The sequence below is a fragment of the Arvicola amphibius genome, chromosome 15, assembly GCF_903992535.2.
Source record: "Arvicola amphibius chromosome 15, mArvAmp1.2, whole genome shotgun sequence".
Taxonomy (NCBI): Eukaryota; Metazoa; Chordata; class Mammalia; order Rodentia; family Cricetidae; genus Arvicola; species Arvicola amphibius.
The window spans coordinates 6,883,860-6,955,726 of record NC_052061.1 but is presented as its reverse complement, the minus strand read 5'-3'; the positions used below and the strand labels follow the sequence as shown (position 1 = coordinate 6,955,726).

General features: G+C 46.5%; 1 protein-coding gene across 1 annotated transcript; it reads left to right on the top strand.

Annotated features, from left to right (window-relative positions):
• Window positions 1–42,654: 42,654 nt before the first annotated feature.
• On the top strand, window positions 42,655–47,739 carry Irx6 (iroquois homeobox 6). The gene is made up of 6 exons (XM_042054240.1): window positions 42,655–42,699; window positions 43,606–43,854; window positions 44,498–44,607; window positions 44,751–45,055; window positions 45,757–46,434; window positions 47,594–47,739. The coding sequence occupies exons 1-6, from the start codon at window positions 42,655–42,657 to the stop codon at window positions 47,737–47,739; spliced, it is 1,533 nt and encodes a 510-aa protein (XP_041910174.1).
• Window positions 47,740–71,867: the final 24,128 nt, after the last annotated feature.

Below are 71,867 nucleotides of genomic sequence, written 5' to 3'. Positions count from 1 at the left end.
CCTTAAAGATGCACCTTCTCTAACAAGACCACACCTCCTAATCCTTCCTAAACAGTTCCACCAACTGGGCACCATGCATTCAAACATATGAAGGTATTGGGGCCATTCTCATTCAAAGCATCATAAGAAAGAAGTTATTAGAGATGGCAATAAAAGTGCAGACCAAGGAGACAATGGAAAGCTGTAAGCAGGACCTTGGGAAGAAACACGATCAAGAAGTCAGCATATGTATGGGGGCCACTCTCATCTGAACCACCACGCAGGTCTCACCCAGTTAGTCAGCAAGATAATCTCAACTCAAGTGTTCTTTTTATGAGAGGGTGAATTTATATTGCTGTCTTTTTCTGGCTCGTGATTAAAATTTCAAAATAAAAAAAAAATTATAAGACCTTGAGCGTGATGACTGAGCTTGATTGTCAGCTTGATTGCATCTGGAACCAACTAAAAACAAAAGCTACTGGGCCTTCCTGGGAGGGATCTTCTTGATTACACTCTGAAACTGCTGCTTACCTGTTTGCCCTCACTCTCCCTACCTAGTTCATCCATCTATCCTGATGCTGCAGAATCCTTTCTCTGGTATTAGAACCAGTTCCTTCAGGTTTTTAGCGTAGACTGAAGACCATCAGCTCTCCAGGAATCCCCAGCAGGTCTTTAGGGGCAGACTGGGACTGCTGGGAACCTGTGGACTGAACAGCTACTCGAGTCCCTGCCTCTCCAGTATGAAGCAGTCATTGTTGGATTGCCGGACAATATCCAATAAGCCAATCTTATAAGTCTTGTTTTAATGATCTACATAGTATGAGAACCTGAATCAGTAACCGTGCACTCATTTGAAAGAAAAACAATAATAAAGTTTCAAAAAGAAATGAAAACAGAAAACTCATACCACACCTAGAAAATTGAAAGTTGAACAAATACTTAAATTTTAAAAATTTAAGTCATGAGGTGAGGAGATGGCTTAGTCAATAAAGTGCTTGCTACATCAACCCGAGGACCTGAGTTGGGTTCCCAACACCCATGTAGGAAGCTGGACATTGTGACTCATAATCCCAGGGCTAGGATAATCTAGGTGACAGTCAGGTCCCTGGGGTTTCCTAGGGGAAGAACCTGTCTCAAAAGTTAAGGTGGGCAGTTTCTGAGAAATAATACCTGAGGTTTCCCTAACACACACACACACACACACAGAGAGAGAGAGAGAGAGAGAGAGAGAGAGAGAGAGAGAGAGAGAGAGAGAGAGAGAGAGAGAGAGAGAGAGAGAGAGAGAGAGAGAGAGAGAGAGAGAGAGAGAGAAAGAGAACATTAAGCCTTAAGAGTTCTGGAAGAAATGTTGGTCAGTGTTTTTCTCTTCTTGGAAGCGTAAAGCTCTTTTTAAGTATGGCACACAAATCAAGATTAGTACATTTGATTAAATATTTTCTTCAAGGCGGCCAAAGAAAGGAAAAGAAAAATGTAAGGAGAAACTATCTCCGAGAACAGAGAAAGAGCGCCAGTTCCCAAATGCGCAAAGGAAGTGCAGGTTTTTGTTACAAGTATGTGGGCTTCTGCTTCTCACCTATCAGATTGGCAAAAGCCCCAGTGTAAGTCTGCCCTGCTGCTAAGGAGAGGGGGTGACAGGCATGTTTCAGCAGAGAAGAACACGCAATACGAGAGAAGGTGAGCTGGCAGTATTTGTCAGAATTATAAAGCTGCCCTTTGACCTATTAACTGAAATTCTGAAAACTCATTCTCTGGGTGTTGTTACAGAAATATCAACAACAATAGTTTAAACAGGAAGACCAAACGAAGGTGCTGCTTTACTTAAAGGGAGGAGGAATGAAAGAACAAATACACACTTATTCAGCTGTGCACCCCTATATATGTCACTGTGGGGTGCGATGTTGTTCCATGCAATGGGGCGCTGGAGAAAAGTGTTTCAGGGAAAGTCAAGTTGGACACCATCTGGGGATGCAGGATCAAGAAACAGATGAGAAGAGCTTTTCAATGACACTTTCACAAGTTACAGCCTGAATCTGTGGTCAGTGAAATCTGTTTCTTTTTAAGCATTATGTAGAAAAAAATGACCAAAAGGTCCAGGTTGTCAAATACATTGAGAACCATTGACTTTAACAAAGCAAGGCATCATTATATCAGGGGAACCATTCCAAAATGTTACTGGCCAGGGAGTCTGTCAGAGGCAGGTGGAGAACACACTACTCCCTGCTCAAGTTTATGTGACCAAGAAAGCTTTTCTCAAAGCGTATCCTGTGAACTCCCCCAACTTGCTGGTTGTGATGAAGTGGGCCCTGAGCAGTGTAGGCAGCGGTGACCTCCCTAGACACGGGCTCTGTGACCCCGGCCATGGAAAAAGGCACGAGGCTTCAAACCACTGCAGAATAACAGGCTCCAGCCATTACCAGGCATTGTTTTCCCTTCTGTCAACTAAAAAAGATGGAAAGAAAACAAATATATTCACGAATCTCATGAGCTGTGGGAACTCCTTCAGCTAATAGTCTTTAAGATGCCAGCCCACTTGGGGCGTGGTCTCATGTCCTGTAAATGCAGATGAAAAGCGTGTGCAGGCCCCTCGGCTGCCGGATTCAGTTCCAGATCCCAGCACACACTGAGGACTGCAGATCACTATTCTGTGAGTTTATCCCCCAATAAATAAACTTGTGTTATGCCCCATTCCAAGTTACTTTGGAACACTTTTGCACGCCAACACTCATGTGTTCCCACAGGGTATCCAGTGAGGACCAAAGGAGGCTGTGGGCCACCCACCTTGGCAAATAATATGTGGGTGCTCAGCTGGGTAGAGATCATAGAAAAACTATAACTCAAACTTCAGGGCGATCAGGTCTTGTGAAGCATTTGCAAGTATTTGTTTAGTTTTCCTTTGCTCGCCTGAAAAACATTCTATGCTCTACCTCTCCTCCTTGTTGGGAGGGGGAATTAAGCCCAGCTTCCTATCTGCATGTACTTCCAGCCAGAAAAATCCCTAATAGAAATTAAACAGTGCACTCCAAATAAGCAACAGATTGGCAAAGATATTCAAAGAAATAAGAGCACGTAGTTTGAATTAAATTGCGTGAGGATCTTACATACAAACACACGTGTCCAACAAATAATGCTGAGTGTGGAGATACATTGTCAACTCAATGAACTTTTATTAGGCAGGGAGGAAGGCCTTAAACTAGCCAATGAGAGATGATTGGAATAAAGAAGACATTGATCCCAATGTGAATAGAAGGAATAAGGATGTGTGGCTATCGTGAAATAGAAAATACATAGGCAGAAACAAAAATTAGCAAGAAAAAAGTTAGTTCTTTCTAAAGATCAATAATGTGATAAAGTTCCAAGAGACTATCCTAAAAGAGGAAGTTTGAGGGAAGGACAGGAAAGGCTGAAACACAGATAAGAGAAATCACTAATATTGGGAATGAAAAAAAAGTATCATTATGACTCCAACAGATATTTGAAAAAGTAATGGAATATTTTAACAGTTTTATGCTAAGACTTAGTAACTTAGATGAAATGAATAAAGTTTCGTTTTAAAACACTACTAATAAACTGACAGATGATAAAACAGAATACTCAAAGGCTCTCTGCCTATTAAAAACGTTAAGCTTTATAATTTAAAGCTGCCCTACAGAAGAACTCTAGACCTGCACAGCTTTACTGATCAATTATCCCCACATATCTAAAGAAGAAATAATACCAATTTCACAGACTCAGAAAATGGGACAGGAGGAGGATTTTCTAACTCCCTTTATGTGTAAAGTATTACTGTGATCCATGCACCAGACAGGCAAGAAAAAGGAAAAAATTTTAACAAAGCACCTAGTGAATACGAATGCAGAAATTCTTAATGAAATTTCAATATATGAATCCAGCCATATGTAAGGAAAAAATACAGTTGGGTAGATCTTATCATCAGAATCCAAAGATGGCTTAATGCTTAAAAAAATCAATAATTAAAGATAAAGGAAAAAGTTATATCTCCATTTTAATAGATTCAGGGACGACAATGGTTAAGGCTCATCAATCATGCATATTAAATATTTCAGCAAATTATCAATAGAAGGACGATTTTTAAAGGGTATCCATAAAAAAATCTGTGATGAAAATTATATTTAATTGTAAACTACTAAAGGCTTCCTTCAAAGACCAAGAGGGAGACAGTCACTTTTGTTGACACTTTTGTGTCCTGGGGACACAGGGGCAAGAAGAGGAAGCTTCATGCTAAATTACAGCAGTCCTGACAGGAGCCAGCTGGGAGTCTACCTAAGGGGGTTTCCTGTGAGGTCCATTTCTAAAAAGGATCTAGATGATTGTGAACATCTAGTTTCAGTGTCCTAAGAGATGGTCTAACTGAAGCATGACCCAAGCCTGTCCCTTGAAAAGGGGATTATCAAATCAGAGGCATAAGTATCTACGTGTCTGTTTTTGATACTGCATTGAAATACCCAAGGCAGGCACTTTTAGAAAGGTCTGCTTGACTCCCAGATTAGGAGGCCCAAAGTCTAAGATTGGATGGCCCATAGGTGCAGCCTTGGGTGAGGGCCTCCTTGGCTGCATCTCATCATGGTGGAAGTATCTGTGAGGAACACATCACCAGACAGAGCCTAGACAGATTGGCATCCCACGGCTCCTCTCACTAGACGCCACCTGTTATGGTCTTAAAGGTTTCCCCATGACAATACCGCCATGCAGGTAACCATGCTCCTACTATTGATTCCCATGGCAAACAACACACACATGCGAGCATGTACTCACGCACATAAACACACACTTACACATACATGCACACATGCATGTATGCACACGTACACACACACACACACACCTTAGCCCTTAGCAGCCTATATGCAAAGGTCAATTATATAGTATGCTGAGGTTGTCATCCTTAAAACTAATTATTTCCTTCATAGGACAAGCTCTCATTCTCCAAAATGCTTCTTCGCGTGGAGTCAGCATCGGGTGTCTTCTATCTCCTCTGTCTTGTTTTTGGGGCAAGGTCTTTCATGAATCTGGATCTCGTCACTTCTACTGACCTGGCTGTCCAGTGAGCTCCTGTATACCCTCTTTTCTCTACCTCCCCAGCTCTGAGATCATAGACACTCACCAGGGTATCTTTATTTCTACACAGGTTTTAGGAATCAGGCACCCTACTGACGAGGTCCTTCCTGTAACTAAAACTTTCATGGAAAAATAGACATCTTAAAATGATCAGAGCTATAACTACTGATAACAGTATGTATAATGGGGAAAATTTAGAAATCAACTAAATATTTGAACAACATTGAATTGGTTATACAACTATAGAATCTTCAGAGCATAGATTCTCTGTGCAGTCACTGAAAATCACATTGAGGAATATTTCAGCCCATGGGGATATATCCACGATGATGAAAGTAGGCTGTATGGCAATGGGCCTCATCTGATTTCAATTTTGCTAAAAGAAAAGAAAGGAAAATAAAAGGTATGACTATAAATGTTACCGGTGATGTTCTTTCAGTAGAAGGTTATTTATCTTTTGGGTTTTTTTTGCATCCTACAGATTGTCCGCATCTGCATTAGCGAGCTATGAAGATCACAATGGACTAAGCGAGAGAGCTGCATTCAGAGATGGGCTATTCAGAGCAGAGCCGTAGTTATCTGCCGGCTTGTCTGCCATCCCTCCTTGCCTGTACTTTAGTGGCTCAAGGCAACAATAAAGTCATTGTTTAACATAGGGGTTTTAGATGGCAGGAACTGGGAGCAGAACTCAGGGACAGGTGACTTTGTTCCTTGTGCTATTGTCAGGGAACCCTGATGGTGCCCAGCTGGTAGCTGGAAGTGTGTAGGGGCATTTTGTTGGCTTGTGCCTCTGAACGTTGAGTGGTTGGAAGGTTGGGGTCTTGTCCCTCCCTCCCTGCCACTCCTTGTGGTCTTTGACTCTCTTTATGTGGTCTGCTCAGCTAACTAGTTTACTTCTTAAATGGGGGCTCACGGTCCTGAGAAGGAAGGGGCAGAACCTGCACCATGTCCTTCCCCATGGACAGCATTGACCAAACAGTTGCAGCCCAATCCAGAAGCAAGATGGGGACAGATCTACCAGGGATGGAGGAAGCATCCACAAATCTGCAGGTGTTTTTAATGCATCATAATTACATATTTAAGCCCCAGAGAAAAACCAAAGCCCATTCTACTAGAGGAAAAAAGAACAAACATAGGCATAGAATTGTCACTTGTAAAAACAGTCGATCTCTACCTAGGCTCCTCCTGGTCTGTAATAGCTGTGAAGTACTCAGGGCATTGTCCAATGCCATGCAACTGCCAGTGTGTGACAAAGCTTGGCATGTGATCTAACAGAATGGCATGCTCACAGATATTGGTGACGTGAACCTCAGGCCCAGAGTATTTAATAGAGATCGGAGCAGACTTTTTGCAAAAGGTATTCAAACAGCCCTCGGATCGATTTCATGGGCTAGTTCCAATGCATGAGAATCCAAACCTTTGATGGTGCCCAGCGCAATGCCACCTAGCAGCTGATGCAACTGGGAAGTGTGTCTGTTCAACAGGATGAAGGCTTTCCCTGGTTTCCAGAAGTTTGCCATTCACTCAATTTGTATATACAATAGTGTCCCCATTACTCATTGTTCAATACATGCCAGGACTCCCAGTGGCTGGCTGAACCCGAGGATTGCACCAACTCCTGTATACATGGGTACTTTCCCTGTATACATGCGCGGAAAACACACTTCCCTTCATAAATGACCCACAACACAGTGAGAAATGAACAATAGCAATAAAACAGAGCAATGACGATATACTAAAAAGTCATAGTTGCCTGCATGTGGTCTTTCGAAAGTACCCAGCACTTTGACATTTTTACTTAAAAGACACACTCTGGCTTCTCTTTGCCACATTGGAATCTTCCACTTGATATGATACAAGCAGGTTGGCTTGAACCTCTACAGGCATTGCGGTGGGTTGCTTCAGTGACTGAGATGGCTACAAATGTACTCATGAGCAGGTGGATAGCAAGATAGTGTGGACCCTGGGGCTCAGGAATGATTTCTGTTACAAGGCAATAGCATCATGTTACTAGAAATGGCATCCAACTTAGAAGTTCTGGAATTTTCCACTCAAGATTTTTTTTTAGAAACCTAGAGAAAGTAAAATTGCAGGTAAGGGGAAGCTACTGTGATATTGAAAACGGAGCCATTTCAGGTGACACTTAACTGCCTGGGGTGCTTTCTTTGGTGGCACCTGAAACCTAACACACTGTATGGTTTGAATTTGAAATGCACCCCTCCACCCCAGGCTCGCGGTTTGAATACACGGTCCCAGCTGATGGTTGCACTGAGAGTGGTTGCTGTCCGGACCAGGTATTTCCAGGCTCTTGGCATCTTGAAGAATTGAAAAAGAGGCCTGAGCAGATTGCAAAGTTGTAAGGAACTATTCGGAAACAAAGCAATCATAAGATCAGATGTCCTGCCGAGAGAACAGCTTAGTGAAAGGGCCCAAGGGCCCTGGTTACTGTTTGGAGCTTTCTCTAATGGGAGAAGGAGGAGCTTGGTTGCTAAAGGGCACAGCACAGGTGGTTCTCTGTTTTGATTGACAGGCTGGGATCATAGGAGCCTTTACTCACCACACCCATCCTGTTTCATTATGTATCTGATTTTAATTACACACCCTCAATTATGAACAGGCATAAGCTGAAAATAGCTTTCTCCCCTAGAAGTGCTTAGTTTGCCTTATTGTGCATGTACCCAAACTAGCCATGGCTGGATTCTCTCTCCCTCAGTCCCGTGCTTGACTATATGTAGAAGATGTTTGGATAGGTGTTACCTAGAACATGGGACACCTTTGTGGTTTTCAAAGGGCATAGAAATGTATTCCATCGTTTGGAGTGGGGTGTGCGTGTAGCCCTGTCTGCTGAGGGTCCTAGGTTACTAGCTAGGTGCATTGTTCAGAGAGGAGTGTGAATGCATAGGGCATGAAGTTCAGGGTCTGGGGTTAGCAAATCCATCCTTAGAAGAGCGGTGTGTGCACAGCTCAAGCCAAGTGAGTCCCAGGCTGCAAAGGCATTTCCCAAGCTCGCCTGCCTCAGCTCCATTTGGGGAGGTGAGACTTGGCTGGAGGAAGGGGGTGGCTGGGGAATGAATCATTGGGGGTGTATTATTACCTTGTCCCCTTCCTGTCTCACTGCCTACTATCTGGTTGGCCAGGAAGTGAGCATCTCTCCTTCACTACAACCTTCTGCTACCTTGATGTTCTACCCAAGCACATAGAGCCAAACAACCACGCATGCGCTGAATCCTCAACGACCCAGGAACCAGTCTTCTTTCCTCAAGACGCTCTCTCTGCTGCGGGTCACACTACGGTGGAGTCCTGCTACAGGACAAACACCTCCTTTCTTAGCGCATCCAGCTCCCTACATCTCTTAGCAGCTGCATTACACCCAACAACCTGAGATTGGCTTGACGAACATAATGACGCAGATCAAGGCTAACCGAGCCCAAAAAGCGAGGCAGGAAAGTGCCGGAAGTTCCCACCATCCTGCCAATAGCCTTTGAAACCCGGGAACCATGGTGAGAGGGGCAAACTAGCTCCAAGTTGTTCTCTGCTGAGGGCTGCTGTGGGTGGTAGGAGGCACCTTCGCTGGCACAGCCTGCGTAACGTGGGGAGTGCCAGGCCTGTCTCAGTTCCCACCACAATCCCGGAATGCATGTCTTCATTTACTTCTAAAAGCTTCAGGACATTTTCCCTCCCATATGTTAAACATTAAGTGGCAAAGCTGATAGAGACAGGCCCAATGTGACTTTGATTTTTGCATATGCTGAGATGTTCGGCTGGAGGAGGTCCAGGGGAGACCCGGTCCTCAAAAGAAGCACTCAGAAGTCCCCCTCCCAGGAAACCCTGCCCATCTCAACCTTCAGCAAGCACAACTGCTTTTAATTCCAAGGGGTTGTTTTCATCTATCATTAATTTTGGCAGTAGAAAAATAACCCTTTGATACCAAAGAAGTCCAGCCTAGTAGGAATTATTATTATTATTAGATTAGTAATAGCGGTGGCGATAAATTGGACCAGGCAAGAGTTGATGTAATGGATGCTCCCGGCCCTATTCACGGCTGTCAGCTCTGCTTAACCGGCCCTCCACCCTGGCCTGGGTTAGAAGTATTCCGTGTCCGTCCCCTCCCGGCTGTGCTTGTCAGCACCTGGAGGGCACAGGCTTCTTCTTGTTCCCTGTGCCTCCCAGCCCTGCCTCGTTCACGCACAGAAGCTTATCCTCCAACACCACACAGAGAGTTCAGTCAAACCTCAGTTAGCTGGAAGGCCCCTGAGCCAAACTTCAGAGATGATCACTTTAGGGAGAGCATGGCAGATGGGAAGGAGGGTTCTGCACTGGGTCGTTCCATGGCTTTTGTCTTTAAAGCAAGCTGTTTATTTTTATTTGTTTGTTTGTGTTTGGAGACAGGATTTCTCTGTGTAGCCCTGGCTGTCCTGGAACTCACTCTATAGTCCAGGCTGTCTTTGAACTCTGAGATCTGCCTGCTTCTGCCTCTTGAGTGCTGGGATTAAAAGTGTGTGTCGCTGGAGAGGTGGTTCAGTAGTAAGGAGCACTGGTTGCTCTTCCAGAGGACCCAGGTTCAAGTCCAGTACCCTCGTGGCAGCTCACAACTGTCTGTAACTCCAGTTCCAGGAGACCCCAACACACATGGTAAAACACCATATGCACATATTTTTTTTAAAAAAAAAAAGGTAAATTAAGGAAAAAGTACTTAAAGGTGTGTGTCACCACACCTGAATTCGTTTTAATCTTTTTTTTTTTTTTTTTTTTTTTTTTTTTTTTTTTTTTTGGTTTTTCGAGACAGGGTTTCTCTGCAGCTTTTTTAGAGCCTGTCCTGGAACTAGCTCTTGTAGACCAGGCTGGCCTCGAACTCACAGAGACCGGTGGTGGCGTTTTAATCTTTTGAAAAGTAATTTTATTGAGGGTCTGTCCTGAGCCAGAGGGGACAGGACAAGAGGACATATCCTTTCTACAGGAATATCTTCCCACCCGAAGAACAGAAGGAAGACCACAGAGACAATTGCACTGCAGCGAGGGGAAGCAGCCCTTAAACCTCATGACAAGGAGAAGGGAATGGTTGCCCTGTCCCTTCTGTGGAGAACCCTTGCTTGCCGCTTTAGGGCAGAACCATCTCTCATGGAGACAAATCAGAAGAACAAGCCATATTTCCACACAGAGAGGCCAGGATTCACCCTCTTCTGTGAGCCCCAAATTCCCTGTCATGCCTGCTGTGTGTTCAGATCAAGAGTGGGACTTTAGGAGAGGTAGCCAAAGGAGGGAGGTGGTGTCTTGTCTCAGAAGGATCTCTGAGGGCAGGGACACAAAGGATGTGTTAAAAGAAATAGCATTAGGGTGGTCAAACAAGTTTGCACTCCCACCAGCAATGCAGGAGTGTTCCCCTTACTCAACATCCTCTCCAGCATAGGCTATCATTGGTGTTTTTGTTCTTAGCCATTCTGACTTGTGTTAGATGGTATCTCAGAGTTGTTTTGATTTGTATTTTCCTGATGGCTAAGGATGTTGAACATTTCCTTAGGTGTCTTTCAGCCATTTGTGATTCTTCTGTTGAGAATTCTTTTTTAGATCTGCACCCCATTTATTAATTGAGTTATTTGGAATTTTGATGTCTAATTTCTCTGAGCTCCCAAAGTCCAGTTAAAGAGAGGGAGGAATGAGAATATAAGCAAAAAGGTCAAGACCATGATGGGGACACCCAATGAAACAGCTTACCTGAGCTAATGGGAGCTCACCAACTTTGGCCGGACAGCGGGGGAACCAGTATAGGACCAAACTTGCTTGTTTATTTTTGTTAACATGGTGTGAGCTAGCATTATCTGAGAAAAGGGAATCATCACAACAGAGATCATGACTCTATAGATAAGCCGGTGGGGTCATTTCTTTTCCTCTCCGTTGGTTTCTTTTTCTTTCTTTCTTTGTTTAATGTGTTCAGGTGTTTTGGCTGAATATTTGTCTGTGTACCACCCGCATGCAGGCTGGGTGCTGCAGAACCCAGAAGAGGGCGTCGGATCCTCTGGGACTGGACTTACAGTCAATTGTGAGTCACCTTTTCAGTGCTGAGAACTGAACCTGGATCCTCTAGGAAAGCAGCCAGTGTTCTCAACTTCCAAGCCATTTCTCCAGTTTTTCTTGTTCATTTGTTTTTTAAGACAAGGTTTCTCTGTGTAACAGTCCTAGCTGTCCTGGAACTCACTCTGTAAACCAGGCTGGCCTCAAACTCAGAGATTTGCCTGCCTTTTCTTCCCAAGTGCTAGAATGAAAGGTACCCACCCCAGGTGTCCCACATTTTTTTCATTAGTGACTGATGTGTGAGGCCTAGCTCATTGTGGGCAGTGCCATCCCTTGACAGACGATCTTGAGATATACAATAATGCAGGCTGAGTAAGCCATGGGGGTAAACCCAGTAAGCAGTGTTCCTTCATGGCTTCTGCTTCAGTCTCTCTCCAGGTTCCTTCTCTGACTTCTCTCAGTGATGGGCATTTCCTAAAGTGTAAGATGAAATGAATCCTTTCGTTTCTAAGTTGCTTTTGGTCATGGTCTTTATTACAGCTATAGAAGCCCTAACTAAGATAGAAGAAGTTGGTACTGGGAATGCGGTACCACTGTGGCAGACCCGGCGTGTGTTCTTGGGAGGATTGTAGTAGTATTTGAACTTCGGGTGGAAAAACCCATTTAATGCAAAGAGTCCAGTGGGCTGTTCTGTGGGAGCTCGGAAAAATCAGAATGTTGAGGGCAATACAGACAATGGAGACCTAGCTTGTGAGGCTTCAGAGGGAAGTTTGAGAGTTCTTCAAAGACTCTATCGAGACTATTTGATGCTTTGAATTGAGAATCTGGTTTGGGTGTGTGGGACTGAAGAATCGTCTGTGGTTAAGAAGAGACCATCCTGTTTGTAAGGCTCCTAGCAGTGAGATCAGCACCTGCCCCTGGCACTTAGCTGGCTTTTGGGAACCTGTTCCCCATGCTGGATTACCTTGACCCACCTTTATACAGGGGGAGAAGCTTGGTCCTTCCTCAACTTGATGTGCCCTGCTATGCTCGAACCCATGGGATACCTGCCCCTTTCTGAATAAAGATGGAGGAAGAATGGATGGGAAGGGGGTAGATGGGATCCAATGGTGATTAGGCCCTGGTTTTCCCTCTTGGAGTAAGATATTGTTTAATTTATTTTTGATTTTGAAGAAGCCCGTGGTTAAGAGACACTGGAATTTTATAGTCTTTTTTTTTTTTGGTAATTTTTATCAAAACCTCAGATAGTTTTAGAGAGACTTTGAACTTTGAAAAATATTTTAGAAGCTTTAAAAGGACTGAACTTTTAAAATGTTTGAATTTAAAAAAAAAACCGGTGGGACTTTTAAAATTTGGAATGTGTTTTATATTGAGAGTGATATTTTTATGAGATCTTGGGGATGAACAAGAAAGGAAAGGTTACGGTTGAAGAGCCATGTGTCCGTGTGTCAAGTTGGCAAGGGTTCATTCATCCCGGTTGGGTTTTTTTCTTGAATCACTTGATAAAACCTAGTGACATCTGAGAAGAAGAAACCACAACCGACCGAAAAGACGCTTCCATCAGAGAGGCCTGCAGGCAACACGATAGGAATGTGTTCTTAGTTAGCAATGAAGGTGGGCAGGCCCAGCACATTATGGGAGACGCTACCTCCAGGGAGATTGTCCTGGGCATAGAAGAAAGCAGGATGGCCAAGCCATGAGGAGGGAGTCAGTAATCAACCTTCCTCCATGGCTTCCACTTCAGTTCCTGCCTCCAGGTTCCTGTCACTGGTCCTCAGTGATGACCTCTGACCTGGAAGTGGAAGAAATCAACCCTTTCCTCCCCGAGTTGCTTTGGGTCACCATCGTTGTCATAGCAATAGAAACCCAGCTAGGACACGATGATAACATACTTTGACAAAAACAAAATGACTTAAAGGAGTAAGGACTTGTTTGCTCCACAATTCTAGGCTACTGTCTATCACAGAGGGGCAGCCAAGGCAGCGGAAACCAACAGGTCATCCGTATCCACGGTCAGGAGCTGTGGATTTTAATGCATGCTTGTTTGCTAGTGCTCAGTCCCGTCCCTTTTATACAGCCCTGGATCTCCTGCCTAGGGTACGGTGCCACCCATAGTGGACAGGTCTTCACCCTTCAGTTAATGCGATGAAGACCATCGCCACACAGACTTGTCCACAGGCCAAGCTAATCTAGGCAATCCCTCATTGAGACTACTTTCCCCGATGGCTCTAGATTTAGATTGTGTCAAGCTGACAGTGAAACTAGCCATCACAATGGTCTGCTGTCTAAACAGAACCCACACACATCTCCCATATATTTCCAATCCTCCATAAACAGTTTCTCATACCAGAGACAATGTAAATTGTTTAGGGAATAATGGCGGCGGGGGAGTGGGGAACCTGTACATATTCAAAACAAATGCATATTTAAAATATTTTAAACTCCTAGCTAAGTATTAATAAACAAATCCCCCCAAATATGGAGAACCAGCTGTATGGACATGAACACAAAGATGTATAATTTGGTATGTATATGAACATAAAAATGTAGAAAATTAACCCAAATTTGAATAGGTCTTGATTTTAACCTCCTTAAGTTGGTATGGTGGTATATCTCGGTGGTGGAGAACACTTAAAACATGTTCAAAGCCTGGGATTCAAAATCCAGCACTAAAAAGTAAAGAAATTAAGAAATAAATGTGTACCAGCCACGCCACTTACACACAGGCCTCGTCGGTGATTTTGCATTACCCAGATTTACCACTAGGGGGTAGCAGCTCCCATTTCTTCCCTCTTGGGGGCGTCTTGTTTCCACCTGGAATATGGGCACAATATTCAGGCTGCCCTTTCCGGCGTTGGAAGAAAGAAGCAGGAATATGTCCCACGTTCTAGCAAACTGAATAGACCGCCGTCTATTTGAAAGATGGGAACGTTTCTCAGAGAGGTTAAACAACTGGCAGGAGACACACAGGTGGAACTGTATAATGCCGAGCTCCAGGAACCAGTTTGAAATGCTCCCTGTCCTGGTGTATCCAACCCGGCTACTGCATCGACAATCAAAAGAGCCCTGAAGGATCCAAGCACTTACACCGACCTGGAAAGCTGTGCATTTGTGCTGGTAGATGGGCCTTAGTGGTGATTAAGTTGTATCCTGGCTGATTCAGAGCACCGGACCAGCGCACGAATCTCCCCCCACCCCCACCCCAACATGGGAATGATGTCATTTATTTCGCTATTTCTTCGTCTACGCATAGCGCATACACACGGAGGTTAGAGGGCAACGTTGGTAGCAGGGCCCATTTTCTTCTTCTGCCTTTATGCCTGTTCTGGGGGTTGAACTTAGGTCTTGCAGGGTAAAGCAAGCTAAGTTATTTCACCTACTGCCCTTTCCCTTTTCTTAGGGTGCCTCATCTGGTGCCGGCTGAATATGCTCACTCAGTGTTCCTATTGACTGTGGATGGCACAGGAGCAGCAAGAACGAGCGCGGTGGCACTGTGTGACCGTGGCTGCTGAGATTGTTATCAATGGCAAATGCAAGAGAAACTGCAGCCGTCTGCCCTCTGAAATAAGAAAAGATGAAATGGCCGAGCCTCCCAAGTGAGGCTGACCCGGCACTAGGGCAGCAGCTTCTCCAAGCCTTGGGGGCGTTTCCCACCCACACTGCCTAGGCAACAGCATGGCCTTAGTTTCCAGCACCCACACCCCTACGGTAGGGGAGAATGCTGCTTCTTTTACAGCTGAAGTTCAGAGAGGTTAAGTAACTTGCCCGTGGTCAAACAGTCAACAGGCATAGAGCTGTGTTTCTAAGCTAGAGTTATTAACGAGGCTACTTTTTAACCTCTGAGCATCAAAGACGAATCCCCAGGTAGGTCTCAGAGCTGCTCATCAAACTCTGCAAGAAGTGCCAAACCCAAAGAAAGGTGTAACGAGCCTCAAAACAAAGCCCGGGCAGGGAGAATTAATGGCATAATCTCTCTCTCTCCTCCCCCCTCTCCCCCCCCTCCTGTCTCCTTTTAAGCACAGAATTTTCTTCTGTATCTGGAACAATTAGTCTTGCATATTTCTGTTGTGCACCGAGATCCAGAATCTGGAACTCTGCAGATCGCGGTGCCTCAACAAATAAGTAATTAAAGAGCAAGGGCCATCATCTGAGCTGAGGATCTTAGGATGCATTTGCGAGCACCGCACCGGCACTCCTGGGAAACAATGCCCAGGTAATTATTTTAAATGAGCATTAATTATGTCATTATTAGAAATGGGAAGAAAATGCAATTTCCTTCTGTCACTTCTTGATATCTTAACTAGAGGAATATTTACCATGTTATTATAACAAGCCACTATTGGCATAATGGTGGCCAGGCAATAATACAGAGACATGTACATTTTCATATGAATATATCATGCCTAACTAATGAGATTGCTCATTTCATAACTTCAGTTCCATTTTTATTATTTCATAAAACTGGAAGTCCTTATCCATTTTATGAAAAACACCAAACCTTTGTGAAATTCATTAAATAAGCATAAAAAATTCATTAAACAAGTGAATTGCATTTGGAGCTGCTTTGATGCAAATGCCCTTTAAGCAATGTAAAACTCCATATTGATTTAACCTTTCATGTTCTGATATTTCCATGTGGATATAAAAAAATTCTTTATTCAGGGAATGAAATTAAGCACTGATCCCTTGATCTCCAGCTGGGCGGGATAGATTGGTCAATTTAAGTTTGCCGCCGCTGGTCAGCAAACAACGGAATTTAAAAGTATTAAGGCGTGTCGCTATCTTAAGTATTGTCACCTGCACATCGAGCGAGGGAAAAATATATTATTCCAGCTCAATTAAGTTTGTGTTTGCTGTCAGGCTGACCTTGAAAGGGCGAGCCCGTTGGGCCAAGGCTCTATGCCCTTGGAAGTCGACAAGGGCAACAGTGGCCAGATGTAAGACACCCACAATAGCCCGCATAGTTTGAATCCCGTGGCCGGAACAGCCCAAAAATAATTAGCCCGGAGACGCAGTCCCCTTGGGCTGTGTCCCCTCATTAGTGGGGGGCAGCCAGGGGAGCCAGCTTTAGTTCAGAAGAGGAGAAACCGACTTGCCCTTCACCTAAGAAAAGCTGCTGAGAACTTCATTAGGCTGAGAGCGTAAGGCAGCTTTCAGAGGTCTCTGGAGAGGGGTGGTGGGCCTTTGGAGGTCATTGGTCACTCATTCATCCACCCACCCATTCATTCATTCAATCAGTCAGTGAATGCACGCATGGTAAGGGCCCGATCTTTGCCACAAACTCCAGTTGATGCTTTGGAAGAGAGCATGGCCCGTTAAGAACCTCAGCCAAGAAATAAAACAACAACAAAAATAATGCACAGCGTTGTGTGCATCTAATCAGAGTTCTTCCGTTTTCTTATTGTGCTGTGAGGCCTTCAGCCAATGGTTCAGTCTCTCTGGGTGTCTGCTTCCCTGGTACTAACACAGGAAGCTGTTGGACCTCTCCCCCTCCCGGAAGTGAGCGACTACAGCTGCAAGACCACTGCTGAGCCAGAGCGTAAGCCGTGAGCGCCCAACAAGTGGCAGACATCACCGTTCGACTGTTTCTTCCATCTGCCCTTCTCGCTTTCTAGATAGAACTACTGAGATCTGTAGCCTTGAGGCCACACAGGACTGGTCAGTACACTGGGTATCGATAGTAACCAAGCTTCCCAAGTCGTGGCTTTGGATTTCAGTGAATTCCTAATTCCAATGATCTTGTGTTACTATACGATATGCCATTGGCCCTGTGATACACCAGGATCCAACTTCTCAGTCTTGAATTCTCTGTTTTATTTGCTTGGTGGGGACCCCCAAACTTAGCAAGCTTTTCCAAAGTTCCAATGTAGATTGCAGTAGCTGGACAGCTTCCTTTTTCCTTTGTTATAGATGAGAAGTAAGATTCTTTGTCTCTGTTCCTGAAGAATTGGAAAAAAAAACCCACTGGGGCAGCTGAAGCCACATACCAACTCCTGAACCAATGACCTTGCCAGTGGATGAAGGACACTGATTAGCGCACCATGGTTTTGTTCATAACCTTCCTTGAGCCACGGATGCTGGCAGCCTGCTCCGAATCACAAACAACACCAGAGGCTTCTGGGAAATTGAAAGCGGGTGGGTAAATGTGTGCTAGAACCTCTGGTCAGGGAAATTTAAGAGCCATATGATAATTCAGGGTCCAGTGAAGGGATGTGTGAGCTTCCAGGGAGGGCAAATTTGTGGTGCTCTTGAGAGACTGCTGCAGTAGGAAGTATTCAGAGGCTGCCCTGCCCTGCTCCCACCTTTGACTTCAGAATGCTCAGTGAACCTCCCTCAAAAGGAAGGAAACATGCTTTGCTTGCCCTGGATGGACTCAGCTTCTCTCACCGAAGCTCTTCTCTTCCCAAAGCAAAACCACGATCTTCGCCAATCCTCTCCTCATCCCTGGACCCGAAGCAATTACCCCTTTTCCTTGTATCTTCATGACATCTGCTCTGCCTTTTGGAGCCATTGTCACCTCTCTTATGTTCCCAGAGGCAATCTAAAAATGCTTTTAACGGTGCCATTGGTCAGCCCAGTAGAGGAGACAGCATCAAAGGGAGCCCACAGTCTTTGGGGTCGGGATCTAGACATATCTAGATTGTTGCGGCAGGGGTGGAAGCAAAGACTAAGACTCTGACTCAAACAAGCTAGTATAATGTACAGGAAGAACATAACAGTGTGGTGGTTGTCTCCATGGCTTAGCTATTGGAAGGATGCTCATGGGCTCAGAGAATAGTAGGGTTCTGTGATGCCTTGTAATGTCAGAAGACTCTGGAGATGGAGCAGCAGGCACCCACCAGGTGACACATGCAGAGACAGCCACTTACACATGCAAAGGATTCACTGGCCAGAGGCATCCTGGGGCCATTTGCATGAGGAGCTGGGGCAGGAGTTAGTGCTCTTATGGGGCCCCCTCTTCCCTTGCCCTGCAACCTCTAGCTAATTCTTCCTCACCCAGACCCCCACATCCTTGTACTGGGAGACAGAGTTACTGATGATTGACATTCTAGGATGGAGTCTCAGAAGGCTCAAGCTTCGGCTAAAGTCGTCCCAGAAGATGGGAACAATGTAATCCTCCACACTTCACAGAAGAAGACATTGAGCTGCAAGAGAAGTCCTAGGCCAAGAGTTGGTGACCTGTCCCTGTGAGCCCACACTTCAAACTCAAAGCCTGCAGCCTGCAGCCTGCAGCATGCTCTGTTTGCTGCACATAACTGTGGACAGAACAGTGAGGAACCAGGCTCCAGGGACCCAGAAACTCAGAGAATTAGAGAATTCATTTTCTTCTCTGTACAAATGAGAATTCCTTTGGACAGGGACTATGGCCGAGTCGTAGCTTTTGTGCCTTGTCATCAAACTGGGTGATAATGGGGAGGTCAGGGAAAGTTCAAGCTCATAACTGGAGTGGAGAGGACCCTGGGAGACCTGTACTGATAACAGCAGAGAAACTGAACGTCCCAGTCTCCTGCAGAGCGATGGTTAAACCAAATGAAGCCATACTCACCGTGAGTGTACATCGTTTCAGAGCCAAATGACGAAGCTGAGTGTGGCTGTATGCATCTAGAATGTCAGCCTTTGGGAAACTGAGGCAGGAAGGTAGTAAGTTGGAGGGCAACCTGGGCTACACGGGAAGGCCACCTCGACTATTAATTAGTTGACTGAAATAAAAACGATATGAAGGAAATAGTCATCAGGCAGCTTTCTGGAAGCTGGCTCAATGGTGAGCGCTCTCTCCCACCTCCAGCAAGAACAAGGCAAACACGCAAAATCAAGCCAGCAGGGCTTCTTAGGTAGGGAAATCATACTGCAGACAGTGTGGCTAGCCTGGAGTCAGATACCTACTTTTGGATGTCAATGACTACAGCGCTTGCTCATAGTCCATCAGACGCTGTGGTTCCTCTGCATTTGTTGCAAGCCATGTGACTTTGGGCACATCACTTGCCCTCCCCGGGTTGTTTGTGTCTGAGCAGGAAGCATGTGAGGTTAAGGTAGGACACAGCGGTCTTTAAATCCCATCCTGCCTGCGTAGCATCCGTAGGAGCATCTGTAGGAGCTATGGATGGGGGGTGGAGGTCTAAGTGGGTCGGATCCTAGACCCCTCTACCCCACCTTAACCAGAGCTTTCTTTTCTTTTATCTTTTTTCATACTCAGAGTTCTGCATAATATTTTGTGGGGGAAAAAAAAGATTCTGAGGGTAGAAAGCAAATGAAAACCACACTGCTGGTGATGTCGGGAGCCTTCCTGCTCTCCTGTCCTAGCAGTCTAGAGAGATAATTGTCCGTATTTTAGACTGCCAGCCTTTTGCAAATGATCGAGGCACCAAAAAGAAACCAGGCTCAGGAGCCTGTGCAGGCTGCCTTCCAGGGGTCCTGGGAGGGCTGGGCTCCAATCTCTGTAGCTCCAAGTGTGAACCCCTCTGGTCCTCATCCTAGACGTTCACAGAGTGCCACCACCTAGACAGACATCTTTCCCGTGCCTTCAGAAGAATCCCCCATGCTTTGGTGAGCTGGAGAGACAGCATCCCTCTTGACTGAATGCTTCTGTGTGTAGTTTCTGTGAGGCCTGACTGTGGGGCCCAGTGATAGCCTAGTGAAACCCCCTATTCATTTGCCTTAATAATAGCCCCTGACAAACACTCTCTCCCATATCACCGATAAAGCACCGCCTCTCCTTGATGGACATGGAGTTGGAAAGCCCTCGACAGCACTTGAAGCCATTAACTTAAGACCATTATTAGATTTTAGTCTAGTTCTCCCTTGACACCTCAATCCAAAAAGAAGGCCTTGGGGTACCTCTGAGATGTTTAAGTCTACGTTGTCTTAGGAGAGCACCCTCCACCAAAAAGCAAATGCTTTAAAAGTTGCTTTGTAATATTAAAAGCAAGAGCAAGCGAGAGAGCACTTGGGTAGGTTTTCGTGATTACTAATTTAGCAGATTCTCCATTATGTTTTATTGATAGCTCTAAACATAAATTTGCCTTTGGTAGACTCTGCTACTATTGCTTAAAATAAGATGTGTGAGAATACACCCTCCCATGCCTACGGCTTTGCAGAACAGCACCCAGAGGATGCTAGTGACAGCCTTAGCAAGAGATATTTAAATGGCCAAGTTCAGACTCCTGCAAGCCTTCAAGTTTGGGAATAAGGGAAGTTACTCGCTGCTCATGGAGGTATCGCTCCAAGTCCCAACCTTCATGCAGATTTAAACACGACATTTCGTCAAGTTGATTCTTGAATTAGAATACCAGTCTCGCCCACATCTTCTTATTTGCGATTGGAGAATCGTGTGTGAGGCCCTGAGTTCACAAGAGAAAAACAATACATATTGCACCAGTTAAGGGTGCAATATGTTATTTATTATTGAAGTCCGCCAGAGGGACCACCCTAACATGCTGCAAGACACCTTTGCAGGCTCAGACAACACAAAACTCTGCATGCCGCCCATCAGGGGCAATCACGTTAAAGGATTTGCCACCCAGCCGCCGCCCCCCCCTTATTTCCTTTTTAGATCACAAGGTGCCAAGGAAAAAATCAAATGTACATATTTCATCTCCCATGTGCTAGCAGGGCTTGAACACCAATGTGAGAGGCAGAGCATTGATTATTGAGGACCAGAATGAAGTCTTATTTTGTATATAAAGAAATGGTCTCAATAAGATTGTTCATGATGATGAAATAGCATTTATAACTGAGCTAGAGAGTGGAAGATGCTCTATCTCCTGCAGTGGAGAGCTGTGTCTTCACTGGTGGCGTCTGGTTTGTTTGTGCCAGCTTGCCCCAGCTTGCAAACAGCTAAAGTGGGGCCATTCCAGGTCCCTGATGTATCAAAGACCCTTGATCTCTTCTCCTGGCCTGTTTCAAGCTGCAATATAGAACAGAGAGACATAAAGCCCATCTCTTAGTATTGTTTTAAAGGAGACAAAGTATCTAATAGTGTGCTCTCGGCAAACATCCTCTCCTAGACAGATCAGCTTAACTCCCCTTTATCCTGAAGCACAGAGCATTTTAATAAAAAAAAGATTTTGGTTGCTATACAGGTATGAATCACGGGCCTCCTTCATAGGTAGAAATCTGTGCACAGAGGCAGTCAGCTGTGTATCTGATGTCAAGCTGAACTCCAGCCTTTCTGCTTTTGCTCCCTCTGTTCCAAACCCTCATCCGTCCCTATAATACCAACTAGGGTGGAAAGAAGGGGCCTCTTGGACCCTATCCTCCCAGCTATCCTTGCTGGAACAGGAGACCCTGACCTTCTCTGTATGACTGAACCACTCTCAAGCCACAGCCTCAAGCAAGCTTCATACTGCATGGGTACATACTGCATGGGTACATCCTGCATGGGTACATACTGCATGTATACATCCTGCATGGGTACATCCTGCATGGATACATCCTGCATGGATTCATCCTGCATGGGTACATACTGCACGGATACATCCTGCATGGGTACATACTGCATGGGCACATCCTGCATGGATACATCCTGCATGGTTACATACTGCATGGGTACATACTGCATGGGCACATGCTGCATGGGTATATACTGCATGGGTACACCATACTGCATGGGTACATACTGTATGGGTACATACATACTGCATGTATATACTGCATGGATACATCCTGCATGGGTACATACTGCATGGATACATCCTGCATGGGTACATCCTGCATGGATACATCCTGCATGGGTACATCCTGCATGGGTACATCCTGCATGGATACATCCTGCATGGGTACATCCTGTATGGGTACATACTGCATGGGCACATGCTGCATGGATATATACTGCATGGGTACATCCTGCATGGATACATCCTGCATGGGTACATACTGCATGGGTACATCCTGCATGGATACATACTGCATGGGTACATCCTGCATGGGCACATGCTGCGTGGGTAGGAGCAGCTCTGTATAGACTGCTCCATGCCGTGGTCATCAGCATCTTCCTGAACTTCATGCTGACTGAGAGTACAGGCATGAGATCCAGGTACCGTTGGATGTTTAGCCTCGTTGTAAGAAGTGTTGTTTGCGTCCCTACTGTGTACAAAGCATAGCTCTGAAAGCAGGTGCTTTGTCATCCGGTGTCTCCAAAAGAACAATGAGAAACTGGACCTCTAGTTCCATAGAGCCAATCTAAGGGAGTCCCGCATGGTAAAAGTGCCCGAGAGATGCCTAAAACGAACAAGCACGGCTATCACTTTATCAGAGAAAGGCCACTTATATAACAATATAACATGACAAATGTAACTGTACCTGGAGTTTTAGGGCAAAAGCCGGGGCTCTGGGGTCCCAAAGGGCTAGCTTGGTCACCATCCTAATACGTCTATTGAAGAGAGGCATAAAGACGAAAAGTAGAGAATGGAGATTTAACCAATGCACATTGGGGAGAAGAACAGATAAAGGGGCCTTGGAGACCCCAAGTTCATTTCCAGGATCCTGACATGAACTTTGTATTTTTATAAATACAAGTATCTTTATAAGTGGGGAGGACACAAACTGTATACAGAATCAAGCAGCCCCCGCGAGGTGTGATCTGGCTGACCATGTGTCCATGGTCTCTGCTGGTTCTGTAAGGTGATCTGAAGAAGTCCTTGTTGCTTGAAGAGACAGTGAGTTCTCAGAAGATGGCTCCTGCTCCAGGCTATGACCTCATTCTCATAGGATTTCATCTGGGGTGGGAAGTGGAGGTGACTTTCTTTTCCTCTGCCAGCCCCAAACAACAACATAGAAACTTAGGAACTGGGAAAGCTCCATCTTAGCTTAGGCTTGTCCCACGAGCTCTTGTAACTTAAATTAACCCCTTTATGTTAATCAGTTTTGCCTCGTGACTTTTTACCTTTCTTCCATTCTGTATGTTCAACTCCCTCCTATTAGTGCCATTCCGCGTGAGCCTGAGGGTGGGGGATCATTTTCCTCCAATCTACCCCAACCATCCAAGACATAGTGAGGTGCCAAAACTTTTTAAGCCAAAGCAGTTTCTGTGGAATCCTATTATAGTGATCAGAGATGGGGGGGGGCAGAGCTTTGGGAGCTGCTTTTCTCTTGTTTTAATGAAGGCAGATTTCCCCTAGAGATATTGGGGAGGGGGGGAATCTTGACAAGTTTTTGAGAGACACAGAAGGGTCCCCTGGAGAAAAGCCAAAAAAAAAAAGTGTTCTATTCACTTAAGAAAATGAGTCTTTTTAACCCACGAACCCTCAAGACCCATTATTGATGAACATTGTGATGATCTCATGGTCTGCCATTCTGCCCATCAAGGAAGCTTATAGGGGTTCAGGGATAAAGAAAAACAGACAAGAGGATAGGTAGGGGTCACACTACTTTTGTGACCATAAATACACAATGCAAACTCTTCCTTTTCCCATTTCCTAAAACTGTCTCTGGCCACTGGACTCTTCTGCGGAGCAGGCCATGACCAGATAAACCCAGTGGGTTCCTCGTGTGTGGCATTTAAGGAGAGGCTCATTTTGGGCAAATGCAGGAACAAAGCTGACCACAGACGGAGTGTGACCTTGAGTTTTTGCAACCAAAATAGCTCATTCACCTGATCCTAGTCCCAACCATGTGTAGGAGCTTTGAAAAATACTAATATCTGTGCTGCCTCTCCAGACATTCTGAGTTGATTAGCCTAAGAGTAGAGCTGGGACCTGAGACGTGGGACACTCTTCAGAAAAGCCACTGTGAAGAACCCCACACAGGTTCTTCACAGTGGCTCCCCTGAGAGGGGAAGAGCAGAAGCAGGCAGAAAGGTTGCAACTGCAGCAGGGGTTGAAGTGCTGATGGTCAGGCCTGTTGCACGAGGATGCTCTGTCTTGAGCAGCTTTAGGAGACACGAAGCCTTTTCCCTCCACCCTTGTCCTTGATCATGTAGCTTCTAGGGAGCCTCTGTGACACAGCTCAAAGCTTCTTGTGGTGGGGCCAGTGACATGGCTTAGGGGGTACAAGGCCTTGCTGCTACGTTTGATGATCTGAGTTTGATCCCCAGGATCCATATATTATGAAGGAGAGAAATGACTCTCCAAAATTGTCCTCGGACGACCCCCCCCACACACACACACATATGTGGATGCATGTGTGCACACACACACACACACACACACACCATTTAAAAACTTTCACTGATAATCCTGAGAGGAAGCTGTGATCATCTTCATCTTGTGGTGATGGAATTGCAGCCCTGACAGATTAAGTCTCTTGTCTACTGTTTGTCACGAACAGAAGGGGATGCAGAACTCTTGGGCTTGTTTTTGCCTCAAACCTTCTAAGAACTTCCTCTGAATGGCAGGCTGAGTTCTGAATTTGTGAATGAGTTTTGAGTACCTTGGTTTACAAAGTTCTTCACCCCCTTGACCTAGGGGAAAACGTCTGCCACTGTGCACCTTTCCCCCGCCCCAGGCATAGTTCTAGTCCTCTGGCTGGACCTCAGGTTTGCCTCTAGCTCTAAGAGGGGCCCCGTGTTCTCATGCCCAACCCTCACGTTGGGGGTAGGTAAGGTGAGGAGATACGGGGCCCACCCTAGAATTAAGAATCTCTAGGATGCTCTGCCTATGGCTACTGCCATGCTTGGAAGGCGCAGTGACTACCAACATGACTCCTTAAAGTGTTGTGACCCTTTGACTCCCGAAGGGACTTACAAATCACCAAGTGCTCCAAGCCAGTGGAATTGCCTGTAGAGAAGCTCATACGGTTAAAGGTCCAGAGCCAAGCAGCTCCAAGGAGAGCGCTTTTCATCCCAGCCACAAAGTGGAGCAAAGAGGGTAGAGCTCCCTGGGAGTTAGGGCATTTACAGAAATGGAGCGGAGCAGTGTTTGCATCCAAATGACCGAATGACTGAGAGTTTTTATTCCCCCCAGTGTTGGTATTTAGCCATGGCACTTCCCTTCCCTTGCTGTTTTTTTGTTTTTTTTTTTTTTTTTTTTCTGATGCCATCTCTGCCTGCTAAGCCAAGTCTAAATCCTGGTTCTCCCCTGGGCAGTTCGTGTGAACTTGGGAAGGACATTCAACCCCTTTAAGTCCTAGTCCCTGTATGTTTCATATGGAGACAATGTCAGGCAGGGTGGTACATGCCTATAATCCTAGCTACTCAGGAGGCTTAAGCAAGAAGCGCAACATTTCCAAGGCAGCCTGAGTAACTTAGTGGGGCTTTCCCTGAAAGTAAATTTGCAAAGGGCTGGGAATGAGCTCAGTGGCAGAGTGCTTACCTGGCCTGTGTGAAGAACTGGGTTTAATCTCCTGTTTTGGAAAATAACAAACCTAAGAGGGCACTAAATAGGAGCTACAGCTTGTGATAGACTGACGATCAGGGGCTTTGAGTGCTTGGACCCTCTGAATGGTTGACAATTGGGGCAGACTGAGAAGCCAATGATAAGGGCACTGGGATTAGTCTCTACTGCATGTACTGGCTTTTTGGGGATCCTATTCTATTTGGATGCACACCTTCCTAAGCCTGGATGGAGGGGGGAGGGCCTTGGATTTCCCACAGGACAGGCTACCCTGCCCTCTCTTAAGACTGGAGGGGGAGGGGGAGACAGAGAATGGGAGGAAAGTGGAAGGAGGGGAGGAAGTGTAAATTTTGGTTGGTATTATTTATAAAGTAATTAAAAAAATCTGCAAAAAAAACAAAAGATGTTCGTTGCCACGTTCCCAGCATCTGGACTGGGCACACCAAACTAATAGACCATAACAGAAGTGACCAGGTCCAAGCTAAGCCTAGATGGTAAGAAGTTTTGTACAGTCTCTACCTCAGATTCCTCAGCCCCACCCCCAGATGGGAGTGAAAAGGCCCTGGTAAGTCTGAAAGGATGTGAAGCCCAGCCATGCTCATATCGACCTTCTCAGTGACTTGGGGCATATCAGTGAGCCAAGGCTAGCCCAGCTCTTCAGTGCTGCTTCTTGAAATAGCCAAGCATGTGAGTGGTGTGTTCCTCAGCAACAGCTTGATAACTCACACACAACTCCGGAGAATTTCAGGATTTTTGTTTGGTTGGTTTGGGTTTTGTAACTCTAAGACAGGATCTCCTTGGATAGCCCAGGCTATCCTGGAACTCACTATGGAGACCAGGCTGACCTCTGGTTTCAGCCTTTTGTCACTTCCCTGCCACCACCTAACCTGAACACTGACAGTATTTATGATTATCCAATGAGATCATGTCTTTAATGTGGTTAGCACGGTACTTAGAACATCGCAAATGTTCAACATATATCAGCGAGCACTAGCAACAGCAAGAACAGCAGCAGCAGCAGAAGAAAGATATCTAAGCTATACACATTGGCTGCACTTGCTTCACGGTACCGCGCCTGGACTCAGAGGTGACTCCCTTGGATACTTTGTGCTCTCTGTCTCCGCTACCCCTCAGTGAACCCGGCTCAGTACTGAATCAGGGATTCAAATAAAATGGCTGCGGGGCAAAACAGCTCTAGTTGTTTGGTAGTGGCCTCCTGGCATGGCAAGGTGCACGAGCATGGGGCTGGGTCCAGCTCAGCCGTATCTTGCATGAGTACCCAAAGAGAAGCAGCTTCGGAGCAGGCACTCAGCGTTAGCTTACATCACAGTCTTGAATTCCATATTTGAGACTAAGCCACACGCAGATACTGTGCCCTGTTTCTGCCGTGGGCCTAATTGCTGTGTCAACTTGGTTCTGTGAGACCCCACTATTTACCATTCTCCACCTCATGGAGGAGGTTAAATGGCTTGGCAGAATCACTCAGCTAGCAAACGGCAGAAGCAAAACTTGAATATAGATTGCCTTCCTTTACACTCAAGGCTGCTTTTGCTGTAGAATAGGAATTGTTCTAATTGACAATGTAGCCCTGAGTTTGTATCTTCATGCACCATGGAAATCCACTTCAATTATGCAAATTGGAATATTTACTTAAAACACAGGAAAGTACAATATAGCCAAGAGCATACACGCACATGAGCACACATACCAACAACACAGGCACAAAAAATCAGTCTGCTTCTAGTTCTGACCTGCTGCCGTTCTCAACATGACTAAGTGGGCACGTGCTACCATCACTGCTGTTCCAGTGTGGTGAGGGTCATAATTTAATGACTGATTTACCCGGCACAAAATGAAGACAACGTCGCTAGCACAGTAGACTTGGCTGGGAAATAGAGGTGCTCCTGCAATTCAATTTTCTGGTGAATAAAAAGTAAGTACGTGGAATATTAGGCAGTAGGGAGGGACAATAAATTAGGTGTACAAAGAGGAAGAAGGACAGGTTGCAAAAATAAAATGGTTCATAAGGAAAGTGGAAAACAGAGGAAATTTTTCAATATAAATCAATGCACATAAATTAAAAACACACATCACTTTACGAGTTTCACATACGTCACCCATATGCCTGCCATAGGTAGAGGCATGGGTAGAGAAGTCAGAAATGAAATCACTCCTAAGGGTTCGCATCCACACAGTGATAATAATTGACCGAGAACAGAAAACCCCCAAGCAGCACTACCTACCATATGACAGACACTCGATGTTTTATTTTGGTTAAATTCAAGTTTCTGCCTAAGCCTAAATTCAAAATACACGAACTCCTCAGATCCCATCAGAAGTGCTTTCTGCAGGCACCATCTCCCTTCTTCCATCTCACGAGTACATAGCTAGCTCAGCATTGGGACCACAGAAGAAGCTAGACTATTGCCTTTGGAAACCAGCAGCTGCTGGTGTTTCCCGAGTTCTTATTAAATCCTCAGCTGCCCGGGTGTGTGTGTATTGCAACTAGTTCTCATTACACGACAGTTTTCTTTCCAATTCCAGATTAAGAAACTAAGGCTAGCATAGATCAAGAATCTTACCCCAAAGTGGCAGAGCCGGAATTCACATGCAAATGCCCGCTCAGGCTCATTCCAGAGGACCACACTGTGACAATCCTGGAGGAAGGTCGGGGTGAGGTGGTATGGCAGACAGTATCTCGGGATGCTTATTGGAATTCTAGCGTGGACTATGAGTTCCCTGTTGACAGAGCAGAGTAAAAGTCGTTCCTTCAGTGACAGAACTTAGCATGGTCTGACTCAGCCTGCTTGTGACATGCAAGAACATGACCAAAAGCAGTGCAGGGAGCGAGGAGGTTAAGAACTGGAGCAACACCTTGGTGGTTGGAATCAATTGATCAGCTCCCAGAAAAGCCTGAATTCCGTTCCCAGCACACACAGTGGAAAGCTTAGAACTGCCTGTAATTCCAGCTTTGGGAGATCCAATCCCCCCCAACCCACCCCCCACACATAATTAATAAAATATGTAATTTTTAGAAACGGTGCAGAGTGCAGGCTGAAAGTTACTGGTTAGCAGCCTTCTAAATGAGACCAGTTTTTATTACATTTATCTTTTTCTTCTGTGTAGGAACTGTGTACATGTGTACTCCATGGAACTGTGTAGGCAATGAAGGAAGGTACCTTTCAACAGCACTACTCTATGTTTTGAAAAAGTCACGTATTAATGTGTGTCAGAGAGGACTTCTCACTGCCGTGGTGATTCCCCCACTTAAGTAGAAGGGCTGGAGTCCTACGACTGCACGCAGATGCTGCCATCATGACCCTCACCCTCACCACTACCATTGCCAGCACAGCCCTGCCGTTACTGCCGCCATTGCTGCTACTGTCCATCCTGCACATTTGTACGGCGAGAAACCATTTTCACAACCATCTCATTCCAAGCTTTTGAGTTAGCATAACCATGTGTCCTATTAAACAGCTGAGAAAAGTAAGCTTTGGGGGACTTCACTGACTCCTGGAAGACAATGTAGGGAAGTCGGCCATATAACAGAACATCAGTCAGAATGTGCAAGGATACGCTGCGGTAACAACAGTCTCCCCGTCTCGTGGCTTAACTTCTGCATAACTTACTGCAGTCCTGAGGGACTCAATGCCAACGCCCTTCCATGAAGAGGCTCCATCTTGTCAACAGAAGTCTCCCACACTTTTAAAAGCGGGAAAGGGGGTGATAGGCGTCTCGCACAGAGACTTCTCACTACCCCAGCCTGAAAGTGACCCTTGCTACTCCTTCTAAGATCCAAACTAGAAAGAGAGCCCTGACCAACTGAAAACAGCCTTGAGAACACTGAAGTGCGCGTACAGCTTTAACAAACAAGTTCCAAAGGTCCCTGGGAGTCCTGTGCCTGCCTTGAGTGTTAGATTGGCCTTCTTGAACCTATCTAAGGGACTTGACCCTCACGGGCTCTGCACTGGTCTCGTGTTCATACTCCACAAGATGTGTGCTTCCATGTAAACCTCACAACGCCATGAGATGGGCACTGTTACCACCCCGAAGCTAACAGACGAGAGGAAGATAGAGACTCGGATAAGTGAGACGCTTTCCCCAGTGGAAAGCAAGGGTTTTTCTGTCTCCCAAACACCAAGCGATGGCATTCGCTCATTTGTTACCTTGCAAAATGCTTTCAGATATGTTATGGATTTAGACTCAGAAAAAGTTTGAGTTATTACTCCCATAGGTGAGGGCACTGGAGTTTTCCTAGGTCGAAATGACATCACCCAAGAGACCATGATGCCAAGGCATGGAACATACTCAAAGCAAATAATGAAAGGCAATAGCTCTCCCAACCTTGCCCTGGCAGCCCTATCCCCGGGGGGAGAAAGCAAGAGAAACTGCCACCTCTATCAGGTCCAGGCTCTCACACACTTATGAAAGCTTTAAGATCCAGACAAAATCCAGACCTGAGTGCAAAGGTTCCTAGGGTTGGGATTTTATTACTAGATGTAAATCCATCTTCGCCAAGACCTGCTCCAGTTCCCTCATGCCTCACTTGAAATATTTCACGTGTGCTGAATGGATTTGCTGGCTCCCTGCTGCCTTCATAAATCACGAAGGCCAACTTTCCTAGGGCCTGGGTCCAGCCCGTGTCGTGCTAACTGCCCGTATGCCAAGCTTTCAATGGAGAACTGTTCTGCCGTATTATTGGAGCTTAGCAAACGATGCCCTGGGTCTACCATTTTGGCTCCAGAGAGGGGTCTCCTCGACCCACAGCGGGTCCCTCCAACCCAAGTTTGGGGTATTACCTTCACCACAGGATGGTGATTGATTTAATCACAAAGATACTGAACCAGAAAAAAGACGCTCCCATCAGATTCTTTCTCTTAGGAATATGGCTCTTACTAAAAGTGGGCTAAGTCTTCTTAATAGAAACTCCCTGGAAGGAACTGTGTGGCCTTTCACTGAGATCTTCAAATCTGGCTTCCAATTTGAGGTGTCTGGCTTACCCTTTCGCCCAGCCACTTTTTGAATGTAACTTTCTCGTTTAGCAGAAATGAACAGGCATCTGCTGTTCTTGCAGCCCAAAGAATCTTAACCTATGTTCACTCCGCACACCCGCAGGACATACATGTCATCTCCAGTCCCCTACTGCCCATGTCTTGCTTCCTTTATTCTTTCCCCCAAATCCAACAGCTGAACCCACCGTGAAATGGCATAACTGGATGGTTGAGCAGATACAAAGCTAAACACACGGGCCTGAGCAAGAGTGTAGAATTCTAGAAGACACTGCCTCCATTCTGCCCAGAATGGCTGCTGCTGGTGACTCAGTGAAAACCCGTTACCTTTCTCAGCCCACTGCAATCCCCTTCTCTAGTTCTTTCCTGCCCCTCCAGCTACTTGCTGTAGTGGTCCCTAAATTCTAGGCCTCATGACTTTGCATGGCTCACTGCCGGGAATGTCTCCTCTCTGGTGAGAACCCCAACTAGTCAATCTCTGCCAGGCCACTTCTTGATCTTTTGCTGTATCTCTAAGGCGTGATTACATGGGATTAGCTGCTGCTGCTGCCCTTTGTGCTTAGTTCCCTCCTTGGATTATGATTCTGAGTTATTTAATGTCTTCTCTCCCTTTGGACTGATTGCTATTTAAATACCTCTCTCCTCAAAGATTAATGGTGTCAAATTATCTTACCATGCACCTCTGTGCAAGGAGGACGTCTGGGTTTATTTAAAGAGACGTGGCCTCGTGGAAGAAAAGTTTTGGTAGAATCGGTTCTTTTATTTTTAAAATAAAAATTGTTTTATTTTATGTGTATAAGTGCTTGGGCTGCACAAATTTCTGTGCACCACATGCACGCCAGGTGCCTACAGAAGCCAAAGGGGGACACTGGGTCCTCTGAAGCTGGAGTTACAGAAGACTGTGAACCATCTTGTGGATGTTGAGAATGACATCCAGGTCCCTTAGAAGAGCAGCCAGTGTTCTTAGCTGATGAGCCATCTCTCCATCTCCTCAAACTAGTTCTTAAATGTTGAACGGCAGGATCTTATCAGGATTGCCCTGTTTGTATGTTTTTCCCTGGAGGGGTAAGTCCACAAGGTGTATATATAACCAGAAAGGAAAGTGTTTAAAGGGAAGGATAGTAAAGAAGAAAGAAGCCCTGTCTGAGTAGGTAATCCTATTTGCTGGTGGGCAGTTTTAGTATATAACGTGGTCCTCCTTCAAGAACAGCTAAGAAAAGTTACTGTGTCCTTTATACTGAGGACCGTGACACTGGGGTCCAAAAGAGGACTGTCTCTGTGCCTATTGGTAAGATCTAAGAATAGATTATTACATGACAAAGTCACTCACAGCATGTAGAATTACATGCCTGCTGGTTTATAATGCACTGAGCACAGTTCTATGTGCTTTATATAGTAACTTAGTCAATTATCATAATAAACCTGCGTGCATGAAGTTCCCCAAGAAGGAAATCAAAAACCTAAAGGCTAGCATGTTGAGGGTGATGTATCTAGTCAGGGGTCAGGCTGTTTCTGTGCTGTGCTATGTAACAATGACTGCTCACATGCAGGATCCCAGCCATTCTGGACGGAAAGTACATGCATGTGAGCGTGCATGGAGAAGTGGGGAGCTTGTGTATACAGCCCATATTTACATGGCTTGGGTTAACATGGAAGATTTCTGGAAGTCAGCCAAGAATCTGCTGGGAGTCCATGCCTCTGGGAAGTGGGGATGAAATAATCAGATGACTTATTTGTCTCTCTTCACCGCTCCTGCACTGTCTCAAGAATCCATCAGCCATAAGTAATGGGAAATCAAATTAACAGAGACTGGAACAAAACCAGTTTGTCTTACATAGTTAGGAGAGCAGGAGCAGTGGCCTGCTGGCTCCACAGTTCCAGGACTTCTGGGCAAGCCTCTTCTTACGCGCCTGGTAATGACCTTTATTTTCTTTACTTCTCCGTCCACAGAATTTATCTTCATCTACCAACCTGTGCATCTCACCTGTCTTCCTGCTTATCATTCGTCGTTTACCATGCCATCTCGGCGGATGGGCACTTTGTCTTCTGTTCACAGCCGCCTCCCGGCGCTCTAAAACCTTAACCAGGGCCGAGCAGGTTAGGAAGGGAGGGATGGAGAGAGGGAAGGATGGGAGGATGGAGGAATAGTAGATGAAGAATGGAAGGATGGATGGACAGACAGATGAGTGGATGATGATGCATGGGTGGATGGGAGGATAGGCACACAGATAACAAGAGGATGGGTGGATGAATGGGTGAGTGGGTGGACATATGGATGACTGGATAGACAGAGGGGTGATTCATGGATTGATGGATGATGGATGGATGGGCAGATAGGGCTAGGTAGACATATGGATGGATCAAAGGATGGATGAGTGTTGCAGCTTCAGTCATGTCCTTTCCCATGTCAGTGACTATGTCCTCTTTTTTTTTTAAAGAACATATGCTCTCCCCAAACCCCTCTTGTAGATTTCCCCTAAGTCTGATTAACTAGAAGTGGAACACCTAACATACGTTTTTCTTCCCCAGCAAAGGAGGCAGAGTGCCCATGACTGCCTACGGCCACTCCAGCAAGCGATAGGCAGAGACAACCACACTTAGATGAGTGTCCTCATCTCACACGCTTTGTCCTTTTCCCAGGGGTGCAGCTACTTCTTTATAGTGTTCTTGAGTAGAGAAACTGGCCCCGTTGCTGACTTGGTCAGAGTCCTAGGCTCTCTGGAGATTCTAAAGATGTTGATGATTCAGCAGGGCAGAAGGATCTTTCCAGGATTGGGCATGGCAGGGTAGACTTGTAATTGTGCAAAAGGCATTATGCCAAAGGCAGAGGCAGGAAAGCTGAGCGCTCAAACCCAGCATAGCAAGTTACCATCAAGAAAGAGAGAGAAAGAGAGAGGGGGGGGATAGAAGAGAAGACAAAAAGAAAAAGAAAGAAAAGAAAACTTTCTAGAAAGCCCATGTTTACAGGTAGCAGTTGGGTTCTGAACACCAGAAGAGGAAGTATAATCTAACTTCCATAGGTAGATGAGCCCAAGAAACCCCTATGGATCAGTGGGTTCAACGTCTCCATTCTGCGGATGAGTAGACTGGGGCTTCCAGAGGCGAAGAGCCTTGTCCAAAGCCTCCCGGGTGATCAGGGCCAGATTGGATACCAGAGCTCTGTGCTCGACCCTCTTTGAGCCTGGCTACCTCGTGTTCACAATAACAAGTTTGTTTACAGGTGGGGCCAGGACCTCTCAACACTCACATTGGCTTTCAACAGTGAAGTCCTGCACATCAGTGCTCCCTTCTCTGTTGGCCACATCATCTATGGTTATAAATTAGTTTTGAGGCAGGAAGATGCCCTTAATCCCCCTCCTGCCTTTCCAGATCCCTGTGGTATTGATAATGTAAAAGGGTTTTAGTGGTTCCTGTCCACTCTCAAAACTCCCATAATACGTGTATAAATTTACATTTCATAATTATCATCACAGGATCCCCCCCTGCTCTACCCCTGCCCTCCAGGCTGAGTGACACAGGAAATGTTTTATGTTCTCCAGCCTCCATGGATGGTCTAATCCTGCCCGTGTATTTCATGCTGTCTTTGTCAAATCTATTTTCTCTCAGCACAGGAGAGGCATTGTTATCTATGCCCCCATCTCTGCAGATGAAGAACATTGAGAGCCTTCAGCAAACCCAAACACCTTGTTTATAGGACACTGGGCCTAGGATGCAAGGGTTCAGAGCTGCACATTGCTAGGCGCTGCTGCCAAGTCTACACAATGCGTGGAGAGGCCCTGGGCACTGTGATGAACCCAGCAGGCACTCTTCCTCTCTGGGAATCATGGCAGCAGCAACCCCGAGCCAGCAGAAACTGGTGGCTCACGGAACTCTGCCTCTGCTAGAGGGTGTCCAATTGCAAATGAAACTGGAAAAATAAGCAGGCCCCTTCCCAGGGGTGGGAGGAGGAGCTTCTGGGCCGTCCACAAAAGCATCTTTGCAACTCTAGGCTTAGACCTTTCTTAAGGTTCCCATGCTATTTCATAAGACGCTGAGGCCTGTAAGTGAACCAGGCAGGAATTCCGATGTTCAAGGTTCCAGGATTGTCTCTGATGCTGCTCAGTGTCATGGCCCAAATCCGTGACTTAAGCTTCCTGAACATTTTTTTTTTCTGTTCATCGGTGAAGAAAGAACGAGAACCTTGCCCTATCAGATCCCAGAGTGACTCAGAGAACACAAGCGAGCAATGCATGAATTGGTGCCCAGATTTGAAGTAACCGATGGACCAATGTCTTCAAGTTACATCGTGATATACTCTGTCCTTCCCTGCATCAGCCCCTGCTTTTGAGAGGTAGCATCCGTTAGACACTATAGAGGGTACTAGTCAGCCACTGAATCAAGAGTCCACAGTATCTGCTGAGCATCCAGAGGAGATGAAACAAACCCAGCTCGCTCATTTTCTCTGCAAACACTTGGTATTCCATAGACAGAAAACACTGGAGGAGCCAAACAGAAGTAAAACGACTTGAACAAATGAAGAAGCGTTTATGGGCAAAAAAGAACTGTAAAATGCAGCACATACTATCTGCTTTCGAGGTAGAGGCTGTAGCTAAGCTTTAAGGTTGGCTGGAATGGGGGTGACTGTAAGAGTCTAGCTGATCACTAAACCTCTAGCCCCAAATGCAGGACTCTTACAAGTGTTCAATAACTGTGTGGTAAAGGCTCTAAGGGAGGGTGACATAAAACATACATAGGCTCATGGCTAGAGACTTCTGTGTAGTCTGTAACTACTAGGTGTTTCTCCCAGATTACTATGGGGCTGGGTGGGGCCAGGCTGATTTTAATGTATTTAACAAGGGCAAAACTATGCTTCTGTTCAACGATGAAGTCTAGTCTCCTAGGTGCCTCCCAATGGGCGTTGAATAAAGTTCTCCCCTCATAAGCTGTGTGCTTCTTGAAGAAAGGGGCCAGCACCCTCCGATTCAGATTCTCTTATAGTCTGCTGTCTCAAAGGACATGTGCGCAAGAGATGTTAATAACTTACAGAACCCATGGGCCGTGCAGGGTTGAGTGTGACACTGTTGGCCAATAATTGACAAGCATGATGGAGACTGATGGGCCATTTTCATGATCAGCTGGGCTGGGTCTAGAACCACCTAGAAAATGAACCTCTAGATGTGCGTGAATGAGGGTTGCTTCTAGAGAGGTTTAGCTGAGGAGGCGAGAGCCCCCTTGAATGTGAGTGGCCCCATCCCATGGACTGGACGCCTTGACTGAATTAAAATAAAAGTAATAAAGCAGAAAGCAAGCTGAGCACCAACATCTATCCTTTCTGTCTCTCTATCTCCTCCCACCTTCTGGTGGTGGATCCAGCTACCCCACACTCCTGCCACCACGGCAAGAGCTGCTCTCACCGCCATGCCAAAACACCAGCCCTCCCTTCTTTTTTATATTTATTTATTATTTATTATGTATACAATATACACCAGACCTCATTACAGATGGTTGTGAGCCATCATGTGGTTGCCAGAAATTGAACTCAGGACCTTTGGAAGAGCAGGCAATGCTTTTAACCACTGAGCCATCTGTCCAGCCCCCCAGCTCTCCCCCAGTTGTCGTGTGTTTCCTCACAGCAAGGAGACTAAGGCTAAGGCAGGCCCCACCCCCGCCCAAGAGCCTGGTAAGCAAGCACCCAAGTCCCTTAGACCTCTTCCAACGCCCCTCAAACTCTTCCTGCAGACAGGACGTCAGTATAAAATTGCAGCAGGAAAAACGGCTCCTTGAAATCCCGCAGCCTGTGTCACTATGACAAACGTCGCAGGAGGGGGCTTTACTTGTGAAACAGCAGTATGCAAAAGCAATCAGTGCTGGAAAAACTCAGAGATAGACGCGGGAAACAAGAGGAGCTGACCCGACAGCCTTGCTTTTATGAATAGTCTCTCGGACCAGCCCACTCATTTATAAGATCCTCATGAGATCTTTTTTTTACAGCAGGTTATGAATCATCTTCATGATATCTTTAAATGGATGATCAATACTATATTTTCCCATAAAATGTTTGGTTTGAAATCCGATTTTAAGTGCATTAGAGTTTTTGTGCATGGAATGGGTGAACGCTGTAATAAATTGTCATCAAATATGAAAGAAATATAGCATAGATTAATTGCCATATTTATTTATGAGTCTATAAAATACCTTGTGAATGTCCTGGCACATTTTTGGGATACCAATTTGAACCTTCAGAAAAGTTAAAAGCATTAAAAGAGACTGCAAGGAGATTTATTGCCAGAGTGTTTTTAATTGCAGACCCATGCAGACACACAGGTATTAGAACAACCAAGCCTTAATGGGCATGTCTCATGTATTTCTCTCTCCTTTTTTCTGTAAAAATAATACTTCCCATATTTTTATTGATTTGTGAACATTCGTAATAAATTACCTTGCCCAGTGAGTGGCTTTGCAAAAGCTCCCTTTTTCCTTAAGTAGCAAACCGCAGGCCACACCAGAAAGGAGGTGTCAAGCTAGCTCTAAATAGCTGAGCCTTTTGTTTATTTGTTTATTTCTGTATTTTAAGTTTCCTGGAAACAGTCTAAGCATGTACCCCTCAAACCAGCAAGCTTCTTGCCTCAGCCTCCCAAGTACTGTGATTCTACACATGTACCACCACACCCAGCTTAATACCCGGCTTTCAACTTGGAAATCTAAGGAAAGGGCACTCTGAGAGAGTGCCACAAGTTAGGTGACAACAACTCCAACTTGCTCATGATTTTAACTGAAGTCTTATTTTCTATGGTGGTAAAATCTTTTAGAGTCAAAAATAACAATATAGCATCCTTATGAACATTACCTGCTAAAACTGCGTCCTACGCTTTCTGTAGGTGGAACACACAATGCTGTGCTGTGCTTCTCTTTCTCATTTGTCTTAGACCACGATGCTGCTCCCTTGCTGGATACTCAAGGCCCATCCCCAAACCCTATCACACAGAGAAAAAGAACGCTCAGTCGTGTCCTCGGGTCCCTTCAGCTTGTCTCTTTAATGTCTCCATTGCTTACTTGTATTTCTTTGCCGGAGACTTTGGCTTCAAAATCTGTTCTCCGGTTTTCAAATCCATACATCTGCTGTTTACTTTAAGGCTTAGTTCCTTGAAGCCATAGCAGACGCCTGATCCTATCACTAAAAAGATGTCAACATGCACAGGACAAAAACATAATCAAGAACTGCTCCAGGCAGAGACCCTTCGGAAAGTGCAATGTTAATATAGCAAGACCAGCTTAGGGCAACCCAAATCAAAGATTAAGAAACATCCTCTTGGTGAATAGAATCAGTTACTAAATTCTATTACTGTTCTTATATCGGTCCAGGCATATAGAAGCACTCTTCACTGCATTGCTTAAAGGGGGCCCTTTCTTTTCTCCTCCTTCTTGTCTTGCTTTCATATGCTCATCAATTACAGCACACTCTGACTGCTGTTCACCCTCTTAACGAATGGGCCACATCAAATTTTCAAACTCCCCAATTACTGTGTCAGTAAGCCCTTTCATAAGACAGACAGACAGACCGACGCGACACACGCAGAAGCCTCCTGGAACTTGTTTGCTCGCCGCGGCATCTTTTCAGATTTTTCTCTACTGAATTACACTGTCACCATGAGGCACTGACTGCAAACTCGCGCGGGTTCAGCTGGAGTCAGCAACCTCTCGTGACTGTATCTGACTCTATGCATGTAAAATACACTTTTACAGGAAGACCCAATTCGAGAGGTCGGCATTCTGGCCTCTTGTCTGTCATCTGCTTGGTGCCGTGACATCTTGGACTTTCGTCTCACCTCTCAGTGTTCTTCTCAGGAGCCTCTAATAAGATAAATTGGAGGTGTCTAGGAATTCTCCCAGGCTCACAGAATACAAAAGAATTAGACTCGTATTATCAAGCTTTCGATTTTAGCACTAAGCTAGACACAAGGCTTGCAAACCAAGTTCTCTGCCTCCAGCCGTGTTTTATACTCTGTGCCTAAGAAGTTAATCCTTTCTCTTTGCCCTTTTCCAGAGGAGCTGCTTCACACCCTCGCCTGGGAATTGCTGCCTTTTTCTTTTCCTCTCGTGATGCCAGCTTTTCTGTTGACAATATGTATTCAGGCAAGGCAGGGACTCACTGCGTTTCTCTATCAGATGCCATGCACCGTCCTTCCGTCAAAACAATTAGTGTTCATTTCGGCTTTACTCAGGGAGACCTGCGGTGGCTGATCAGTATAAATTATGGATGCATCTGTCCAGATGCGCTTGTTCGGTCATGCATAGATCGGAGGGGAGTTCCGTCTTCTCAGTTCAAAAACAGTCACTAAAAATACTCCATACTTTTAAAAAATGTATTTTAGCATAGTCTCAACTACGCCATCGTGCCCCTGAACTCACTGGCTCTATCTGTAACCTGAGACCTTTGCAGATAATTTGCAGTTACTCTTTGCCTCCCCATAAGCTTTGGTCTTTTGTGTAAATCATTAGGAAATCATAGGCAGTTTGAAACCTAAACTCTGCAGGGCAGCTTGGTTTTCCTTAGTTTTTTTTTTTTTTTTTTTTTTTTGTCTTTTCCCCTTGTCAGGGTAGTGTTCTCAAGCTATGGCCAAAGACTCATCCTTTACTTGGCTTGCTCAAGATCCTCGGTGTACTTAACTAGGAGCACTATGAACTTCCAATGGACACTGCGGATTAGTGTTCTCTGCGGTCCAAATGGGCCTCTGTGCACTTTGTTTCCTATTAGGTTTAGTGATCAGCTAGAAGAACTAGCAGACACATTTGCACAATATCACAAAAGAACCAATATCAGTTTTTCAAGAGACACTGAGTGGTTTTTTTTTTTTTCGTTGACTCCCTTAACTATAACTGGGGAGGGGATTCTGTGTGTGATGGGTTTATTTACTTGCTTCAATAAAATTCCTTGAGCACACATATACAATTGGGGATTTTTCCCCCGAAAATAAATTAATCAGCGTTGAACAAAGCAATGAAAAGCCGACATGATGGGGGAGCCCAGAGTACCAGGCTATAGAAGCGAGAGTCTGGAAGCAGAGAGGAAGACAAAAGCAAACTCTACAGAATTCCTGAATCAGAAACTCCAAGAAATAGACTTCTCTGGCCCTGAGGGCTTTGCCAGAGGTGAGTATTGGTTTAAACTGCTGCTTCTGTTTTCTTATGTGGTATATCTCATAACAATCATTTTTAGGGACTTCCACTAAATATTCAAGATGTGCTCTAGCAAGCAAGCGCCATCAATACACGGGGCTTTGTTGACCTTGTACCCTGTCCCTGGGATGGCTACCGTAAACCAGGGTCTCTTAAGGTCATGACCACGGAAAGTAGAGGGACAGCCTTCTTCCCCAGGATTCATTCTTATCAAAGCCACCAAGCCATAAAGCAACTCTGAAAACAGCAGGTAAAGAACCGTACCAGAAAGCATGCTCCGTGTGCATTACCCACTCCCACGGCAGAAGGAGCATGCTCTGTTAGGGTCAGCCCTACTTCCCAATCTGTTTTGTCGCCGTTTTTGAGTTTTCTTTTCAAAATCCTGTTGGTTTTCTCACATCCTAGAGCAAAGACAAGAGGTAGGGCCCAGAGTCCCTACACTTAGCACTGACACCACGAAGGGCTTCATAAATCAGTGGAAAATCAATAAATCCTATAAGGTAGTTTCTACTTTGCGATGTCACCAAGGGACAGAGCTAATGCTTTTTGCCCACCACCATCCTCATTTTTCTGTCAAAAAAAAAAAAAAAATCCTCCGCTTAGCAATGATTGGGCAATCAAAATTGCTGAGTAAGTATTTCAACTATCTAATTTTATTACTTTACAATTGACATACCTTCCCTCTGGAAATGTTTGCAATTAATTAATTAGCAGTAATCTTCCCCAGGGGACTAATTTAATGAATTTTTTTCAATTTCTACTTTAAAGGAGAGAGTGAGAGAGCTTAGAGACAGCCAAGCTATAAAGGGATGAATTGCTCCAAAGTGGGGTTTTGAAAAATCAAGGGATCTATTTATTACTGTGACTTTTTATCACTAAGTCAATCTGGCAAAGACTGTAATTCTTTTTCTAACTAGGACTCTCCCAGCTTGACAGCAAGGTTTCTTGGAGGTAACCGCAGGCTGTGGCAGCAGCTGAGTTTGTAGACTCGTGTGTGGTTTGTGGCCTCTTTAAGCTCCTTGTCTACCCTGCATAGGCCATGAGAGGTAAGCAGGGGCTAGCCTAAGGTACGGTTCTAAAGAGGTCACTGGGTATGGCCTACCATACCAAAGGCCAGAGGCAAGTGTCCATGAAGGGCTTCCTGCCAGGGACCTCAACTTTGCCTTTGATGCTGAGATCCCTCTGCCAGGCAAGAACCCAGAGCCATCAGTACCCTCTGGGTCTCACTGTCTCAAGTTCCGATAGGAAAATAGAAAGACAGATGATATATGGATAGATAGATATAGATAGGTAGATAGATAGATATAGATAGGTAGATAGATAGATGATAGATAGATAGATAGATAGATAGATAGATAGATAGATAGATAGATAGATAGATTTGCTCCTGTCCTTGAGCAAGCCCCCATGACCCCTGGGGTCAACAAAGATCTAGGACTATCCAAAAACTGTCGAGTGCACTGCCCTGTGACCAGGCGACCGAAAGAAAAGACTTTCTGGTTTGCAGACTCCACCTGGTGTCGCAGCAGCGCCACCTAAGACCTGTCATCGCGAGTCTGCGAGTTCCTCCTGTCTCTTAGACATCTAGTCCCACGTTGGAGTCTGCCTGCAAGTGTGCAAAATCTATATAGCACTGGCCAACTGGCATCTCCTGCCTGGGAGAAGGCAAGCAACCCACCCCCACCTCCCAGGGGAATCCATGCTCTTTGGAGAAGTCCCGAGAGAGGTTTCTTCCAACGCTGGGCCCAGCTGGGTGTCCAGTGCAGCTCCCTCCGGAGCTCTCCACTGTGGCTCGCCAGCGCCACCCCTAGAGGAGCGCAGCAGTTGCAACCGGACCCTGTTGCCTTCGTGCCTCTTCAGGTTCTGGGCGGACACCGCAGGCGGCGCTAGGGAGGCAGCCAAGCCTGGCCTTTGGAGGAGATAGCCCATAGGCTTGGCTGGCAGCCTACAATGCCAGCGATCAGATTTGGCGTGTCTGTGGGGGGGGGGGGGGGGGGGCTCTCCAACGGATGTTGTACCTTGGTCTGGAGGGGGCGCTCGTCGGCCTCAGGGTCAGAACCCTGCAGAAAAACCCCAGGGGTCAAGGACCTGGCCAGGACTAGAATTAGGCAACGGTTTGGGGAAAGTGAGACCCAAGCCAGATCCCAGAGGACAAAGGTGATCTCCATCAAAGATGCTCGCCTTAGTTCAACCCTTCGAGCTCCAGGACATTAGGGACAACAAACTTTGGTGCTGCGGAGAGGCGGAGATGGGTGGGAAGCTGGTCCCGAGAGTCACTGCTCTCCTCCACCTGCTCCGGCTCAGCCTCCGCCCAGCCCTCGCCCACCCCACTCCCCACCCCCCGCCATCAGACTCCTCATCTCTCCTCTCCCTCCTTCTCCCCCCTTGTCTGACTCCCCCACTTTCCTCCGGGCTCTTCTTTTGTATTCTCTCTTCCCTCGCCGCCCGCTTGCCTCTCTCCTCCTCGGGGCCGCAGGGGAGGAGGCGAGCACGCTGTGCCCTGGGCCCGCGTGGTGCTCAGGGAGGCGCATCTCCCACTTCTCCCGGGGAATTTGGAGAGGGTCTGTATGCGCGCGCGCGTGAGCTGGAGGCAAAAGCTGGTAGGATCTAGCGGCGAGCAGAAGGTCAGGGTCTTTGACGTTTCTCGCCTGCTGCATAAACCTCACGGAGCAGGGAAGAGTGTCTGAGAGTGTGCGTGCGTACACGGGCTGGCTGCCCTTGGCACGCTCGGTGGCCCGGGGCCCCGGGGCCCGCGGTCCCCTCTGGCGGCCCGGGATTACCGTGACGTCACGTTGAGCCTCTGGCCACCTTGGACTGGGACACCTCTGGAACCTCACAGCCCCACTCCGCGCCGCACCTCGTCTCGCCACCAGGCGCCTTTGGCACCCTGCGTCTTCTTCCTAACTCTGACGATCCATGGGCCCCTCTGCCTTCAGGACCCCACTGGCCGCAGGGGCGCCTTCTCAAGTGCAGGGCTCGGCGGCTCGGCTGCCTTTGACTCTGCCCGCAGTCCCTCTCAGCAGGCCAAAGAACTGGTGCCGAGCACCTGCATACCTGTAAAGAAAACAGAAGCCGCTCGGCTGGGGCCATCAAATAGCTGAGCTGAGCGAGGGATTCAGAAGGAAAGAGAGAGACTGGTCCCAAGACAGCCAGCTGCTATGGCCTTCCCGCCCTTTGGACATCCGTACGGCGGCGCGTCCCAGGTGAGTAGTGCCTTACTGGGTGGGAGGGGGACGGGGGCGGGGGAGATGTCCGGTGCACGCTCTGACTCCCTGAGCTTCCTCTTCTCGGTGACCCAAGGAAAGCCAGGAGCAAGGGTCGAGAAACGTGCCACTCATCCTCTGACATTCGAATGCTTTCACTCCTCAGTGAAGACTTGGGCGCTCTAACCTGGCTTTCTGCGCAGAGCAGGGTGGGATGTGAGGGATCTTGAGTCAGGGTTCCCCTAGTACGGATTCGTGAGGTGACGAATGGACTCTGAGGAGTAAACAGATACGCTCCAGGTCGGGGCACTGGCCCCCCGCAGTGCTTGCTCGTTTGTTGACCTCGGTTCTGATCCCACTCCTTTCTTGGGCTGGTCCAAGCTCTCCGCTTCTGTATCCCTCCGTTTTCCAAACCAGGGCATTGTGCAATGGTGAATTTCCTAGGAAATCTGAGAATGCCCACCACTGCCCTCCACGCTCTCCATCGGAGTGCTCAATGTGTATCTTTTCCTGGGGGGTTAGCGTCTGGTCGACCTTTGACCTGCTGTGGGATCTTGGACAAGTCTCCTACCCTGATCTTGGATGGATTCCTTTTTAGTACAATGAAGACAGGATGGTGATAGTTTTGACTCTAACTTCTAACTATGCCTTTAAAAATCCCATGGGGGAGAGTCAGGGATTTGGTCCTGTTTTCACAAGGTGTCAGGGACTGTGGAGACATAACAATGGCCTGGTTGCATCTCTAAGAGTGATTTGGGTAAGTTGAGCTCTAATCCCAGCAGACAGCAAAGCATTTCTGCACCTGGTGGTACTTGGCTACTAGAAGAAAGGAAGGCATGGAGCAGCTTCCTTAGCCAGAGGTGTCTGGATTTCTAACCTCTAGCGACTCCTCTCCTGCTTTTGTAGTTTCTGGTGTCTGCGAGTTCCGGTGCTGCTTGCTGTGAAACTGTCCCGAGATCGGTGTCAGATGTGGTCTCGGCCTCCACCTCTGCCTCTACTCTTTGCTGTACACCCTACGATAGCCGGCTGCTGGGCAGTGCTCGGCCAGAGCTGGGTGCTGCCTTGGGTATCTATGGAGCACCCTATGCAGCTGCTCAGAGCTACCCTGGGTACTTGCCCTATGGCCCAGAGCCATCCCCACTATGTGGTGCCCTGGTGAGTAAGGGGGTGGGGCCTGGGACTGCTCAGTGAACACTGGGGCTTGGGAGTACAGGCAGTAAGCACAGATACACTCTACTGTGACCTTGTCCAGAGAGAAATCTATATGGGGCAGACAATGCTGAAAAAATAGCACAGCGAGTAAGGGGAAAATCCAAGTCCACAGCACTTTACAGTTTGCAGAACTTCACACTGCTTAGAAAGCATTTGTATTTCTTTTAATTCTGCAGGGTAGGTAAATCATCATTATTCTTGGCTTACAAGTGAATAGTTGAGGTGTAGAGAAGCTCAAATAACTTACCCGAAAATCACAAGCATGCCGAGGATCAGGGATAGTCTGCTGGGAAGGGCCCTACTAGGTATATATGAGGTGAGGAATGCAGAAGCTGCAGCCATCTTAGCTGATACTCAATCGCTCCTTATTCTGTTCCTAGGACTCTACCAAGTACTCTACCAGCACGAATGACTTTATTTTCTCAATCTCAGTGAGGGAGAAACTGAGGCACAGAGTGTTAAATGGCTATGCCCAGTACTGCACAGCCATTGCGAGGGGTGGCGCTGGTGTGATGATCCTACAGGGGCACCTGTATCATTCTCCTGTGCGGTTCTGAATTCTCTTTTCCTCTCCCCCCCCCCCCAGAATCCCCAGTACGAGTTTAAGGATCCTGCAGGAAACTTTACCCCCAGCCTGACCCAGCCAGGGGGTTATTACCCCTACGAGCAAACTCTGGGGCAGTATCAGTATGACAGGTGAGAAATGGGGAGCATGGTGGCCAGCCTGCATTGGTTGTCCCCTGCCTCTGCCCTCTCCCGGGTGGAAAAGGGGAGGGAGCAGAGCTCTAATTCCAGGCACCTGGTCCCCAGCCTGGAATTTGAGCCCTTTCTGTCCACAGGTATAGCGGAGTGGAGCTAAGCAGTGCCGGCCGCAGGAAGAATGCCACCAGAGAAAGTACCAGTGCTCTCAAGGCCTGGCTGCACGAGCACCGCAAGAACCCGTACCCCACCAAGGGCGAGAAGATCATGCTGGCCATCATCACCAAGATGACCCTCACCCAGGTGTCCACCTGGTTCGCCAACGCGCGCCGGCGCCTCAAGAAAGAAAACAAGATGACGTGGGCACCCAAGAACAAAGGTGGGGAGGAGAGGAAAACAGAAGGTGCAGGAGACGCTCTGGGCTGCCTGCCCGGTGACACCAAAGGTACAGACGAGTCACCAGCCCGCACCTTGAAGGTTCCTTAGGACATTAAACATCGGATCCAAAGCCACCTGAGCCACTATAGACTTTCTAATGCAAACCCCAGGGCCTTTGCATCAGTACCTCCCAGAGAAACCGTGTGGCTCCAGCTTTTTCTCAGCTTCAGGGTGTCCTCTCAGAAAGACTTCCCCTCCTCACTCAAACTCTCAAGTCCCTTCCCGGCTTTGCTCGCTTCTCATATTTATCGCTGTAAGAAAAATGTCTTCACTTTGTCCCTGTCTCTATCCCTCTAGAAGGTCACCCCCACAAGACTTTTTACTGCTGTGGTTCTAAATGTCTTATGTGGAAATGATGCACTGCTCACGTGAATATTTGCTGGATTAAATAACATGACACCAGTCGCCCGTGGATGCTAGAGCTGAAAGCAAAGTGTCCCTCCCCTTTTTATAACTGAGAGACTCCAGCGGAGCAAAGAAGCCTTTCCTTGGCTCAGGGAGGTCCAGGAGAACAGAGGGCGGGGCGAGTAAGGCATCGCGGGGAATTCTTCCCCTGGGGCAAGCGTCTGGCCTAGCGGAGAGCAGAGGGAGGCTGCGCAGAACGCTAAAGTGCCCAGCACCACTCGCTAAAAGCTTCTCTGGGTAGGACCCTCCCTCGAGATTCCCTAGGGTACTAGGCTTTTCTCACTCTTTCTTGATTTCCTACAGATGCTACTGCCAGGCAGGAGGCCCAGGGACTACGACTGAGTGACCTGGAAGACTTGGAGGAAGAGGAGGAAGAGGAGGAAGGAGACGAAGAGGAGGCAGGGGTCTCAGCATCTCGCAGGCTGGCGGATTTTCAGAAGAGTGCGCTGTCCCTGCCTGCTCCCTGCACCGCCACTCAAGGGGGCCGCTTGGAAAGCAGGGAGTGCGCTCTGGCAGTACCCTACTTCCCCTTCACTGAGGCCCCGCGATCCGGAGAAGCTGATTTCATTACAGCAGAATCAAGTGGCCCCACAATGATCGTGCACTACCCAAGCGGTCAGAAACCCCGAATCTGGTCCTTGGCTCACACTGCAGCAGCCAGCGCTGTCGAAGGTGCTCCCTCAACCCCGCCCAGGGCACAAAGTCCAGAGTGCCACAAGATTCCCAAACAGCCCATCTCCATCAGGCGACTCCTGGTCCCCAGAGACTCCACAGTCGAAGAGGATTCTCTTGCAGCCAAAGCCTTTGGGAACTCCACGCTCGCCCTGCAGGGGCTGCCACTGAACTGTGCGCCGTGCCCGAGACGGAGGGAGCCTGAAGTGCGGTTCCAGTACCCCTCAGGAGCAGAAGGTAGTGGGACCCCAGAGGCACTAGGGGTGCCTGTCCAAAAGATACCAACCTGTCACCTTCTCCAGATCTGGTGTGAGACTCTCTCAAAGCCTAGACACTTCCAAATCTAAAGCTAAATTATAAAAATAAATGCCGAGGAAAGAACTTCCCCCCACATGATGTAACCTTTGAAGAGATACACAGTCTAGCCCTGTGTCAGGACCCTGAGAGTTGCCCCAGACCATGCAGGCCTCTCCCTTATAAACACCCTTGGGCCCAGCCTGCCCTTTTAGAAGACTTTTTGGCCTATGCTTGGCTGATACCAAGCATGTTGGAGAGGTGTTCTGACTTTTGGAGCTATCTGAGATGCTGGGCCATGCATCCCGTGGGCTAATGGTCAGTGTGTCCACTGAACGATTTGGACAGTGCAGACAGCCTCTGAATTTTACAACATGGACGTCAAGGTCCAGGCTGTCCCTGAGAATACTCCCAAAGGTTTGACCCCTAGTATTGCAAGACTGTCATTTAATGCCCCCTTCTTCTGATGTGTGAGGGCCTGGTTAAGGGGAACTTTACCGCTACAAAGGGACAGTCCCTAAGCACTAGCAGCCTCCAGCAATTACTTATGTCAGATTCTGGTCTTTGTAGTAATTTCTCTCAGGATTAGCTCTTGGCTTAGAAAATTGGGTTACATTGTTATGTGAATTCACACATAGCTTGCCCAAGTATTACCCCTGACAAGCAAATTGCCTCTAGACCTTGGCTTCCCTTGGGGTGGGACACAAGCTGACCTCCGATTTTCTAGAAATTATGGCCAAGTGGCCTTCGGGTTTTAATCAATCTTTCCTCTCTCAGCAGGTTAGCGCAACGGCTGCGGTTTGCAGAATAATTCTGGAAACGGCTGCTTCTGAATTCACCTTCATATTAAGAAGCTTCCAGGCCTTGGCAGGGACCCGGGAGTTCTTACTTTGCTCAAGACAAACACACAGAATCACCATAGCAGCTATCTTTGCACGCAGGGCTGGGTCTGGTCAGGCAAACATGCACCTAGTCAGACTTGGAGAGACAATGGCAGGCACCTTGAGGAAAGCCCAGTGGATTCTCAGTCTGCTTTCCCCAAGTCTCTCCTTTGGATGGAGGACCCCAAAAGCATCTCCTCCTGCTCACCCACCCCTGCCCAGCCCCACTCACTGTGTAACTTCTTTGTTGAAATGGTCTCTAAAGACTAGCTGTGTCTCCTTCCCCTTTCCAGGCTTTAACTTCAAAAATAACCTAACTGAACCCACGGTGTGCAGTCTGTCGATGCCAGGGATGCCGGGAGAGGTCTGGTGGCACTGGAGTAAGGCACAGAATTGCCACAAAGGCTTCTGGGCACAGGGTCTTGTGCTGCAGACCTGAGTTCTGTAGCAGTAGAGAAACTTCGGAAGCCACACACAATGCCCAGGACAGAGTGACCCCGTCCCTCGAAACTGCACAAACGGGTAACTGAATAGCAGAGAGACATCAGAATATTTGTTGAGGAGCAATACTTGTTCTCTTGTGGGACTGAGGTTATACATTTATTGTGTTGAAGATCCATGAAGGGAAACCTGACAGCCCCTTGGCCCAATGCTTCCCCAGAACCCAACAATGAAATATGGCAGTTCGGAGGGGTTGGTACAGACCGCAGAGGGAATATTTTCTGTTTAATCTTAAGTATCAGCACACCCTTCCAGTACAGGTCAAGAACTGAGGGTCAGGGCAGGGCCTCTGTGTCCTTGCCCCTTTGTGAGTCTGTCTGGAGCTGGGTGAGACGAAGATGCCCATAGAACCCAGGCTGGATGTAGTTGCCTGGGTCCAGGTCCCAGCTCTAGGGGACTCAACTTCAGCTAAGGAACAAATTCTCAGCTTCCAGGCAGGGCCTTGGAAGGAGCGCTGGGAAGTCATGGGGACTAGGAAGGAGAGCTGATATGCATCTGAGAACTTCTCCCACAGTTAGTCTCCTCTGGGGTTGAACCACTCAGCAATGAGACCCGCCCCTGTGGAAGGGGAGGCAGCAGAAGCATCCGGATTTTAAGGTCTTTGGAAAGTGTGGAGAGAAATGAGGTTTGGGCTTTAGGGGGACTATAGAAAAAATAAAACAACAACAACAGCAATAACAAAGCCCTTTGGAGTGGGGCGTGTCTTTAAAGTGCAAAAGTCAAGTGGCCCCACAATGATCGTGCACTACCCAAGTAGCCAGAACCCCCCCCCCCGCCCCCCGAATCTGTTCCTTGGCTCACACTGTGGCAGCTAGCCCTGTCGAAAGTGCTCCCTAACCCCGGCCAGGGCACAAAGTCCAGAGTGCCATACGATTCCCAGACAGCCCATTTCTATCAAGCAACAGAGCCTCCACGGATGAGGAAACTGAAGTTCCAGGAGGGAGCCAGAAGATATCTCAGATCTGCGGTTTGATTGATCCTAGCTTTCTTCTCCAGTCCAAAGCCCTGCTTTGGTTCCCCTCTCATCTCCTTTGGGAGACCCCCTCCCCTCGTTTGGCTCTTGGGCAACAGCTGGTCCCGTCCCACCCCCAGTCCCCAACCCCCCAGCTTCCCCCAGGGACTTTGCAGTCGCCCTTGCTGACCTGAGGCTTAGGGTCCGGAAAATTAAACTGCGAAAAGATAAACATTATTTCCAGTCGGCTTTGCAGGATTAACGCTTGTAATAAAGAGCATTAGCTGAAGGTTTCTTTCAAGGCGCTCTCCACCATACCCGCTCCTTGGTCCAGGTAGACACCCCACCACCCGCAACCGCAGACTGCAGCAGAGGTTTCTGATATTCCTCATAGGGTCTGTTCATTTAGAGGAGGGTGGAGGGGCCTTTCCACACTGAGTCACCGTTAGAAAATGGGCTACTGAAGCCCAAACTGCTGATGAGAGCCTGCTGAATCCAGGTGGAAACCAGGGGACTTCTCCACAGCAAACGCCTGGGAAAGGGGAGGGGGCACAGTAAGCATTAGATTCGCTGGTTCTTCCTGCCAGTACTCAAGGTCTTTCCAGAGCTGCCAGTGAACTCCAAGGCCTGAGAATGGCACGTCTGAGCCTGTGATTATCCCAGCCTCAGGCCCCCAGCCACAATCTGTTCCCACTACCTCTACCTACACTGAGAGCCTCCCGCAAATCTCCGCTATAATCTCCCAGAATCATATTTTGAATACACTTTTGATTAAATGTAATGGTGGGGGTGGGGGGCTGAAGCCTGCTGGTATCCACAGACAGCTGGCCGTTGTTTGAAGTTTTTCAGCTTCAGTGTCCACCCCACAGTGTGATCTTAGACCCCCAAAGTTTATAGATGGCTAAACTACCCTTTGTTTTTGGGGGGCTAGCACCAGCGGTTAGCCTGCAGAAGAGAGTAGAAATTGCATAGGGGGGGGCAGGGTCGCCTCCTTCCCGCACGTTCCTTCATGTGCCAGATATCACTACATGAGCACTGAACTCACTAGGTGACTTTGTGTTTACATGCACATTTACATATCTATATTTATATAACCTGAAATTAAGTCACCTTGTTAGGGACCCCCAAACATCTGGAGCCCCTATTGTGTGCCAGGTTCAGCGTCTCATATCTTAGTCTGTTTGAATATTATAAGAAGGGACTGGTTAAGCAGTAAGCATTTATTTCTCACAGCTCTGAAGTCTGAAGGGTTCAAACCCAAGGCACCAGCAGGACCCGTTGTCAGGTTTCTAGGCAACGCTCTTCATTGTACTGTCCTTACATGGTAGAAGAGAGAATTATCTGGGAGTCTTTTTCAGGAGGTCTTTAACGGGTTCAGGAGTTCAGGGGGAGCGCCAGCATCAGTAGCTTCCTAAATTTCAACGCCATCATGTTGTGAGGAAGTTTTCAGCACATACATTCAAGGTTGGGCACAAACAGTCTTACCATGTTCTTTAAATGCCTGGACTCATTTATATATTGCAACATTTTGAAGAAACAACGTTCTATTTATCAATATGCTGATCTAATGAGTCAGGAAATGGAGGTTACGCAGCTCTGGGTCAGGCATCCATCTACATAAAGAAGTCGGGCTCTTAGTAAGATGGATTCTTTAACCACAATGCTATCCTTTCAGGTGTTTTTTAAAAAAATATTTTATAATTCTTTTATTCAATTACTAAGATAATGGGTTTCAGAGAGTCTAGGAACCTATTATTTTGCTCTCTGGAAAGGGTTGCTTCCTTTCTCTTTGGGAATGTCCAGTGGGAAAGGGCTTCTGGCTCATCCTGGACCACACTGCATCCTGAGAGGGAGCATCCTTTGTCTACCCCACTGCTGCACTTTCCTAGAGCCTGCTGTCTCAGACAACACTGGCCAGTGTGGGGCAAAATCAGCTTGAAGATTCACACAGACGTAGTGGGCTAGCCTATGTGCCCATCCGATATGTGCCACAGGACTGAGTCCTGGTGGTTGAAACTCAGATCAGACTCGAAGCTCAGCGTAGGACATATGCTGTTGGCCTGGAGTGAATCCCTTCCCAGCACCAAGGTGAGGGTCAGGCTAATACCCCAGCTATTTCCTGATGCATCAAGTTCACACCTGAGTACTAGAAAGTTCTTTCTTTTCGGACTCAGTTGCTTCTTAATGCTTTATAGATTCGTCCCTAGAACTCCTAGTGATTCATTTTTTTTTTTCTGTGACGTTCCATGCATCCCTCTTGTATGTTGACTGTGCTGCCCTTATCCAGGGATCAGAAATAGGAAGCGAAGCCTTCTTACTGGGCATGTCCCAATGATGTAGCAGAGGACCATCCTCTCTGCACCATTTACTCTTTGAACCTGAAATCACGCAGACAGCAAACCACAAATCTTCCGGGATCTCTCTCAAATATGAAAGCGGAGAAGTAGAGGACAGAATCATAGTTGCTGAGCCTGGGAGAGGCGTGGGGAGAGAGTGATGGAGAGGAGGTGGTTAAAGGAACAGGGGTGAAGTTGGCCAGAAGGAACGATTTCTCGTGGTCTGCTGAACAGTAGGGCAGCTACACTTAACAGTAATTAATTATACATTTCAAAAGAGCTAGTGAGGAGGGACTTGGGAAGTTTCAAGAAAAAGACAGGAATGATGGCGGTGATGGATGCCACAGACTCCTCGGTCTGATCCTGACATTGCCTGCTGTACTGAAAACGCCACATCGCTCCTGTAAGCACACCCCATACAACTGCTTAGTTGAAAATCAAGCATAAACGTCACTCCGTGTAACATTACTCATACCCAGCCCACATCTCCAGTGGTAATGTCTATACTTGGTGAATGAATCTGTAATATTGTAGAGCATTGCTGTGGTGTGAATGTGCTCCCCAAATTTACACATTAAAAACCGATTCCCTGGGGCTGGAGAGATGACTTAGCAGCCCAAGGCACTTGCTGTGTGGTCATGGGGATTGGAGTTTAGGTCCCAGCTCCCGTGTGACAAGTCTGGCATTTCCAGTGCATACCTGTAACCTGAGCTCTGAAGGGGCAGAGACAGGAAGATGAGGTTTGCTGGCTCTCAGTCTAGCAGAGAAATCCTGAGCAGGTTCAGGGAGAGACCCTGCCTCAAAGGAATAGATGGAGAGTGACGTGACGGTAGACACCTATTGCCCTCTTCTGGCCTCTATGATCATGCACATCCCTGTGCACATGCAATCATACAACCTCACACACTCACAAAAGCAAACACACGGATAAATCTAAAAAGAATACTTGAAAATCGATTCCCCCAATTTAAGAGTGGTATTCGGAAGCCTGTGGAAAGTACTTAAAATTAAGTACTTTAACTTAGTACTTAGCTAAGTGGGTAGTGTACCAAGGTGGCATTTGTGACTTTGTAAGCGGTATTTCGTCATAGCAACAGACAAGCATGGGGCTCAGGTCCTCAAACTTTCGTGGCAAGCCCTTTCCTGACTCAGCTATTCCTTTCCTCCCAAGAGCACAGCTTTGAGGACCAGACAACATGGGTTCGAATCTCAGTTCTGTCATGACAAGTTGCGTAATCTCAGGCAAATCACCTAGCCTCTCTGGAACTCAATTTCTTCACCTCTAGAATGGAAATAATAATAATAATAACAATAATAATAATAATAATAATAATAAACCTGCCTCGCGGGACTGCTGTGAGGATTAAACAGCTAACATGTAAAGCGCCAGGATTGTGTCTGGCCTTCAGTCAGGATTCAGGCAGAGAGCAGCTGTGACAGCTCTCTCAGCTCCAGTTGTCCCTGACAATGCCTGGAATCTCTGCCGTGTCCCCTACCGTTCATTATGCCAAGTGGATGTCTCAGCCAAATGTGTCCCTCTTCCCTAGAGCAAAGACATGGGGTCATTCGCTCGGGTGTCCATTTAGGGAGAAACCTCCCCAAGCAGGTTTTATGAATCGCTCACACTTCCCCTTAGCGAGATTAATGGCACCCACGGCCGGTGGTCAGTCCTTCTGTGGTCACCGATAACGACTTCACCCTCAACACGTTTCCTCTGCATTTGCTTCAGAAGATCATTTGGAGCAGCAAGGCTGCTTTAATAGCCACTTGGTACTAACGATGCCTTTTAAGTGCATGAAGAGACTCCTAAGCAGCAAATGGCGGCCCATCAACTAGGGACAACAGCTATTGACATTGGCTGCACCATGCAAGGTCAGAATACTACTGGCGCTGAGACTGTTACTTGGCCGACAAGCGGGGGACATTTTTACTCCTCATTGTTCTCTAAGCATCCCCTGTTTCTTGTGGCCTCTGTGTGCATTTCAGAGCTTGCCAGCCCAGGCTACTTTGTATTTCACTTTCAAGATTTAGGCCTTGTGCAAACTTGTGCTCTTTTTCCTCGGTTTTTAAAAGGGGAGGGGGGGCTCTCTTTTGCATAGTTAAATGTTTTCAGAACGTATGGACGTGTATCACGGCATCTTACTATTGATGTTCGCTTTCCACTCAGAACGGGCTCACCATAAGACACTCCAGTGCCTGAGCGGAGAGGTGTGAGCATGGATGAGAACGTACACCAAGCTGGGTTCCTATTCCTGCCTCTCAACCATGTAGCTGCCCACGTTCTTGCCCTGATATGACCTGGTCTAGTCCATACACTGTGGTCTCAACTCCACCTCTAGGGGGCCATTCTTCTGATGCTGGAATCTGGGTGTGTGCTGACAGTCACTGACAGAAGCATTGTGCGTGTGTGACCCTTTATTTCCCACCACCAGACACCCCCCACCCGACCAGGTTTGCCTTCATGTTCACTACAGCTTCTCTCTTAACACAAGCTGTCTCCTCCCATGGACCCAGACCCAGATCCAGCCCTGGGAGTCAGCTATCTTCTCTAACTTCTAACTCTTTTTTTTTTTTTTTTTTTTTTTTTGAGACAGGGTTTCTCTGTAGCTTTGGAGCCTGTCCTGGAACTAGCTCTTGTAGACCAGGCTGGCCTTGAACTCACAGAGATGCACCTGCCTCTGCCTCCCAAGTGCTGGGATTAAAGGCGTGCACCACCGCCGCCTGGCTCTTATCTAACTCTTGCTTGTTCATCTTGGGCTCTTTCCTGGAACATTGCAGCCTTTCCTTTCCATTGCGGCTGCAGGTTGGTGTGCAGCTTCATCTTCGGAGCTGGGGCAGAGTAGCAAGTAAGGCTCACACAGAAAGGAGCATTGCAAAGGGTAAACCAGAGACTTTCACAAAGCAGGAAGCAAGGGAGAGATATCAGTGGGAGAGAAGGAGAGAGGAACCCAGGCTGAGGCGAGAACACGATATGAGGTCACGAAGATGGATGTCACTGAGGGAACTGGCTCACCAGCTCAGAGCCAGCAGGTTATAGAAGGAACATGTTTGGACACTTGCAGAATTTAAGTCCCTTAATGGTGGACATTCAGGAACTTGCTTTGATGATCAGCACGCAGGGCATTGAAACAATGAGGATATCATTGCTGAATTTATAAACCAGAATGCTCATGCATACTTTCATCTGGGCTACCAGTGGCGTCGGCTGTGGGCAATGAAAGCAGCCCCCATAGGACAGTAGGAGCAGCCCCCATACCAACCTCAACCAGTTCTCAGCTCTTCTTACAGCCCCATCCTCAACTGTGACATCTGACATATGACACTTGACCTTTCTGTAGGGTGCCATTAAATGGCCTGAAGTTAAAATGTTAATTATCATTAATCATCTTTTATGAAATGGCTTTGCCAATCCATAAATCCAGAGAGAATGGCCTCGTTCACCGATCTGACAGTCCACAGAATACTGACCGTTGGGAGAGAGGACTCCATGCATGGAGCTTTCGGAGGGGTGGGGTAAGTTACAAAGAAAAGAAATTAGTGCCTACAGGTGGATGTCAATAATAGTGAAACCGGACAAAAGAAAGGGAGAGAGGGAGGACTGGAGGGACACCAAGTCCAGTGTGCCACTGGGTCTCCTGTGCAAAAATGGAAGCAAGGTTCACCCTTGTCAAAAAACAATAGCAGTCATTTTTGTCTGTTATCCTCTGAGCAGAATTGCTTTCTGAATCTACCACAAAACGGTGTGTGATTATGACGATCTCCGCGACTAGCACAGCTCACACCTCCAAAACAGCTCTGCAGGAAGAGCGAGTGGATGAGGAGGGGGCAGGAGACCAGAGAAGGAAGAGAGGGAAAGGACTAAAGCAAGGAAGTAAAGCAGAGGGGAGTCCGCCAAAGACCTGCTACTGGGAGGAGCCGCCACCCCTGCCCTAGAATCCAAGGCTCCTAGCTTGGGTGGCTCTGTGACCGTTTTGTGAGGGAACAGAGAACTGTATCTCTCAAGAAAACGTTCTTTAAATGCCATAAAAGCATTCAGAATTGATGTAGGTTTAGAAACCTCAAGCAGGCGTATTTTGGGGTACACTTGGGCCCTACCTCTTTTTAATCGAGGTTAAAATAAACTTTGTATCGGTACATATATGAGTAGGAGAGAGTGTCAAGATCATGTGCCAAGATGAGAACAGTGGTTATCCCCAGAATATTGTGCTACATTTTAATAGTTCTTGTTTATGTATCTTTATCTTTTCAGATTTTCTGCCGGACTGTGTTTTGTAATGAAAACATATAAAATCTGCGTGTTTGCGTCTCTCTGTCTCTGTGTGTGCGTACATGTCCTGCGTATGAAACCGTGAACAATGGTAGATGAAAAACAAGGTTGGCAGTCCCTGCTGAGGTTGTCCTATTGAACAACTGATAGGGGATAGTCGTTGTACAGAGTTCAATACTTTGGACACTGGAAATCCTCTGTCAGGAACCCAGGAACTGGCAGGAGGGTCAGTGAGACCACACTGTGCTGTCAGGCTGATCAAATGCTGGAGCAGCCTGAAGACGAGATAGAGAAATCCCCAAGGAGGACAGAGGAAAACAAAACAGCTTTCTGTGGGACCCACAGTCCTTTAAAAGGCCCCTTGAACTTCTTAACAGTCTGCAGAACCATGTTGTATACACAAGTAGATAATACTCTGAGAGAGGGCACCCTGTGTTCTCATCAGATCCTTAAAGAGAGAGCTCAGAAGTCTGTATTACTAATAGATAAACATTTCTCAAAGATGCTCCAAATACAGATGTGTTCACATATAAATTCTGAGCATGCCTTATGGTATATTAGCAACACAAACGTATATAAAACATTTATTTAAAAGTCAGAAAATAAGGAAGTCTAGTGTATCCATCTCCTATCTCAAAGAGTCACAGCTACCTCCCTGGAAAATGTTGGTCCCTTTTGGAGAAGGTCACTGTTAGAATCAATAAGAAGCTGCTGTCTCCAGGCTCCATAGCCAACATAGTGCCTGCTTTAGGATGCCCAGTTCCATGAACAGGAAATAAGGATCCCTGGGTCGGAAAAACGCAACAAGTCTATAAAACACTTCCTGCATCCTGAAGACACAGACAGACTTCCTCCTGGCAGAGTTTTTCTAGAACCTGCTGCCTGCTGGCTCCCGTGCTCACCACCCCCAAGTTGTAACACAGTATCGGCTTTCACTTCAAAGGGCAGTGGCTTTCCTCTTATGGCGGCTGCGTAATACAGTAAGCAGATGGGCCCACAGCATGGCCAGTCATGAGAGCTCATTTCCTACAATGGCCCTGGTTCCCACCTTTCTGACATATGCTATGTTCTTGCTAATTTCAGAACATCAGGGGGACACTAACTATTTCCCGTCATTCCTCCATTCATCATCACTAAGTGACCATGTGCAGAGAAATTTCCAGAAAAGGCTAATTTGGTTCTACCTTTGCCTGGGCCTTCTCACCATGCATTTGAGGGGTTTCTTCCCCCCCACCCCATACTCTTGTCACCCATTCCAGGGCAAGAAAGCAGTACAATCCGGCTGCCCTTCACTTAGTCACCTTTATGGTTTTCTTTCTTTCAAATCTTTTATAGGAATCCTTACACAGGCCTCACAGAGGAGGGAAATTCTAAAACAACCCATTTGGTGGTACTGGTGCAGAAGCCCTAAATGAATGCCCGGGAGTTGAGTCCAGTGTTAAATACCTACAAACAAAAGGGGAGAGGGATTGAGGAGCAGAAATCATCTGGAAAAACATCAATAGCAGAACATCTTCACTTATATAGTTTTTTTTTTTTTTTTGAGACAGGGTTTCTCTGTAGCTTTGGAGCCTGTCTAAAACTCACTCTGTAGACCAGACTGACCTTGAACTCACAGAGATCCCTCTGTCTCTGCCTTCAGAGTACTGGGATTAAAATGTGTGCCACTACCACCTGGCTAGATTTTTTTTTTTATTTCAAATCATTTAAATATTGAAACATGCATGTGATGTTTACTCTTGTCAACATGACAGGATCCAGAGTCGCTTAGAAGACAGGCCCCCAGGCATACATGTGAAGGCACAGAGCATGCCTGTGAGGATGTGACAGGTGACATTAACAGAGGTGGTTAGACTCACCTTAACTGTGAGTGCCACCACGGCTTGGGACCCTGGACTAAAGAAAAGGAGGAAGTCGGCTGAGCCCTAGCATTCCCCACCCCTCTGCTTCCCACCTGTAGGCCACCCACGTGACCAGCTGTCTCAAGCTCCCACTGCCACCGTGCCTTCCTGACCATGATGGACTGCATCCTGGAACCCTGAGCCAAAATAAACCTTGCCCCTTGCCCTCTTAAGTTACTTTTGTTGGGTATTTTATCAGACACACACACACATACACCCACACACACACACACACACACACGACTAGGGCAATGTATTTTTGACAAAAGTTAAAGCCAGGACAACGTATTTTTGACAAAAGTTAGCTAAGTTGATAAGTAATAATTGTGGATATTTATAAGGCACAAATTAATAGGAACAGGATAGGTGCAAGACACCAACACCAAGTTCTCAAGATTTATTTGCCCCAGGGGGTCACAGGGCAGGGAATAAGAGACAAAGGATAAGAGAGAAGGGGTAAAAGAATAAAAGAGAGAGGAGGGAAGGTTATTTGCCCCAAGGGACAAAGGGATGCCTCTAGATAGAGAGGAGACAGACGTGGCCCATGGGCAAAAGATTGGCAAATGGCAGTTTATAAAGGGAAAGGGGGAAACCCAGCTGGGCTGATTTAGCTTGTTTGATTGGGCTTGTTAAGTAGGTGAACCAAAAGGGGGCTTTTGACTGCTGGACTTCAATACTTTGATAGTTGAACTTTGGTGGTCAGCCTCAGGAAGAGGAAGTGGCCAAATAAGGAACTGAACCTTGTTTAGGAATTTATCTTCAGGAATCTTTGGATGCTTAGGAATGTTATGTAATGGTTTAGCAAGGAAGAGGGAATGGGGGAAGGATGAAGCCTTACAGAGACAAGTTTGGGACGCTTGGGCCTGCTGGAGCCCTTCACAAACAGTTTCTGTCAGATGTCTGGAAAATACTAAAATCATTTTGTGTGGGGAACCTCTGAGTAGCTTGCAAAAACTCTTTCAGATTCTAGGTTTATCTTGCTTCTCTTGCTATGAATGTAGGCAGGAATTATTCTGTGTTCCACTGCCAGAGCCTCCGAGACGTAAGACACTGTGCCTTGTAGCTGGTGGGAGCGTTGGTTTCAGATGGCTCCCAGGGGAGATCCCCATCACAAAGCTAATCTAACCAGAGGCAACCCCAACAACCTGGCCAACCACGTTGCCCCATTTGGGACCTCTCCAAAAGTTCACCCCAGCTTCCTGGGCAACCAGTTGAGGATCCTGCACATACCAAAATTCAACTTGTCCTCCAGTTCAGATCTTCTTGATCCACCTGAAACAACAGGTCAAAGGGTCCTGTCCCACAGACATGGAGACTGAGTGGGCTTCCTGGCAACCCATCTGACTTTTTAGCAGGTTTGCAAAGACACTCTGTCCCTTACTCTGCCCCAATAGGAGTAAAACTCTAATCTGCTCACGTGTGAGTTCTAGCAGGTTTGCCCCATATCCCCACCTGCAGGCAGCACCTACAAGAGGTGCATAGGCAGGGTGGCATAAAACTAGAGAGGGACTGGGTGTGCGGCCATGGGTTCTTTTGTCCTGAACCTTAGGAAAAAGAGAAATGCCAGGATATTTACCCCTTTTTCTGCCTGATGGAACAAATCCCACAGAAGGATGCAATATGGGAAAAACCTGTTGCAAGCCAGGAGTCAGCAGACCTGAGTCTAATCTCTCATCTTCCAAGTATAATCCCTAATAGGTTACAGTTTAGCGCTTCCCTTAGAAGCCTTAGGGAGAGATCCCCTAGAGCTGTGACATGTAATCGAGAAGCTTGGCAACTTAAGTTTACTCTTTCTTGGCCACAGAGGCAAGACTTCTACCTAGGCACTGGTGGAGCCATGCTTTCGTAGCCTCTGGGATGACCTTTCTTTGGCCTTCTAGCTTTGATGGCTCCAGTGTTGGCAGGCTTCTCTCAGGGTCACCCTAGTCTCTGTCTTCACCCCTTCACCTTCTTCTACCCCAATAAGGATGCCATTCACTGGGGTTAGGACTCACCTTAAGGTCCAGGGTGATCTCATCTCAGGATCTTTCACTTGATTGTGTCTGCAGAGATCTTATTTCTACATTCTCCAAACACACTAGAAGGGATTGTGGAGCACACCTGGGATCCCAGTTCTTGGAGGTGAATGCAGAAGGATTAGATATGGCCAGAAACCAGCCTGAGTAAATGTAATCTCATTTCAACTAAACAAAGGAAAAAGATCTCTGAACTATCCAAGACCATAAGCAATCTTTTAAAAAATATTTAATTCACATTCTTCTCATTTATTTTATATACCAACCTCAGTTTCCCCTTCCTCCTCTTCTCCCCCCACCCTAACTCCCATCCATCCCTTTTCTCATCTACTCTCTTTCTGTCTCCATTCAGAAAGGGGCAGGCCTCCCATGGGTTTGAACAAGACACACATCAAGTTGAGTATGACCAAGTTCCTCTCTCTGCAACAAAGCTGGGTGAGGTAATCCAGCATGGGGAACAGCTTCCCAAAAGCCAGCTAAGAACCAGGGACAGGTCTGATCTCTCTGCTAGGAGCTTTACAAACAGACCAAGCTACACAACTGTCACACACATGCAGAGGACCTAGCTCAGTCCCATGCCAGCTCCCTAACTGTTGGTCCATAGTCCATGAACTCCCATGAGCTCAGGTCAGCTATCTCTCTGTGTTCCCTTGTCAAGACTTTGTCTCCCCTGGCTCGTACAATGAAAAGGATACCCTTAAAGTTGGATGGGGCAACGTAATTATTTGACCAGCTGTGGGGGCAGGGTAGATTATGTGCATACCACTCAAAGAGAGATGCAAAACCTGGTTTGTTTGCATGTTTGTCTTTAAGTTACCTCTCCCAAGAGTCAATGGAGAGGAAAGGGACAGTCATTAAAAAAATAGATCACAGTTGGTCTCCTTGTGGTGTTTGGCATTTGGGAGTGTAGACCACAGGTCTGGAGTCCTAAATTAGCCATCAGAGGAAGTACAGGCAAAGGAGAGCAGCCCCCAAAGGAATGTTCCCTAGAAGATACCAAGCCCAGCTACAGTCATAAAATAGGGATTTGCACATGGACCATAGGAGAGAGCTATGAATACAATACCAGCAAGTTCAATGGCCGGAGGCAGACAGTAGGACCAGTGTCCCCCAGAGAGCACTGGGGAGGACCTTTAGGTCATGTGGACATCTGAGGCAGGCAAGTGCTGCAGGGGCTGCTTGGGAGACACAAAGGTGAAGAGTCTCTGGGGTAGACACCAGAGCTAGAACCTTCTGGAAGGCTCAGAGGGTGAGAAGGAAAGCTGTGGAGTGAGGTCTGGAAGGGCACTGTCCCGGGTGGCTCTGGAGATGTTCTTCAGCTTTGCTGATTCTATGGCCAGAGGACTGAGCTTCTGCAGGGCTTGAACTAGCAGCTGCCCTCTCTGGATCAGACCTCCAGAGGCAGAGCATCCTCGGAACTTCCTTGGGCCACATTTTCCCCCTCAGGCACCCTATGTCAAGGTTCCTTTGCCTCACTCAAGTGGAAGAAAGACAACTTCTCAAGCGGAAATTGGAGTGCAGGAAATAGGGGACACCATTGATGGTTTACAGAGGTGTGGACTCAGTGAGCCAAGGGGAGTAGTTCAGTGCCCACAGAAGGCAGCCATGGGAGCCGTTCACCACTCTGAGCCCAGAGGAATTGCACAGGAGTTACCAATGGGAGCTGAGACACGTAGTCTCCTCTCACTGCGGAGTTGAGGCTGGGTTAGAGGAAGAGACCACTACCAAGCATGCTCACAGGCAGACTGCCAGGGACCCATGGTGCCTAGCTCTCCTAGCTGCCCATCTCCTCCTCGTGCTTCCCAATGGAAATCCAAAGAACTAGGGCAACTGGTGACATGGTCTGGAGAGGCCAGCCACCAAGGACACAGAACAGGGCAAAGGATGGCAGAGAACAGCTCTGGAGGGGCAGATGGAAAATAGGCAACAGGGGTGCTCTTAGTGGAAGAAGGTAGAAGGGGTGGCAGCCACTTCCCTTCAGGAAGCCAGGAGAAAAGCACAGGGCAGTGTCAGGAATCCAGAGGCGAGGGAACAAGCTTTCCAGCCTTAAGCTTGAGAGACAATGAAAACAACCAAGGAGCCGGCCGCCTTATTAGATGAGAGCTTCCACTGCATGGAGACTTGGCTTTGCTTCTTAATTTTAAAAGCCCAGTTTCATTAAGGTGATTGTGTTTAATACACATAGGTGCCTTTCTTCCCAACAGAGAAGATGAAACCCCAGGAAAGTTTGAGTTAGCCGGTCCCCAGAGATGTCCCTCTGAGTACCCAGACGAAGAATGGACTGTTCGTCTTTGCCAGTGTGTGGAATATTGCGGACGCTAACGCGCGACATGGCCGGCCACTTTGTCACCACCCCCATCTCTGAAGAATGGGAGCTAATTGGAATCCTAGAGCAGTAACAGCCATAAAAAGCAAGGCTCTTAGCTGAGATGGGGGGAAGGCAGCACTTTAGCAATTATGCTTCCTTCACATGTCAAAAGGAAGGAGTCTCGGGCCAGAGACTGGGCCCTTGGCAAGGACTGCTGAGATGACGGCGGCCCCGCTCCGCGACTTCCAAGCCTTGCAGCTCGCGATGTGTTTCCACAGCTGCCATTTGTCACTGTCATGTCTGCTCTGCCTCTGCCAGCTTCCTCGGCCTTCTCCCCCACAAAGCAAGCTGGCCTCGGTGAGGCACAGATAGCACAACCTCATGGCGCTACCTGGAGAAATGACTCTCTTTTCTGATGGAAGAAGAGTGGCGTGTAAGATCTTCCACCTCTGGCCTCTGGTGTGCCCTGCGGTTCTGCACAGGTCATGCGATGCCCTGAGGCCCCGGGAAGAGATCGTGAGGGTCTATCTTCTGCGCCAACACTAAAAGTCCATGTGTTCAGACTGACTCCCAAGTCCTCCATAGAAGTTCACAGGCTCTAAGTCACTTCCAGTTGGGTTTTCTGTTACACGCTGCTAAATGTGCTCCTTACCAAATACTTAATTTTGTCTCTTTATACCAAACCTCCTCTTCCTCATTGCCTGGGGGTTACAAACTAGGAAAACCCTTTTCTCTTTCGACTTCTGGGTAATTAATATGAGTGACAATTTCAACTGATATAAAACTATGAACATCCATCAAAACTTAGAATGTGTGATGATATAATTAAAATGGGGGGGTTATCATTTTATTTTATCTTATTTTGAACAAATGTGGCCTTTTGACTTTGGCAATCAGCTGTTCGTTTTTATTCTTCTTGACTGCGGGGTTTAAAGTGTACCAGCCAAACAGGTGAGCGCTGTATAACATTGGTTCTCTAAACAGTCACCTTCATCGCTCTTTCGGGGCGCAAAGGAGCAGTCTTCATTTCTTCGGCACAGCCCACTGTGTTGACCCTGCATCCACATCCACTCCCAGAGTTCCTAGATCCTTGCGGGCAGTCCCTAGCTCCCTTTAGCCTGAGACACGTGCCTCTCAAAGCCCACCCAACAAGGAGGTACTTGTGAATATTAACTATATACAGAGGGCCGCAGAACTAAGATGGTGGGAATTATTTTTGACTTTTTCACAGTGAGAAAGCAATAGGCACTGAGTAAAGACCATATGCACTTCGAAGTTTGACCTCTGCCTACACTATCAATATATGCCGTAAGATACTCTCCTGAGGTGCTAGCAGTGGCTGCGCGGAAGCCCTTGTCCCCACAGTCAGACACGCCCCCATGGGTTGTGCTTCTAAGTCTAGAGGCCAGAGGTTAGGTACATTAGGCACATTTTTAATCTACAGAAGTTTCAGGTTAGATGGCATTATAGGGACACAGCCCATCATAAAACTACGACCATCTGTACTCTCTGGTCACTGCCTCCTTGAAGGCTGCATAGCCTTTTGTCATTTGCAGGAGCCAGTAGACCAGCCCAAGGTCAGACTAAGTTAAATGGAATTAACTAATGGTCTCCTCTACGGCTCTCTTTGTCTTTATTATTATTACCATTGTTTCAGACTTTACCCTAATGTTATAGAATTGCTCTCTGAGCACATTTTCACCTCCCATCTTCTCTCTGGAAGCAGTTCACAAATCAGATGTAATTAGGCCAGTTCAGACATAATGAGGAGGAGGCTCATAAGGGAAATGACCAGAACTCAAGTACAAGATCAGTAGAAAGCACACAGAATTAGAAACAAACACTTGGAGACAACAACAAGTTCCCTCTTTAAAGAATCCAGGGGCCAGGCTTGGAATGCAGAAGGGACAGAAGACAGAGCAATGGGGGCTGTTATGGACAGAGCAATTACATCTCTCTCTGAATTAAAAACTAGAGTCCCAACCTGTCTCTGTGATGGAGTTTGCAGCTTGGAACTTTGGAAGGTGATTAGGGTTGGATGAGGTCATGAGGATGGGGTTCTCTTGATGAGACTAGTGTCCTTCTGAGGCTTTAGTAAAGCCTCATCCTCCCCCTTCCTCCTCCTTTCTCTTGCCTTTCCCCCTTTCTCTGCTCTCTGAAAGACACAGCAAGAGGGTAGCTTTCTAAAAGCCGAGAAGAAAGCTCTCACTAGAAACTGACCATGCGGACACCATCTTCTTTGGGTTCTATCCCCAGAGCTGCTGTGTAGGCCACTCACGTTGTTCCATGACAGGAATCTTGGGTTTGAGTCGAAGTTCCGCCAAGCCCCTGGCCTCCTAGACAGGCCTTTGTTCGCTCTAAGCCCAAGTTCTCATCCCATAAAAAGAGGGCTTTTTGGTCCTATGGCTTTGGGATTCTACTAGAGACTCAACACCTCACTGGCAAGCTAGTTTTTTATAGATCTCTCTCTCTCTCTCTCTAAACCAAGCACCTGTAACCAGCAGCTGTAGCCAAATCAGCAAGAGCCACTTTATTCCAAATCTTTGTTGGGAAAGAAACATTCTAGAGACAAACAAATCAGCCATATTGGAAATAGTCTCCACTATTTTAAAGTCTGTGAGAGCTACAAGACTGATCCACATGTTAATGTGACATTTATGAAGCATCCCCAACCCCTCTCTAATTAACTTGTTGTGTACCCCTTTTAAACCAACAGAATTAGAGAGGAAACACTTATTTGCTCTGTTGCTAAGGAACCACAATCATTTGCATAGTAAAAAATCGTTAGTATATTTCAGCTGAAATCCTATCTATTTATAACAGCCGGGCTTAAGACGGGAGATCAAAGGTACCAGAATTATGTGTTTCCTAAGCTTAAATAAGCAGCCCCAAAGCAGCTGTGTGGTCACACCAAGTATAACATACATCCACAGGAAGTTACAGGACTATCTAGAGCAGGTTGCAATGCAACTTCATTTGATCTGCAGTGTCTGGGTTCTGCATGAGCTCAGACTTGAATTCTTTTCAGGGCCGCCATGAAGTATTTTTCTTCTATAAATAAACTGACTCATTTGAGCTTCTCCTGAATGATGCGAAAGCTCTATGTTCGAAGGAAAACTGGCTCTGAGCCTTAGGGCCACATTCCCATGCTAGCGGGTGGGATGCTGTGCCACTGGCCACTGCCACGGGGCCTCTGAGGCTCAGGTCTTACTCCTGTAAAAGCATCCTCATAATACTGGTCTTACTGTGTGGAAGAAGAGTGGAGATAAATAATAAAGAGCTTTCAAAGAAGGAAAATTCTGGGGTGGGGAGACTAGCATTGCTACATCTTCAAACATGAAGCTACAGTAACCAAAACACCGTGGTGCTGGCGGCAACAATAGAAGGCCAACACTACAGGATAGCAATTCCCAAACGAGGGCTAGAGAGGTGGCCCAGCAGGTAAGAGCACTTCTGCTCTTCCTGGCCTCCCAGTTTAGTTCCCAGCACCTACAAGGCAGCTCACAAGCAAAAGTAACTCCAGTTCCAGGAGATCTGACAGCTTCTAGCTTCCATGGGTACCAGGGAGAGAGATGAACAGATCTGAAAAAAGAAAATCCCGTGTTGCCCATGTGTTTACATTCAACTGATTTTTACATAGACTCACAAAGATGATATAATGGAGAAAAAGCAGTCTCTTCAAGAGGTCATGGGAAAACCGGTTCTACGTATGTGGAAGAATGGAACCAGACCCCTACCAGTTAACTCACACAAAGACCAACACAGATGGACAAAAACCTTTAAACTTAAGCCCTCAAACCACAAAGAAAGAAACCCACAAGGGAAAGTTTTAAAGACATTATTAGTCTAAGCAGCACTTTCTTTGCTAGTACCTTAAAATTCTGAAACAAAAGCCGAACTAGACAAATGGGGTGGGTGACATCAAATTAAGCCTTTACACAGTGGCAGCGTGAGAGGCACCCGCAGAGCAAGGGATGGAACCCAGGGGTGGGCGCTCGCCTGGCATGTAGGAGACCTGAGTATGTAATCCCTAGCACTGAAAATAGAGACACTCTATACCACAGGAAGGGACAACCGAAAACTCTTTATCTGTGAAGAGGAAAATGCTTGGTTCCTCAAGGATCTTTGAGGAACTAAAGCAACCGTGGGAAGTCAAACGATGCAATCTGAAAATGGGCAAGTGGTCTGGAGATCACTTTTCAAATGAAAATACATACACGCTTCCCATCATTAACGATTAAGGAAGCGACCAATCAAAGTTCACTGCAATATCAATCTCACCTCAGCTGGAGCAGTTCCTGTCAAGAAAGGATGTGGATGCTGGGAAGTTCTCACACGCTGTTGCTGGGAGTGTGAGCCAAATTCCCACGAGATCTTCACCATCAACTGAATTGCTTTGAGCAAAGACGCTTGGGAGACTAGTCGAGCACACTTCTCGTCCATGAGGGTCCTTCCAGAAGCAATTCACAAGCGCAGCAGCAAATGAGGAAAAGGAACACGCTGGATGTGAGCAGCACTGCCCTCTGGGCCCAGAGCAGGGCTCACTCTGAGCTTTTTGTGTCTGGCTCACCGTGTGGTGAGTAGCTTTGCTCCGCCACGCCTCACCTCAGGTGAGGCGAGGCAGCCACGCTAAACTCACAGCTGTGGAGTGGATGAGCTGAAAACGTCAAAACAGGCTTTTCCTCTCTCTCCTGAGGTGTTTTCTGAGGTGATTTTGCTACGGCGAAGGAAAGAGCCGCTGTAAGCCACCCTGTAAGCCACCCATGGAGAACAGTGTGCATTCTCTTCACCAAACTGGAGATGAAACTACTGTGTGATCCAGAAATCTTGCTGCTGATCTCTGGCCAGAAGAAATGAAATTACTGCATCAGATGCAAATACAGGCGGGGAGTGCCATGATTCTACACAGTACAAAAGGGCAACTCTCCTGCATGACAGTTAACCATACATTTAAAAATAACCAGGAGGAGGAATTCACATGCTCCCCACAAATACAAAGGATTCTTTTTGGAGAGATAGGAATGGTGCTCCCATCATCACTACACTCATTGAGTCTTATATACCTACAACAAATTGTAACATTGTAGTACATGAAGAGATGCAAACATGGGTCAATCAAAAACAGAAAAGGAACAAAAGCGCTTGATCTCAGTCTCCCTCTGCATAGACTTTCCACTTCCTATCTTCTGCCTCTGTCCTGTTGTCTTTTTCAGAACAGAGTAAAGAGGAATTAACTGGGTTTTATTACAGGGTCACCTGCCAGGCAACAAAGCAAGCAACAATGGCAGCTCCAATGGAGGGAGAGAGTACTCACCCAAAGGCAAATAACCTGGATGCTCACACCCTACACACTTGCACCCTGAATGCTTGCACCCTGCACACTCATTCCTTGCCAAACTGAGGTCCCTCTTCTAATAGGACTGAAAGTAAAACTGACTTTATTTTCACCAATGGGAAAAGGAAACATCGTCAAGACCTTAAATGAAAAGATGGAAACAGAGGCTGTGCTCGCAGCACTGCGTGGGTTTCTTACCGCGGTCAGACAATCAGGAGCTCCTGCCAAATGGCTGTGTATCCTGCAGCAACCCCTACTGGCCCCCGCACCTCAGCTTCCTAGCCTGTGCAGTGGGAAGTAATGGGAAGAGTCTTTTCTAAGGTTCCGCTATCTCTGGCAACAGTGACTTACAATAGAGAGGTTCTTGACCATGAAGATTGCTGGAGGCATTTACTACAAGTTCAAATCACCAAACTCTACCCCTTGATGACTGACTTATAACTGACAGAACAGAAACCCGGGTGCCTACCTTCCCTTGTCATCAGATGCCTTTGTATCAAGTCCCTACCTGTAACATACTCAAACCAAATAGCCAATGCTGTGAGACTTTTTCTTTAGCTTTCTAAAATTTTTTACTAGAGGTTGGGTTTTTGAATAAATAAAACGGCATAAACGGGCCTGCATCTTAACGTTTTATTTAGTAACATCACACAAGTGCCTCTCCCTTATTAATATGGCAATGCCAGAGCTAGGGAGGAGGCTCAATGAACAAAGCATTGGTCAGTCTGAGTACCTGAGTTCACATCCCCAGAACCACATGCTCTTGAACTCCATGCATGTTTGTAAGTTCTAACAGTTTTCTTTTCTTTCTTCTTTTTTTTTTTTTGATTTCTACTTTTATTCCACTACAAGGAGAAAAAATACAGTAGATAATTTCATATTCAAAATTTTTTGTTGTCTTATTTTGTGCCCTATTTCTAGATATAGTTCCATGTGCAATGAGAAGAGTTTGTGCTCTATATTGTTGTATGAGATTTTTCTCTAATGTTTACTGAGTCTATTTAATCTATAGTGTAGTTTATCCCCCGTGTGTGTGTGTGTGTGTGTGTGTGTGTGTGTGTGTGTGTGTGTGTGTGTGATGGTTAGTTGGTTGGTTGGTTGGTAGTTGGTTTGGATAATATAACCTTAATAAGGAATGGTGTATTGAATCCTGCTATAAAGTGACCTTCTAGGACTCTTCTTACTATATTTGTTTTAAAGACTATCTCATCAATTATACATCTATAGCTGATCTTGCTTATTTTGGGCCTCCATTTGCTTATGGAATATCACTTTCCATCTTTTAGCTCATGTGATGAATTTCTTGTAGGCAGCATATTGTTGGGTTTTGTTTTCTAATTGGTTTGCTAAATATCTCTTAGTTGGAGAATTAAGATCATTTATGTTCAGAGTTTTTCATGAAATGTGTAGGCTAGTGCCATTGTTTTGTTGATTTTCTTCTAATAGTTTTGAATAAACTTTGCTCATTTCTTCTTCTCATTTCCTCTTATGGTTTGATGGTTTATTGTGTTCTATTCTATCATTGTATATCTACTTTCCTAGTGAGTTCATGCTATAAGAATGATAGTTTCTTTTTTCTGTTTCTGAGACTAGCATCTTTTATAAACCTAGTGTTTTGGTCATGAAATTCTTTTTGCTTTTGTTTATCCTTTTCTTCTTAGATTCTGAAGAATAACCTTATTGGGTTTAATCATCATGGTTGCCATCTGTATTCCTTAGGGAGCTAAAGTATATAATTCGAAGCCCTCTTGGCCTGTAGGCTGTTAAGAAATATGCTCTTAGTCAGATGAGATCACCCTAAAGTGTGAATTGGCACTTGTCTCTTGGAAAATTTGTTAGGCTTTCTTTGTCCTGTACTTTTAACAGTTTATGTATTTGGGGTTTTATGGACTTGGGTGTCCATATCTCAACCAACACAAGGAGGTCTACTATTTCATTGAAGATATTTCCTATGCTGTTAGCTTTTATTTCTTCCCTTGTGTGTATGCAACCTTTGATCTTTTAATGATGTTCTCGAGATTTTACATGCCCTCGTCACTATTTTTTGGTTTTAAGTTTCTGGCTGTGATATTTCAAAACATCTGTCTTCAAGCTCATATTTTATTTCTACCACTTGATTTAGATTCCTCTGAATGATTTTACTGGATTTTCTATCTGACCAATGAAGCCCTTTGTTTTCAATATTGGTTCTTTTTGGAATTTCTATCCCTTCACCAAATTTCTCATTGATACCTTACATGGCATGCCTATATGCATTCAGCTATTTTTCTGCATTCTTTTGGAGCTTATTGATTTTTAAAAAATAATTCTTGTTAGGGGCTGGGAAGAGCACTCACTGGGTGAGGTTATGTTCGTGTAAACATAAAGACCATCTCTAACACTCATGTAAAAAGCCAGGAGTGGTAGCATAAGTGTGTGACCCTACTCTTGGAGAGCTGAGCTTGGCAGGATGGTGTGTGTGTGTGTGTGTGTGTGTGTGTGTGTGTGTGTGTGTGTGTGTTAGGGTCCTTTCTGGACAGTCAGTCTACTTCTAGTTCCAGGTCAGTGAGGGACCCTGTTTCAAAAAAAAAGAAAAGAAAAAGGAGCAGAAAGCAATCAAGGAAGGCATCCTACTATCAGCCTTTGTGGAGATCCCCAACTCACTCCACAAAACAAATCTTTTGACCTGTGTTTATTTGCTTACTGTGTTGAAAACTCAGGGGCTTTCACACGCTAGACCATTGAGCTAAATCTCAACACTTTTTTTAAAAACAATGTTTTGTCAAGTAATTCGATCACATCAGTATCTTTGAAATCTGTTAGTAGCAGTTTATGATCTTTAGAAGATTCGAGGTTATGTTTATGTGACTGTTTCTTCCACGATTCCCAGAGGGTCCCTAGGAGATGCAGTGAACTCCAGATCTAAAGCCAGGCTACTGTGCAGCCCTGACTCAGTCCATTTACCAATTTAGGCCTAAAAGTATGCAGGGGTCACTTGGTTTTTCCACTTGGCTAGGATGATCAGAGCCCTCATTTGATGCACGTTTCTAGAATTCCTTCTTTCACTGAGACACCTCCCCCAACACTCATTGACCCCATCTGGGAAGTCAGGGGAAGCTGCTGAGATGTTTATTTCTTATTATGCTGCTGCCCCAGGTCTCTGGATTTTAAGTTTTTTTTTTTTTTTTCTATTGAATCCTAATGTTCTTCTGCCATCACTCACCACAGGCATGCAACTGTTTACCTGTGGCTTGGGTTCCTTGTGAAGGAGCCAGTGAGTGCTGTGCTGGGTAGCATGTTGGCCTATCTCTCTATTCATGCTTCTGAAATACTTCCAGGTAAGGTAAGCCAGGTTATGGAGGCATTAGTTGCAATGTGGGCCTATGCACATGCCTAGCATCTAATTTCAGTTACAAAGGTTAGATGGGGACTGGAGAGCTAGCTCAAAGGTAAAGAGCACTGGCTGCTTCTCCAGAGGACCCGAGTTCAATTCTTAGCAACCACATGGTGGCTCGCAACCATCTATTGTGGGGTCTGATGCCCTCTTCTGGCATAAAGGTGTACATGCAGATAGAGCACTCAGACATAAATAAATAAACCAAAAAAAAAAAAAAAACAAAAAACGCAAGAGTTGGATAGTCCCACAGTGGTGCTACAACCATGTAAAGACTTTGTGTTGTACTTGCCTTTAACTAAACTGTTCTCCCTGAAGGTCAACAGCTCCCTCCATTTCTGAAGAAAATAAGGAAATGCCTGTGATTCTGACCCCATTGGTTTTGTATCAGGGCAGAGAGAGCTGGGATTGGTCCATTTCTCTGCTCTTATATGATCCTCTGTGTCTTTTAAGCTTTAATAAAATAAAATAAATCACACCCCCTTCCCCCCCCTTCTAATCTCTTCTTTCTCTTTGCTCCGTCTAAAATTCACAGCCTCCCTGTGGCCAGCATTCTTTAGCTGCCTGTAGTTCTTTGTCTAGGCAGGGTTCCCATGAGCTTTCCCCTTTCCACCTCAGCACGTCTGCTGGTGCTGTCCTCATTTAGGCAGCCATGTTGCTGAGGTACCCTGGGTGAAGCTGCCCTATCATTTCTAGGGCACAAACTCGCACAGCAGATGTCTGGGGCTCTGGTTCTTGCAATCTTTCTGCTCCCTCTCCTTCCGTGTTCCCCGAGCCTTGGGTGCAGGAGGGTGGCAACTGTATTCATTGGCTGGGCATCCCATGACCGTCTGTTTTCTGTGTTTTTAGGGATATCTTGCCATGCTGGCCTTTGTTGTGGATCACAGACATCACAGCTAGGTAGGACTATCGGTTGCTTCCCTGCCTCGGAAGCTTACATAGCACCTTCAAGTACTATAAAAGCTTGTCCACGGGAGGAGGTTTTTCAGGTCAACTCTAACTCAGATCTTCTGAATCCTGTGCTGTCTGAAGTGCATCATGTTTTCAGGGACTTACCTTCAACCTCTGCGAGGCAACAAAGGGCCATGTCAACAGCCGGTATTATTTTGGGAGTTTCTTGGACAACCCTGACCAACAACTCCAAAGGAGATTTCTCACACAGTGTTTATGGTAGATCGTTTAATGTTCTTTGCCAGAGCGTAGTCATCCCAAGTAGTCCAACTTCGTTTAAACGATATATGTATATGCACACATCTTTATGTGTTATATAAAGTTTTCGATAAATAAAAAGAAGTATGATTTCTTGGGGCTTTTTCGAGCATCCTTAGCATTTCTCCCTTCCTCCCTCTACCAAAGCTGTTTTTGTTGATGCTGCTCCTGCTATTGCTTGTTGTTGTTTTGTTTGTTTATTTTTAAACTCATTAGACTTTAGTTTCTTCCGAATTAAAAGAGGGCCACATTGGATATTCAGTAACCAGGGTATTGTCCTTTCTGTAGTGAAACAGTCTTGCATTTAGCCTGGGGTTGGATGAGGTAACCCCCTCCCCCCCGTGTGTGTGTGTGTGTGTGTGTGTGTGTG

Bases quoted from the DNA above. Each gene is read 5' to 3' on its own strand.
- Irx6 (XM_042054240.1), top strand. From the start codon at position 42,655: ATGGCCTTCCCGCCCTTTGGACATCCGTACGGCGGCGCGTCCCAG. The intron at 42,700-43,605 runs GTGAGTAGTGCC...CTGCTTTTGTAG, and splicing joins CGTACGGCGGCGCGTCCCAG to TTTCTGGTGTCTGCGAGTTC. The intron at 46,435-47,593 runs GTGAGACTCTCT...TCCCCTTTCCAG, and splicing joins TCACCTTCTCCAGATCTGGT to GCTTTAACTTCAAAAATAAC.